The sequence below is a fragment of the Amphiura filiformis genome, chromosome 16, assembly GCF_039555335.1.
Source record: "Amphiura filiformis chromosome 16, Afil_fr2py, whole genome shotgun sequence".
In the NCBI taxonomy this organism is placed as follows: Eukaryota; Metazoa; Echinodermata; class Ophiuroidea; order Amphilepidida; family Amphiuridae; genus Amphiura; species Amphiura filiformis.
In genome coordinates this window covers 25,693,975-25,766,063 of record NC_092643.1, presented here as the reverse complement: position 1 = coordinate 25,766,063, position 72,089 = coordinate 25,693,975, and the positions used below count along the sequence as shown (strand labels likewise).

Sequence of the window (72,089 nt, the reverse complement as noted above, 5' to 3'; positions counted from 1 at the left end):
TTACGCCTAGACGTAAGTGGATCGTAAAAAAAGTCTTGCATTGAAATATATACTGACCATGTTGCCAAGTTATAAGCAATGAGTCTTTCATATTGGCGATGAAAGGAGCGTCTAAAATAGTCAAATATCTCCCAATGTGGCGCGTACAAGTGGTGATTTGGTAATCATGTTTTATATTGAAATGCAATACAAAAGAATATGCATTGGAGCAAAGATAATGTATTCTATTCATGGCAAGCTAATCTGATAATTGGTTGGGCCTATATGCAAGACTCCGGTTTATTTTAAATGTTTATTTTTGCAGAGCTTATTTTCAGTCATGGATCATACTGATAAATTTCGCGAGGGGGAGGGAGGGAGGGAGGGAGATACTAAGTTGAGACTGAACAAGCGAGAGTGGGAGGGGGTGAGGAAGAAAGAGAGGAGAGGGAGAGACGGAAAGGCTAGAAAGAGAAAGCTCGAGAGGAGAGAGTAGGGACCGGGGAGGGAGTGGGGAGCCTGATCATGGGGGGGCAGGAGGAAGCAAAATAGGGAGATAGACATTGATACGAGGGAAGGGCGACACTCTGGCCCTGCACAAGTGCAATGGGGCGCGACAGGCTCATAAGCGGATCTTTTGTGATTGAAGGGCTTATTTTCAACGTTTTTACAGAAAAAGTGGACCTTTTCATTCGGATTTGCATTTTGTCATAATAATGTGAATCAATTTATCACTGTCAAACACGAGAGGGCGCTAGACCATTAAAACAGCGGTCGTACACCGGTGTTCATTTATCTCCAGCCTTTATGGGCTTTATTGACACAGGCAATTACCTCTATTGAAATAAGCTGATTGGTACTTCAGAGTTAACAATGAAGTCAGATTACAGTAAACTTACTGAATCCCTTGCGTTTTCGTATCTGAACAATAGAGTTACGGAAACTGAAAAGATAAAAAGACCCTATAACTGTAATCAAGATAATAGGTCTAGTAATGTGCTTGTTTGCATCCAGGCACCAAGAACGGTGATCACCTTCCACGCGCACGGCTAATCTGCATGAGCATGCCGAGACCCTCTCTATTATCATGATTATGCGATCTGATGAAGATCTATCCACTTTTCCACTGGGTGCTCACCATGACTTTGCGAACAGTTTTAGACGCTATTCCCCTGCCTGAATGTGCGTAAAGTTTTGTTCTTGTGAACCTTATTCATAACACTTTAAGCAAACTTTATGCCGAAACGACAAGTAAATAAAATGTCAGCCTGTTTCCCACTTTCGAATAATTTGAGACATAGATGTTAAGACATGCCACAAGCATGCATCTATTTAATCTTTGGAACGAGTGCTTAAACGAGAAAATCATGTAATATTACTGAACTTTATGATTTTATCTGTAATTTCAGTTCTGGGAGGTTATCTCCGACGAGCATGGCGTCGACCCAACTGGTAGCTACCATGGTGATTCTGATCTTCAACTAGAAAGAATCAACGTCTACTACAATGAAGCTACCGGTGGCAAGTACGTCCCTCGTGCCGTTCTGGTGGATCTGGAGCCTGGTACAATGGACTCTGTCCGATCAGGACCATTTGGACAGATCTTCAGACCTGACAACTTTGTGTTTGGACAAAGTGGTGCTGGAAACAACTGGGCCAAGGGTCACTACACAGAAGGCGCTGAACTCATCGATTCTGTTCTTGATGTGGTACGAAAGGAAGCCGAAAGCTGTGATTGTTTACAGGTAATAAAATAGATTTTCCTTCTTTTTCTTTGTTCGCGTCTCCGTCTTCGATATCGGCTTCGTCTGATTCTTTCTTTTCTTTCATCCTTTCTTTCATCCTTTCTTTCTTTCTTTTTCTTCTTCTTCTTCTTCTTCTACTTCTTTTTTTTCTTCTTCTTCTTCTTCTTCTTTGTCTCCTTCCCCTTCTTTCTGCTTCTAATGTCTCTCTTTCTTCTCTTCTACTTTCCTCTGTTTCTTTATCCTCTAAATAACTCAAGTTCATTTTTGTCGTCTTTTTCACAATTTGCAGGGCTTTCAACTTACACATTCTCTCGGAGGAGGGACTGGCTCAGGTATGGGTACCCTGCTCGTCAGCAAGATCCGTGAAGAATATCCTGACCGAATGATGAACACCTTCAGCGTCGTCCCATCACCCAAAGTATCAGATACAGTTGTAGAGCCATACAACGCTACTCTCTCAGTTCACCAGCTTGTAGAAAACACAGATGAAAGTTATTGTATTGACAATGAAGCCTTGTATGACATTTGCTTCCGTACCCTTAAACTGACCACACCAACTTACGGTGATCTTAACCATCTTGTTTCTGTCACTATGAGTGGTGTGACCACCTGCTTAAGATTCCCAGGTCAGCTCAATGCTGATCTCCGTAAACTTGCTGTTAACATGGTGCCATTCCCACGTCTTCATTTCTTCATGCCTGGTTTTGCTCCTCTGACCAGCCGTGGTAGCCAGCAATATCGTGCTCTTACTGTTCCAGAGCTAACCCAGCAGATGTTTGATGCCAAAAACATGATGGCTGCATGTGATCCTCGTCATGGCCGCTACCTTACAGTTGCTGCTATGTTCCGTGGCCGCATGTCAATGAAGGAGGTTGATGAGCAAATGCTGAACATACAAAACAAGAACAGCAGCTACTTCGTAGAATGGATCCCCAACAACGTGAAAACCGCTGTCTGCGACATCCCACCTCGTGGCCTCAAGATGTCAGCGACCTTCATCGGCAACAGTACTGCCATCCAGGAGCTGTTCAAGCGTATCTCTGAGCAGTTCACCTCTATGTTCCGTCGTAAGGCTTTCTTGCATTGGTACACTGGTGAAGGTATGGATGAGATGGAGTTCACCGAGGCTGAGAGCAACATGAATGACTTGGTGTCTGAGTACCAACAATACCAGGACGCAACAGCAGAAGAGGAGGGAGAATTTGACGAAGAGGAGGAAGAGGAAGATCAAGATTAAAACTACCGAACAGTATTTCTATTATTTATATTTGAACCATTAAATAAAAACAAAAACTGTAACATTTCTGGTTTAAGTTCTCGTTCGATAAAGATAATAAGAACATTTGGGTAAAACCTATACCTGTTTATACAAATGCAATTAATCCATACACAGCCGTGAACCCCTACACAGTATACACTCTTAGAAAAAAGTGCAACTTCAATTTAGAATTTTCTTTGTCCCGCAGGGAACATCCTTTAATGGTACTTTAAAGAGCCTTTAATGGTACCCTGGGACACAGCTGAAGAACACCCTTTTTGCTAAGAATGGTATAACTGTTGGTTGTGTTTTCCGTGCGCAGTGGAAGTCTGAGACGAAAATACCTAAAGTATTTTCGTCTCAGGTGGAAGTGTTGCAGTTTTGCAGGCTCCGCAGGGTCAAAAACTGACAAATGCTCCGATTTTAACTGGTCTTATTGGTTTTGTCAAATATTATTAGTTTGCATGGTTCAGAATGCGTCATTGCTGTCAAATCCCACATTGGATCTTATAAACCAGGACTTATTTTATCACACTAACGAAGCATTCTAGTCTTCTAGAGATTGCACACAATTAATTTTCGACTTATTTTTGAGACCAATTCGTAGCATTTTCCGTTTTTGGTCCCTGTGGAACATTATAGCGTATGTACTTCCACTGCGCACGAAAGGCTAAACTTCGTTATTAAATGCATGCACTCATGGTGTAGATGGTAAAACCTCGATTTCTGACATAAGCAGGGTTGTTTCATTCAGTATTGTCGAATAAACTTACAATCACTCAAAACAACAACTTCGTTACGTTTTCCTTATTTATTATGGAATGGCATGCGTAATATTGGTCCACTTTCAGCCATTTAACTAAAAAACTACAGTGTACTGTAATTTATTAAAGGGGATCTCCGGCGACACGAATCGCATGGTTTTATTTAAAACAAACACATATTGACCATAAAAACGAATAAAAACAGTCGGCTCTCAACACGCGATATTCAAAATTCCCGCGCCAAAGTTGTCTAAGTACAATGACGTAATGGTTATTTGTGTTCAATTGTCGATTATTATTGGGATGTCATTGTACTCGACATTTTTGGCGCCCGGGAATTTTGAATATCGCGTGTTGAGAGACGGATGTTTTTATTCGTTTTTATGGTCACTATGAGTTTGTTTTAAATAAAACCACGAGATTCGTGCATGATAATTATTTTTCTTACATAAGGCATAATGTTGTGATTGCCGGAGACTTCCTTTAAGCGTTTATCTGACAGGAAATGAGTCAAGAAAGCCAATAATTGCATACATACTTCCATAGGTCTTGCGGTTCTTGAGTTAAGGCCAAATAATATAACAAAACGAAAAGTTTTGTGCCTTATCCCACTCCAGAGACAAAAATGCACTCATTTGGAAATTACGCACCTTATATCAAGCCTTGGAATCTCCTTTATAGAACCCATAAGATCCCTTTTGTGTGCCAGCTTTATTTGTCTCAATATTTGAGTGCAGACACGGCTAGGTCATGCTCCTATACTACAGTTTTGTAGTTAAACGGCTACACTGGACATCATACGCACCTTAAGATTCTTGAGTATTCGCCGTAGAAGTGATGTAATAATCGGATTAACTACCGTAGCAATGGATGAATACAATTGTTTGAATATATCGCCCTGCGCTACAACGTTCACGCGGTACCTATGTATTCGCCGTAGAAGTGACGTAATTAATCGGATTAACTACCATAGCAATGGATGAATACTTAAGAATTGAACCACAGATGTCAAAGATCAGGGATAAAGACCTGAATCGTAATTCTAAAGAATGATTATTGACTGGTTCTATTTTAGAAAATTCACATTCCTAGCGGCAAGTTTACGTAAAAGTTGGCAACCAGCTTATTTTTGTTACTTTGGGTATGCTGAACTCGAATCTGACGTCTGTCAAGAAATATTTTGAGACCGTGGCCCTCAAAAAGACCACCAAATGACCCCATAGGATCGTAAAGGGGTCAAAAATAAATTTCATTCCAATTGCACTTTCACACAATTTGTGTGTCTGGCCCCACGGGTCCCAGAAATGTAATGGTTGTGCGTGTACGATCGATTTGTTGTTGTGTATGGGTCAAAAGTAAAAGTTGATCCAATTTTCGTAAAGGTTGACGCAAATTGTTCGCCTAGCTTTGAGGTTTCAGAAAAAGAATAGTTTGCACTATCTGTCTAGTTGGCATGTTACATAGCAAAGAGTCAAAAGTAATGTGGGATTCATAGGATTCAATGGAATTTGTATTTATTTTTTTATATATCTTCTGAACATGACATCACAGATAGTCTTGAGGAACAGTTTGCATCCATTTTTACGAAAATCGGAGCAACTATAATTTTTCACCCCTGTATAGCATGCATATTGACCTTGGACCTGTTGAGCTTGGTAACTATATGTCCTACATGCAAATATGTTACATTTTTGTGATCCCTCGACCCAGACGAATAATTTGACATGTTTTTAGTGAATTTGGAGCCTTGTTTAATTTTTGCCCCTGTTTGAGCATGTAGGGGTTTGTGGATCTTTTTTTAGGGTCACGGGGTTCCAATATAGCTTGGCAGACAAAATGTTTGAATTCAGCATACCCGAATTAACCAAAATAATTTGGTTGTCAGCTTTTACGTGATCATTTAAAATGATTGCAGACATACGCATGTGATGAGTGCAACCTGCTTGTAGTGCAGGACGATATATTCAAAAATTGTTTTAACCTATTGCTATGGTAGTTGATCCTGTTACATCATCACTTCTCTACAGCGAATTAGAATTTCCTGGCAATAAACAAATAAATAATAAAATGTGTAAATATATTATTGGAGGATTTCGTGATCCTAGCATCCTCTTTTTATGACATTTTTCAGTAGATATCCACGAAAAAAGCTTATTCCCAAAATTTCAGTTGATTCCGATTTTGCGTTTGCGAGTTATGCATGATAATGTGTGTTACACTGCTCCATGGCCACTGTTGTAATTTCGTTCTGGTATACCAGAACGAAATTCAAATTTGTTGATATTTTTGCTAAACGAATTAATCTGCAAGAAATTGTTGATACATAAACATTATATAGCCAGACGTATCCAGTGGTATAAAAATCTCAATTTTTTTTGAGAAAAGTGGGGGACGAGGATGTGGATCACGAAATGCCCATTTAAGGTGGAATATGAGGCATTTTATTGAAATTATGAAATGCTCTGAGCATGTTTTAATTTAAACATTGAGTAGGGCAATGTGCACTGATCAATAAGCCTTTTGTTTGAAGCAAATCAGGCATACGGATTTCATAATACATCCGTTTATACTTTCTTTGTATCTATTGTTTATGATCAATAATATTGATTTGAACAAATATGATTGAAAAGGCTGTAATATATGTAATTTTTGCCAATATTTTGCTCTTAATCAATACATAAATGTTCAGGGTACTTTTAGTTTGCATACTGTTGCCCGTTGGAACTTGGTCAAAGTATTCCTAATTATGTTCCAATGTATTATAATTGAAGACCGAATTAAAAAGACTAGTTTGCGTCTGACGTCAGGGCAACGGCGCGTTGTGATTGGTTGCTGTCCTGCGCAGTACGGCATTTTTGGTCTGGTTGACAGGACGTCAGACGCAAACTAGTCTTTTTAATTCGCTCTTTAATTATATACAGTCTCGACAAATTTTCTACAGGGGGTCCCAGCATGAGGTCAAAGGTTATATGGGGTCAAATTTCAAATCTTCAGAAAAAGTATAGTTTGACCTACCTGTGATGTACGGTTTTCGAGTCATTTGAAAAAGGTCAAAGGCCAAAGTTTGATCCCAACCGGAAGCAACATCGTAAAAATGCTCCGATTTTTGAAATAAATTTGAAGCCATTTAGAACTAGAAATTCAATGTTCGAGGTTTCTGTGCTGCTGTTTGGGCTCTCACCAAAATGTTCTATTTAAAAGAAGGTCATGTACTCACCCAATGACCCCATCTTTTTACATTTTGCTCTCACCGAATGCCCCTTACTGTGAAAGTGTCAGCCCCCCCCCCCCTCGGTTTATGCTCTGAAAGATCAAGGCGACAGACAGAACACAGTTACTCCAATGTATGCTAAGATAGAACACAGTTACTCCAATTCATGCTAAGAAAGATCAAGGCGAGAGAAAGAGCACAGTTACTTCAATTTATGCTAAGAAAGATCAAGGCCAGAGAAACAACACAGTAACTCCAATTTATGCTAAGAAAGATCAAGGCGAGAGAAAGAACACAATTACTCCAATGTATGCTAAGAAAGACCAAGGCGAGAGAAAGAACACAGTTACTCCAATTTATGCCAAGAAAGATCAAAGCGAGAGAAAGAACACACTTACTCCAATTTATGCTAAAGAAAGATAAAGGCGAGAGAAAGAACACAGTTATTACAATGTATGCTAAGAAAGATCAAGGCGAGAGAAAGAACATCAGTTACTCCATTTATGCTAAGAAAGACCAAGGCGAGAGAAAGAACACAGTAACTCCAATTTATGCTAAGAAAGATCTAGGCGAGAGAAAGAACACAGTTACTCCAATGTATATGCTAAGAAAGATCAAAGCGAGAGAAAGAACACACTTACTCCAATTTATGCTAAAGAAAGATAAAGGCGAGAAAAGAACACAGTTACTCCAATTTATGCTAAGAAAGATCAAGGCGAGAGAAAGAACATCAGTTACTCCATTTATGCTAAGAAAGACCAAGGCGAGAGAAAGAACACAGTTACTCCAATTTATGCTAAGAAAGATCAAGGCGAGAGAAAGAACAGAGTTACTCCAATTTGTGCTAAGAAAGATTAAGGAGAGTATAAGAACACAGTTACCAGCAAACACAAAACGTTTTCGACATCATTCGCAAAAGGTTATAAAAGGTTGTCAGAAAATGTTTAAATGTCGGGTTATATAAAGGGTATGTTAAGGGTATAAAACGTTTTCATAACATTAAAAAACATTTTTTGATGATCTACTGCTCAACAAACACAAAATGTTTTACAGAGAACGTTTAAATGTCGGGTTATATAAAGGGTATAAAAACGTTTTAATAACATTCCAAAAACATTTTTGAAAACTTGATACAAAACATTCTAAACAAAATGTTATTTTGGGGTTGAAAAAATATTTTGCGAAAAACGTTTGCCCAAAATATTTGCAAGAACGTTTTAAAAACGTTTTCATGACCTTTATATAACCCGACATTTAAATGTTATTAAAACGTTTTGAATAAAACATTGTAAGAACATTTCTGTGTTTGCTGAGTGCAAATATTTTAACATAATGTTATTTAAGTGTTGACACAATATTTGGCAAAAAATATTTGCGAAAATAGTTTACAATAACATTTTTAAAAACATTTTAAAAATATTGTTGTTGTGTGTTTTCATATAAAACGTTTTAAAATGTTTTCATGACCTTTATATAACCGACATTTTAATGTTATTAAAACGTTTTACCCAAACCAAAAGCCAAAATATAACTTATTTAAAACGTTTTTAAAACGTTTTTGTGTTTGCTGGGTTACTCCAATTTATGCTTAGAAAGATCAAGTCGAGAGAAAGAACACAGTTACTCCAATTTATGCTAAGAAAGATCAAGGCGAGAGAAAAAACACAGTTATTCCAATTTATGCTAAGATACGGTAGATCAAGGCGAGAGAAAGAACACAGTTAATCCAATGTATGCTTAGAAAGACCAAGGCTAGAGAAAGAACACAGTTACTCCAATGCATGCTAAGAGGAGGCGATAGAAAGAACACAGTTACTCCAATTTACGCTAAGAAAGATCAAGGCGAGAGAAACAACACAGTTAATCCAGTTTATGCTAAGAAAGATCAAGGCGTGAGAAAAAAACACAGTTACTCCAATTTATGCTAAGAAAGATCCAGGCAAGAGAAAGAACACTGTTACTCCAATTTATGCTAAGAAAGATCAAGGCGAGAGAAAGAACACAGTTACTCCAATTTTTGCTAAGAAAGATCAAGGCGAGAGAAAGAACACAGTTACTCCAATTTTTGCTAAGAAAGATCAAGGCAAGAGAAAGAACACAGTTACTCCAATTCATGCTAAGAAAGATCAAAGAGAGAAAGAACACAGTTACAATTGGAGTAACTGTGTTGTTTCTCTCAACGTGATCTTTCGTAACATAAATTGGAGTAAATATGTTCTATCTCTCTTCGTGGTCTTTCTTAGCGCAAATTGGAGTATCTGTATTCTTTCTCTCTGTCTGTTTTTTAATCTTTACGTTTTCTCTTCCTCTCTTCGATCTTTCTTAGCTTAAATTGGAGTAACTGTGTTCTTTCTCTATTCGTGATCTTCGTGCCATAAAACTGTTAAATGTCTGATACAAAAAACTTAGATAATCCTACTGTCATGCCGGACTGTCAATACAGCGCTTCCAATCAAAGGCCATAAAGCGCATCTCAAACAAATTTGCTTGACTAATTAAGACAATGGTTAATGATTAACGTCATTTGTTTAGCTCTGTTCCTATGGTTCCGATGCCCAGCAACGGTTGCGAAACAAACAATCATATAAAGCTAAATCTGAAAAGAAACCGTCATTCTCTCTCCGGTGCTACCATAGTACGAAACGTGTCGGGTGTTTGTGCAAGTTTTGAGTTGTTGCTGGTTAGGAAAACATCAAATTCAAAATGCGTGAAATCGTTCATCTACAAGCTGGGCAGTGTGGGAACCAGATTGGCTCTAAGGTAATGACAATTCTTTATTGTTTTAATTAATCTTGCCAAGAAATTTCTTTTTATATTTTGACATGCTGTTCAATTTCACTAACTTCAACGTTTTAGTCAATTATTTTAGTTTCCATGATGCTAACTATAAATTGGTTTTATGCAACTAAAAGGTTTGCTTTCAAAATACTGTTGGTAGAAAATCACAGAAAATGGTCAAAAGAAGTACATTGACAATACGCAATTATTTTCTTTGATGCCTTTTGACTGATTCCTGCCAATAGTCAGTGGTAGTATGTTTTACTTCTAGTTGGGACAAATTACTTCTTTAGTTCTATAGCTTTCTAGTTGAGACAAACATATTGGTCTCATGTCAACTTAACAGTTATTGCAATAATGTAGACGCGATGATCAAGCATGTTAAACAAGAAAAATACCAAGATACTAACGATATTTAAAAAAAAAACCCGAATAGCCCGCCGAATGAGTTAAGGGATCTGGAATGAGCGTTTTGAGCGTTTCGACAGTATTTTTTGTGGGACATGAGAGCACATCAGACATATCGAATTGCATTCTGAATACGAAGAATGTCTTTCTGATATCAAATAATTTTCATTTTGTGAAATTCACGATATAATACAAATTTTATGACAAATTATTAAAATTTGATATTTTTCACATTTTTGATATATAACAGTCCTCGAAGTTAATTTTATAAATCTAATGATATATTCTTAAAGTGTATGTAGCTGGGAGGAAAAGCCGACGATCAATTGAAAATTTTGACCTTTCATATTGAAGATATGGATTTTTCCCCCAAAAGACCAAGTTGTTGGTGTTTTAGGAAAAAAATCCATATCTTCAATACGAAAGGTCAAAATTTTCAATTGCTCGTCGGCTTTTCATCCCACCTACATAATACACTTTAAGTATAAATCATCAGATTTATAAAGTTTACTTCGAGTACTGTTAAATATCAAAAATATCAATTTTTAATCATTTGCCATAAAATGTGTATTACATTGCGAATTTCAAAAATCAAAATTAGTTGATATCAGAAGGACATTCTTCGTATTCAGAATGCAATTCGATATGTCTGATGTGCTCTAATGTCCTACAATAAATACTGTCCAAACGTTCATACCCCATCCCTTAATTTAGCAAAAATAGTGTCTCGTCATTTTATTATAACTACATCATATATTTCCATGATTACTAGGAGGCTTGTATAGTAAAAAATATTAACCTACAAACAAGTTAAGGTTTATATAATGTGATGTAAATGATTACGAAATTGGTGATTGTTAACTATGATGTCGACAGTGAGTCACAAATAATTAAAATTTGCAAATAAATGATCTCTTGTGGCAAATGTTCGCTATCAATTTGAAACTGCGTGATTTGAACAAATGAAAATGTTGTTATATCAAATGCAAATGACTTTATAATTGAAACACGATAGATAGTAAATAATGACTGTGTAATATTAGCGAATCTTCTCCGTCTCAGTTGGAAGAGCATGGGTCCAGTAATCCGAAGGTCCCGGGTTCAAATCCTGGATGGTCAGTGATTTTTTCACCGGTTGTCATCATGATCATGACCTTTCCCATAACCATGTTAAACGAATATTATACTTTTATTTATACTTTCAGTTCTGGGAGGTTATCTCTGATGAACATGGCGTCGACCCAACTGGTACCTACCATGGTGATTCTGATCTTCAACTAGAGAGAATCAACGTCTACTACAATGAAGCTACCGGTGGCAAGTACGTTCCTCGTGCTGTTCTGGTGGATCTGGAGCCTGGCACTATGGACTCTATCCGATCAGGACCATATGGACAGATCTTCAGACCTGACAACTTTGTGTTTGGACAGAGTGGTGCTGGAAACAACTGGGCCAAAGGTCACTACACAGAAGGCGCTGAGCTCATTGACTCTGTTCTGGATGTGGTACGAAAGGAAGCCGAAGGCTGTGATTGTTTGCAGGTAAATTCAAATCTATATGGAATAATTTCTTATATATATTGTTGCTGTATTCTTTGTTTTTTTCTTCCTTTCCCCGGGGGGCACTCACTAAAAAGGGTGACGGGGATGTGCGGCCACATTGACCCCCATTTTTCAACTCCCTCTCACCCAATGACCCCCATTTTTGTTTTCCTGTCACCAAAAGACCCCCTTTTTTCAAAAATTTTGGGGAAATTTCTGATAATCTCTCACTAAATGACCCTGTTTTTCAGTATTTTTCCTAAAATTTGTGAAAATTTTTCAAATTTTTCAAACATTTTTCAAAATTTATGATGAATTTTTGAAATTTTTTTATCAACTTTAATATCTTGACCCAAAATTTTTCCCAGTCTCACTGAATGACCCCCTTTTTTGGTCAGATTCCCCAGTCTCACGGAAAGACCCCCTTTTGGGAACCTTCTCACTGAAAGACCCCCCTTTTTCCGTGTCTAGGCTCTCACCGAAAGACCCCTAGTTTTTAACTGCTGTCCGCACATCCCCGTCACTTCCAAAGTCGAGAGCCCCTACCCCCCCCGGGTTCCTTTCCTTTCTGCTTCACTCCTTTTCCTCCTTTTCCGTCTTTGTCTTTATCTGCGTCTTTTCGTGAAGTTCCTATTGTTTCTAATGCTTCTTCAACATCTTCCCGTCTTCTCAACCTTCTTCTTTCCTATTAGCACACTCAAAGAAATAAAGGTTCTAGATAGAACCCTTTTTTGTCCTCTCAGCAGAACCCTCCCTCTTGAACCTCTAAAAAGGTTCTTTGATTTTGGAGAACCCTTAAAGGTTCTCTAAAGAACCGAAAACGGTTCTGTATCACATTTTTGGGCGATTTTTGATGGTTTTGGAACCATTTTGGTTCTTTAGAGAACCTCTAAGGGTTCTCCCGAGAGGACAGCTTTTGAACCTGAGAGGACAACTTTAGAATCTTTTTAGAACCTTTATTTCTTAGAGTGAATGTGCCTCATGCATGTCATGTTTATTTTCTCTTTGTCTTTTTCATTACAATTTACAGGGCTTCCAGCTGACACATTCCCTTGGAGGAGGCACTGGCTCTGGTATGGGTACCCTGCTCATCAGCAAGATCCGAGAAGAATATCCTGACCGTATGATGACCACAATAAGTGTAGTGCCATCCCCCAAAGTATCAGACACTGTAGTAGAGCCCTACAATGCAACACTCTCTGTTCATCAACTTGTAGAAAATACAGACGAAACCTACTGTATTGACAATGAAGCCTTGTATGACATTTGCTTCCGTACCCTCAAACTGACCACACCAACCTATGGTGATCTTAACCATCTTGTCTCGGCCACTATGAGCGGAGTGACGACCTGTTTAAGATTCCCAGGTCAATTGAATGCTGATCTTCGCAAGCTTGCTGTCAACATGGTGCCATTCCCCCGTCTTCATTTCTTCATGCCTGGTTTTGCTCCTCTGACCAGCCGTGGTAGCCAGCAATATCGTGCTCTTACTGTTCCAGAGCTGACTCAGCAGATGTTTGATGCCAAGAACATGATGGCTGCATGCGATCCGCGTCATGGACGCTACCTGACAGTTGCTGCTATGTTCCGTGGTCGTATGTCCATGAAGGAGGTTGATGAGCAGATGCTAAACATACAAAACAAGAACAGCAGCTACTTCGTAGAATGGATCCCGAATAACATAAAAAGCGCTGTATGTGACATCCCACCTCGAGGCCTCAAGATGTCAGCCACATTCTTGGGAAACAGCACCGCCATCCAGGAACTGTTCAAGCGTATCTCCGAGCAGTTCACCGCTATGTTCCGTCGTAAGGCTTTCTTGCATTGGTACACTGGTGAAGGTATGGATGAGATGGAGTTCACCGAGGCTGAGAGCAACATGAACGACTTGGTATCTGAGTACCAACAATACCAGGATGCAACAGCAGAAGAGGAAGGAGAATTCGAGGAAGAGGAGGACGAGGAAGATCAAGAATAAAACTACCGAACAGATTTTTTATTATTATTTATTTAAACCATTTAATAATACAAACAATTTACTTTGGAAAACTTACAGCGCTGAAAGCCAAACTGGAGTCAGGGTGACTCTAAAAGCAGAGTCCAACCACTCTGCGACTCTATGTCTAAAATGACCCCATATTGGGAGTCATCTGACTCCCTCGAAGAGTCATAATTTGTTGACTCCGCTAAAGAGTCGCCGTTGATGACTCTACACTGAAAACATAAGTTAGTCAAAAAAAGGGTCTTATTCAACTAATTAAAAATTAGTCATACAAGATACATGTAATTCTTTTATTCAAGGAATACTGAAATTATGTATTTATAATGCTAAAAGAACAGTAATATTTTTATGACTTATAATATTCAATTTGTACAGAATAAGAAATTGCATGACTAATGACGAATTTATGACTTCACGATTTATCACGATTTAATTAGTCATTTATGTGCATTACTAATTGATTACTAATTGAATGACTAATTAAATGACTTATTATTTATCAAATATCTTGTATGACTAATTTTTAATTAGTTAAATAAGACCTTTTTTTGACTAACTTATGTTTTCAGTGTACGCAGGAGTCATTTGGCTTCCAATATGGAGCCATTTTAGACATAGAGTCGCGCAGTGGCTGGACTCTGCTTATAGATTAACTCAGACTCAGGTTGCTCAGACAAATAACTTCACATTATTGAGCTTTATTGGGACGTCATCACGGAGTGACTGACGCCCCGGTAGGGAGGGGGAGCACTCAACTTTTGAAGTGACTGCATGTCATGACCCCCTTCTTTGAAAGTCATGTCTGATGACCCCCTTTTTTAGGTACGGCTACTACTCAATGACCCCCTTTTTTTTAGGTGCGGCTACATGATGACACCCTTGAATTTTTGAACAAAAATAGAATTTTGCTCCATTTTTTCAATTTTTTCTACCCGATGACCTTTAAAAAAAATGTATACCCAATGACCCCTTTTTTCAAAATATTATACCCAAAGACCCCCTCCCCTCTTTTCATTTTGTTTGTACCCAATGGCGCCCGTTTTTTCGTAACGCCGGTAGGCACTAATACCCGTCACTTCTAAAGTTGAGTGCCCCCGGACTGATGCTACCTGACTGAGCTATACGGAGTGACTAAGGCTAGGGTGTGTGTGTGTGTGTGGGAGGGGGGGGCTACTTATGGGGGGGGTGCGCTGGGCGTGAGAGTGATGGGTATCGGGTACAGGGTACAGGTGTGTGGATGTTAGCTGGATGTGCGTAGCAAAAAAAAACTGATTCCGTCCGGCATGTGCACTGCCTCGCATGTAGGCCTACTAGTACCAGTATACATCAAACTGTACACACCCACCCCCACCCCTACACGCACCCCTCACATCTCTCGCACCCGTCCCAGTACAAATTTTACTGTATTAAATCATGATCAAATTGGCAGTGTAGTCTCAAATAAAATTGTAATCACCAAAAACAAAGAAGTTTTTTTTATTTCGCCTCCTCCGTGAGGCAAGTCAGGCAACCCCTGATGTTGTCCCATTGTTCTTGTTGTAGTGACCAAATGACTAATCTAATATTGTAAACTATGCACATACCGTAAAAATCCGTTATTAAGCCTATATGGGTATAGACTTCTCCGTAGTCCACTTGCCCATTTTGCATACTCTGGCTATATTACATAAAGCATAAAACTCTGATTTATATTGATTTGTGTGCAATTGATAGATTTTCACATCTGTATCTGATCTTTTCAGTCACTGCACTCCCTCTATTTGTTAGCTTCCCAATTTTCGGGGTTCGCTATCAATAAACTTGTAGGCCTAGATTCCAAAATCAGAATTGTTCAGTATTAAAGTGAGCCATTATAATTATGCAAGATAATGTTGCATTCAATTACTTTTATTGTCACTAATCATCTGATATTTTTAACTCTTTATGACCAGTTTACTATTGAATACTTTAATTTTAATAAACATCAGTATAATTTTGAGTTCAACGAAATGGGTTCATCATGACTAATAATAACATATTTTTAATAAAATTCGACTATGGCATAGTCTACATGAATGTGTGCCAAAAATCGCTTGCCCACCCCCTCACGGCTTGCCATAAATTGCTTGCCCCACTCCCCAAATTTGGCTGGCCAAAAATTCTTGACCCCCCAATTTTACCCTCCCCCAGGGGTCATAATTATTGCACAGCCCTATAAGACTAGTAGAGTTGCAGTAGGCCTATTCCGAGCTATGGACTAGCCCTACTATAGGGCCTTTTAAACACACTAGGCCTATATCCGAGAACCGCTAAAACCCACTAACCGCTCCACCCGTTTCTGGGGAATTACCGGGGGGAATTAGGTTGGGTTTTAGGCCTAATAGCAGTTCTCCGGGATATAGCAGGTTTTATGAGCATGGTTTTGGATCACCGCAGTCAAAAGGCCCTAGGGACCGTTCACAAACACTTGTTAGGGGGGCCCTGATGCAAAAAGGGGCCCTGAAAAATTTTGACCTTCCTATAGGGGGGCCTGAAAAAATGACCACAAATTTCATTTCCTGGGAGAATTGAGTTTAGGCTTTTCTATGGGGTTGACCTATATGCTTTTCTATGGGGTTGACCCATAATTTTCATGTCAAAAAGGGGGCCCTGAAATTGTTGAGGTATTTAAAGGGGGGGGGGTCGAAAAATTTTCCCCAGTTGCAGCACAGTCCCTTTTTAAAAAATGGAGGATTTGTTGTATGTTCATCTGTGGTTCGTATAGCTTCCCTTTCTGTCGTCAATGCTTCGGTTATGCACAACAACGTAATGTTGACCTTCGGCTCCGGCTCGCAAGCACAGAGCGTGACCTGCTGCATGCTGTGAAAGTGGTTGGCAACCGTTAGCCATTTAAATACCATTCCGTCTCCAGCGCTACATTAGTCAGGACGTGTGTCACGGTGTCTTGTCTTGTTTCTGCAAGTTTTCTAGTTATTTATACCAAACAACAACATCAAATTCAATATGCGTGAAATCGTTCATCTGCAAGCTGGCCAGTGTGGAAATCAGATCGGCTCTAAGGTAAGTAAAACTCAGAGAAATTTACTGTTTTTTCCCGAGGTGTTGTTAACAATAATTTGTATTTAATTTAAAGACGTGAAAAGTAGTCCCGGAAAGTAGAATCGAATGTCTGATGTAGTTCTTTTAAAAGTCATGACTTTCCAGAGGAATTACCCGAAATCTTTACTTTTTTTTCATGAATGAAAAGTTCAGTTCTCAAATTTGAAAGTAGAGGGATCAGTATATTTACTATAATATAATATTAAAATATGACTGAGTGAGTGAGTTTTTCTTTGACGACACTGATTTAATTTTAGGCCTGCAGTCAAGACAGTATAGAGTTTACTGCACTGTACTGTGGCCTATTATTTACGTTAACCATGATTACTACTTCTGTATTTTAGACATAGGTCTACTGTTATGTATGTATAATAATGTTTATCTTTGACCATACTGTTTGTCAGTGTTCGGTATTAATTTCAAGAAAATCTGATTCTATATTAATGTGGGGCTGATGCATTGCAAGCTCCCCCCCCCTCCGGAGGGGGTACAATTTTCAAATGGCTCGCCCAAAATTTAAATTGCTTCCCACCTCCCTCTGTTTATACTTCTGCAATTTTTGGCGAATTTGTCAGGGGGGGGAGGAAGTACAGGGATCTATACGATGATTTTGTTTTTTGGGTGGACCACCAAGGATAAAATTCAAATTGAGAAAATACTAGGTTTATTAGGTATGACTTGTTGTACTGGGGGGGGTCATACCTTCTTGGCATTTTGATATATGAAAAGGATCCATTTCATATTGGCCCAGGTTTTCTCAAATATCCCTGGTTACCCCAGGTGGGGAAATATTTTTATTACTCTTTTTCTTTCATCTTCTATAGGCCTACTTTCTTGGCATTTGAGATATTTTATTGGGCTAAAATAGCGTAAAATTGAAAATCGGCTGTGTAGCTGAGAAAATTTCACTTCAACTATTCAGTATTATACTATGTAGGCCTATTTTGGGCAAAAATTGTAAAATTGAACCAGGCCATTTTTTTGGGGGGGTGCTGATTTTGAAAAAGTGGACTTTTTTTTTCCAGGGGGGGCAATTTTGTAAAAGTGGACTTTTCCTCAAAAATTTGGACCTTTTAGGCCAAAAAAGCGTAAAAACCCCCATTTTTTTTTGCTCGCAAATTGTCATATTTTGGGACTTTTTGCATACTTTTGCACAATTGGGGGGGGTGCGGTCACACAGGTGTACGGGCCTGAATTGAACATTTTTAAGCACAGTAATGATGTTACCAGGAAATTAAATGTGTTAATTTTTCCCCTCAGACAATTGACCTTGATATGTTAAGGAAAAAAAAAAAAGATCATTTAGTGTATGGGTTTTTTTTTTTGGGGGGGGGGTCATATTTGGAATAAAGATACACAAAAACATGATTTTTTTGCCTGTTTGTAATTCGTACTGCACTAATATATTAAAAACAAGCCCAAGAAACCCTGGGGCACTTAGTATGATATCAACATACCAACTTTCAACATGGGGGGGGTCTTTGGGGGCAAATGCGAAAAAATGTGTCCTTTTTTTAGTCGAGGGAAGATTCTATAAAATGAGGGCAGATTTTAGAAATTGGGGTCTTTTTTATGGGAATTTTTCATAGGCGTATACATAGATCCAGGGGGTGGTTCATACAATCACCCCCCCCCACACACACACACACACAATGTTGATGCCTGTGTGTGGGTTTCTGACTAAATTAACTTCATATTTGGTCATTTTAGCCCCAAAGTGCAAATTTTTGTGCTATTCCAAAAAGTATTTGTGCGAATTTATTCCACTTTTGCACCATATAGGCCTATCACCAGTTAATATGGCAAAAATTATCAAGCGCATTTGTACCATAAACTTATTTTGTCTCAAGATTCAAGAAATATTTTCTGGACTAAAACAGGTGTTTGGATCTTTGGAGGAAACAAGAAAAAATGGGGTCTTTAGGGTGGGGATGGGGGTCTTTGGGGGAAAAGAAGAAAAATGTAGGGTCTTGGGAGATAGGTCTACAAAGAAAAATATTGGGGGTCTTTCAGCGTGGGAAAGTGGCAAACACAGAGGGGGTCTTAGGGAGAGTGGACGGCCATTTTAATAGTTATATTCGTCTCAGGTGGACATAGGCCTACATGTAGCCCCGGGATGTAGCCTAGTAGGCCTATAAAGAATGAACTTCTTTGCCTATGTGGCAAATCCCTGAATATGAATTCTGGATTTTATCTGTTTTTGATGGCCGTCCCTTGCATATAACATGCATATAATCAGGGATGATGTATAGTTTAAATGAATCAATGAATACCAATGTCTTCAGACATGCTGGCAGGGAGTCGACAAGTCATCGCATAGTCATGCCATGTGAATTTCGCCTGTGGTTGATATCACTCCGCCACCAGTCACGAACAATTTTTGCCAACCAATAGAAATCCGTTTTATGAACCCATTCAGGAATCACTGCATTTCCTATTCATGTGTGACGATTGCTGATTGGTGAATGAAACAACCGCGCTTTTATTGAATTTCCAAGGTTGCAGGGACAGATCAGCGATCATGCACAGCGGAAATATTTGTATTATTTTGTACCATGGTTACACTTTTGCCTGGTTTTTTTTCTTCCGAAATGTAGAACATCCAGATTGAAACTGGTTGAAAAAATATATATAATGTTAAATTTAGTGATCAAAATGCGCTAAAGCAAATTCTGATTTCATCTTTTCGTAATTTTTTCTTTGAACTATTTTATACCAATTTCTTTGGTGGATGAATATTTACTCCAAACAAAAGTTCACGTGGTGAAAGTGAAATTCATCTGACCTGTCTGGTGTCGGACAAAAGTCATTATTCACATCGCAGCGCGAGAGGCAAGAGGTTGACAGGCGTGATATCTTATTACATTTACATTGATTCCAATCCATTTATTCAGCAAAATGCGTGAAATCGTGCATTGTCAAGCCGGCCAGTGCGGTAACCAAATTGGTGCTAAGGTAAGGGTATTGTTTGTCGGATTTGATGTTGCAATTTATTTGACAAAATTCTTCTGTCACTCAAGTCGTGGAAAATGAGGAACAAAATGGCGCGTGACTGGTATCATGTATCACCAATGCACTTCTCACTTCTGACTTGGTTCAATGGATTGGCAGGCTTTTTGGTGTAAATATAGTGTTCAATATTTCAAATCGCGATGAAACATACAAGCAGTCATTTTAAAATAAGAAATGAAAATGCACGGTACACGCAGGTACAGCTTCATCTTCTCTGGTCGGATTCAACAAGTATTTTGTACTATTCTTCACCTCCGCTCAGATCAGCTCATGTCATGGTCGATAAATTCAATATTCTTTATATCTTGGGTATTGAACATGTTGAATGGGTATAGATTTATTTATTGTACTATGGGTAATCAATACCCAATCTCTGCGCTGCACTGGTCAGAAAATTGATGTGATGAATCACTGATGATGGTGAATTCAGATCGCATCACCTGCCCTCATTTCTATTTTCTGACCCTCACTTAAATTCATTTATGTGATTTTCCAAAAAGTAACAAAAACTGAATAATGAAGTAAGTAACCTCACTTGTGTGACGGGGACACTCAAGATCGGCTGCCACCTAATGCAAGACTTCGTTAATAATTACAGTAACTCAAGTTTTCAAAAATGCCTCCTTGATCCTTTAGCCCCATGGACCAGATTGTATGCAAAATGGGTTCCCCAAAATGTGAAGGGGGGGGGGAGACTTCAGCAGGCCGAGAGGGAGCTAGCAATTTTGACAGGCCATGGGGGGGTGATATTTTGGCATGCTAAAGAAGGCTAGCATTTTTAGCAGGTCATTTTGAAAGCCCCACCCTCTGGCAGCGCTACTGAGGGGGGGCAATATTTATTGACTTTGTGCCCCCCCCCCCCTAAAAAAATTCCTGGTGCTGCCACTGCCCACCATGGACAGATAACAAAGCCCCTTAATGATCATAACTACACCTTCATTTGTTGCCAGTGGCAGGCAGCCAGCCAGGCACGTAGCTAGCATCGTCTGGGAATATCCCTATTTTAACTCCCCCCCATTCCCTTCTCCTTTTCTTCACTTCTCTTTCTCCCTCTCCTCCCCTTTCTCTTTTCTCCCCTTCTTGGCCCCCTCCCCACTGGTTATGCTACTGGCCAGTGGATATGGATCATAATACTGTATTATAAGTGGTAATTTTCGCGTACAGTTATTTTCGCGATTTGTAGTGAAAGACACATTTCCGTGAATGATATTTTCGCGATTGCCCAGTCCTCCCCTATACTTGTAATACATTATTTCCACTTATACAGTAGTTTCCGATTGGATACCTAAAATAAGAATGAAGTTACTTTTCATAGATGCTACATGTGGGCACTTTCAGAACGTAACCACCAGATGGAACCCTTGCAAAATCATGCCAAGTGTTGATGTTAAACTAATAAAGCAACCCATTGTTTTTTTTATACCACCAGTTCTGGGAGGTTATATCTGATGAACATGGCATTGACCCAACTGGTACCTACCATGGTGATTCTGATCTTCAACTAGAGAGGATCAACGTCTACTACAATGAAGCTACCGGTGGCAAGTACGTCCCTCGTGCTGTTCTGGTGGATCTGGAGCCTGGTACCATGGACTCTGTCCGATCAGGACCATTTGGACAGATCTTCAGACCTGACAACTTTGTGTTCGGTCAGAGTGGTGCTGGAAACAACTGGGCCAAAGGTCACTACACAGAGGGTGCTGAGCTTATCGATTCCGTTCTTGATGTAGTACGTAAAGAATCTGAGAGCTGCGATTGCCTACAGGTGAGTTTTGATACACATTTCAAAGTGCACTGCTAGTGCCAATAGTTAAAATTTGACCACTGGCCAATTTCACCCAGACAGCTAGACCACAACATGATACGATAGACCAATGTTGCCAAAGGTGGAATGGATCTGCGTATTATTCAGAATTGAGTAAAACTTTTATCACCAGATATTAACTGAGATATAGATGCATGAAAAAACTTGGTTGAGTTGTTACTGAGGTCGAAGGTCAACTTGTAGAATACCCCCAGGGGTGGATTTCTGAATTCTGCATGCTGGGTATATTATGATCATGATTAGGGCCCTACAGGGATGCAAGTTTTCCTGCTTTCATGAATAATCCAAATGCCCGCAATTTTCAGCCCGTTTTGGAGGCTTTTGGCTCGGATTCACACACGTTTCAGGTCAGCTTGCATCCCTGAGATTATAATCTTTGAAATTGTGATGTTTACTGTAAATAATGACCATTGACCAATTACAATTTGATATCTTTCTTGCAGGGCTTTCAACTGACACATTCCCTTGGCGGTGGCACCGGCTCTGGTATGGGCACACTACTCATCAGCAAGATCCGTGAGGAGTACCCAGACCGCATCATGAACACCTTCAGCGTTGTCCCATCACCTAAAGTATCGGATACCGTTGTAGAGCCATACAACGCTACTCTCTCAGTTCACCAGCTTGTAGAAAACACAGATGAGAGTTACTGTATTGACAATGAAGCCTTGTATGACATTTGCTTCCGTACCCTCAAACTGACCACACCAACTTACGGTGATCTTAACCATCTTGTCTCAGCCACCATGAGTGGTGTGACCACCTGCTTAAGATTCCCAGGTCAGCTCAATGCTGATCTCCGTAAACTTGCTGTCAACATGGTGCCATTCCCACGTCTCCATTTCTTCATGCCTGGTTTTGCTCCTCTGACCAGTCGTGGTAGCCAGCAATATCGTGCTCTTACTGTTCCAGAGCTGACCCAGCAGATGTTTGATGCCAAGAACATGATGGCTGCATGTGATCCTCGTCATGGTCGCTACCTTACAGTTGCTGCTATCTTCCGTGGTCGCATGTCCATGAAGGAGGTTGATGAGCAAATGCTGAATGTACAAAACAAGAACAGCAGCTACTTCGTAGAATGGATCCCCAACAACGTGAAGACCGCTGTCTGCGACATCCCACCTCGTGGCCTCAAGATGTCAGCGACCTTTATCGGCAACAGCACAGCCATCCAAGAGCTGTTCAAACGTATCTCTGAGCAGTTCACCGCTATGTTCCGTCGTAAGGCTTTCTTGCATTGGTACACTGGTGAAGGTATGGATGAGATGGAGTTCACCGAGGCTGAGAGCAACATGAACGACTTGGTGTCCGAGTACCAACAATACCAGGATGCAACAGCTGAAGAGGAGGGCGAGTTTGACGAAGAGGAAGGTGATGGCGATGAATATGAACAATAAACTATGCCTCATTTAACATTATAATACTAGATTGGTGAAATTCAGCATGTCCAGGTTTTATAAACATTGACAAAAACCTATGTGCTAAGAACATGTCCTCATCATGTACAATGGAAACTCATTAACAGCAATACACAAAATGCTTTTCAAGGCTCAAGCATGTATTTCATACATTCAATAAGACCTGATAACCCAAGGTCTGACGCCCTGACAGTTTTTGTGTTAATGAGGTTCCACTGTAATTTTGTGTGCAGGTTTAAATGATATTCTGGTTTCACCAACCTGGTGTTTATTGGCTATCATAAAATTGACAAACAGCATTAACTAAAACCACTTATTATTTCAACTTAAAAGGTGCTGGTTGTAAAATGTGTTGGTGACCCAACAGATCAAGCTACAATGTATAAATAAACTGTTTTATGTTTACACTGTCCTTGGTTTGCTGCAATTAGTGTCACACTTCAAAATTTATCTATTTTGAAAAGCAGGAATCTTTGTATCAAGATCATGTTTTGAAAGTTTGGCTTCAAATCACGTTTGAAAATCATTTGGTTTATATTTCAAAATAGGGCAATTTGACAAAAGGTCATTGGTTCAAATCTGCCTTCAGAAGACATGGTGCATAAACAAAAGAAATCCACAGTTACAGAGATTTGCTTTGTATTTGTTCTGGAGGCAGATTTGAACTAATGACCTTTCGTGAAATCGCCTCTTATAGTGTAATTTTCAATTGTGAACCATTAATTTTATGAATTGTGAGACCAATTATTTGACTCTTTGTATCAACAAGTTCTCTTGTAGGATCTGCAATTGGGAAAGCGATACATATATGTACGACTGAAACTTGCAAACATGACGGAATGGTCTATACTTTGATCAGCTCGTAATCGGCGGGAATTATTAGGCTTTTACCACTACGCCGAAAAGTAGACCCATGTTAAAAAGGATATATAATTGATCTGCCCGGTCTATATTTTGCCTGTTTAAGAAAGTAGACAAAAGTATAGGATTTCAAATAATAATTTTTAATACTTATGGCGAGATGTCACAAGACAATTCTCCAAATAAGATATAGTGATATTAATCTGTGATGTTATAAGGCTCGCCGATTACGAGCTGATCAAACTATTATAAATTTCTTTGGTGATTGGATGATGGAGTATTATTAGAGGAAAGAACTTAATATTAAAACCATTGACCATTTAACACATGTTAATAAGTTTTACTTTCCTAGGGATCTCTCGGTGCCTTTTAAATGTTCTTCATTTTGTATTATAAAAAACAATGGTCTAAAACATTTTGTGAATGTTTGAATTTGGATGTATCTACTGCACAAGAAATGTCTGTCATGCATCTGATCGTTAGCTCAGTAGGAAGAGCATCGGACTAATAAGCCGATGGTCCCAGGTTCAAATCCTGGATGGTCAGTGATATGAGTCTTCACAGGCTAACATTTGTTATGTGCTGTATCTGAATTCATTCATTCATTCGGCCGCACTATATGTACAGTGGAATACTCGTTGACTCAAAATCTGTTGGCACAAAATAATTCCAGGTACATGAAAGTTGTCCCTAGAAGTATATTTTGTCAAAAGACCTAATTATAACACATTCCTGTTTTAACACAAACTAAAATTTGAAGCCCTGACTAATTTGTGTTAACAAGGTTCCACTGTATATATGTAGTGTATTATACTCACTCCCTTGTAATAAAATACCAATTTTGGTTAATTTCTTGTTCCCCCTGAAAATTGTGTTGCAATATTACTCCAAAAGGTCAAGCCCTCAACAGAAAACTTAATTTCATGTCAGTAAATCAAAATGCTTTGTTTTAAGATAAGGACAGTCGTTATCAGGATTTTAAAAAATTGATCCTTTTATTTTTTAACATCGCAAGACCTGATTGCATAACTGTAGGATCCACAACTTTAAGTTCGCCCTAACGAGTTTTGAAATAAATGGAAAAAATACTTTACGAAAGTGTAAAAAGGTGCAACTTTTAAAATTACCATTTTTTGACCGAATGCAATGTGTTACACCGGATGTGACGCTATAAATTGGTCCACATGTGTAAAACAATAATAAGGCTACATTTACACCAAATTGCATTTTGTAAAATAAAAAATTTTCAAAAAGAGTTTGGAGGAACTTGCAAGTGGTGGATCCTCTATTCGCTACTTGCATGGTTCCGCCATTGTGCACTAAGTGCAGGGAGAGCCTTGAACTGGCAGCACACGTGTACATGAATGGGAATTAAACTTCGTGTAAGGTTACGTTACATAATTATTTCTTCATGTATGCTGCCAGTTTGAGGCTCTCCCCGCACATTGGCGGAACCATGCCAGGGAATTGCTAATACAATCTGGCACTGTCAACTTTCATAGTGCCTTGAAAAATATTGCATTATTTTATATGTAAACTTGACAACAGTAACTGGTTTGGTTTATTTTGATAATAAATTAAAAGCATAGCATAAAGTGATGTTGTTTTGTATCTTATTTTTGGGGTGCATTTAGAATTGTCACTACATAAGAACCACTTAGTGGCACCCACTGTCACAGGCTGAAAAAAAAATTTTTTCCCTGCAAGGAATCCAGAAGTTCCCTCCAGTTTTACCAAATTTCCCTCCAGTGTGATAATTCCCTTATGTATTTCTTTATTTTTTTGGTCAAAAACCAAAAATTTCCCAGCAATGAGCTTCCCGTATTGCCCACTTTTTCCTGCCATGCCCACTGTCACTGAAAACTTCTAGATGATCATTTTGAATTTCGCAAAGCAGTTGCCAATTCGGCATCAAAGTGATTACGTAATTCTTTTGGTTACCGGGTCGCGCTATTGATATGCCTTCAAGTGCCATACTTTGTGGGTTTTGATCATGGTTCATTACTCAAGAGCGGGATCTTGTTGACATAGTAACATTACGTAAATTCTTCGATACTGAATTAGACCCTCTGGGAACAAAGGAAAAAAATCATGCTTTTATGAGGTTACCCCCTCCCTGTTAATGGATGCTTCCACATTGACCATTCCAAAATTCCCACCTATTTTCTGTTCCAAATCCAGTGATGCCTCGTGCATATTACATGTATTATGGGTAGGGTAGGATTAGCCTATGTGCACTAGCTTGGCCATACCACAGGACTTTTTTTTTACATGCATACTCCCGAGATGCCATGCTATTATATCGTGAGAACTGCCAAACTCTGTGACCGCTCGCCCATGGGAGCGGTCACCGAGTTGTGAGCCAACACTTGGTTTTTAGCAGTTATCGGGATATAGCATGCATGGTGTCTCCGGAGTATATAGTGTGTAAAAAAAGGCCCTGTGATGGGGCTAATGTTCACTGGAGGGGCTATAAATCAAGCACCACTTCCCTGTCATGTCCAAAGGTCCAGTGAAATTGAGGTTGTCACTGGAGCTGGAATAGGTAATGGCAACCACCATTAGTTTTATTGTTGGACCTTTTTCCCCATTCAATATTTGAAGAGCTTTGTTGCAAAACCCCTTACATCCACTTGAGGAATTCTGAGAACACATAAAAAAATCACTGTAAGGGGGTTTTCAACAAAAGCAGTTTTTGGCAGGATGCTCATCCAAGCATCCTGCCAAAAACTGCTTTAGTTGCAAACCCCATATATCAGTACTTTTGTCTCGCCTGAACTTTGTTCAGGATGGGACTTAGTAATCACTATTTCTGTCTGTCCGTCCGTCCGTCCGTGGGGGTGTGTGTACGTGTGTGTGTGTGGATGTATGTGTGTCCGTCCGGAGCTGTATCTGGGGAACCGTAAGACTTACGGCGACGCTACTTGGTGGGAGGAAGGGTATCCAAGTTTGCTCCGTAACCGTATGTTTTCGGTGAAAAATATGCAAATTAACATAGCTAATTTGCATAATTTATGCGAAAATCAGCGCAAATTGATAGCGGAGTTTGTGGACAGACTATCTCAAGATCCGTCGGGCGCATGGTAACGAAACCTGGTGACAGGAATGATACACACCTGCTGATCACCTGATTAGTTTTTCGGCGAAAAGTATGCGCATTTAGTTGTTAATTTGCATAATTTATGCGCAACGATTCTACAAATATGGTTGGAAATCTGAAGAAATCCGCCTTGTGGAGCTGTATCTGGGGGATTCGTAAGATCCCTAAGCCCTATGATGATGAAACGTGGTAGGGGTAGTATGACCAGAGGATCTCAACCCGATTTGATTTTCAGCGCAAAATATGGTAATTAAGTACCTAATTTGCATAATTTATGCATAAAATGCAAAAACCTATTTTCTCGGAGACTAGGGTCGCACGTTCTTCAAACTTGGTGGGTGGGTGCATCTTCACCCCAGACAGAACAAGTTTGTATTGGTTAGTGCGTCAAGGTCACCCGAGGTCATCCAGGGGTCATCTGAGGTCAAATGACTAAAAACTGTCGTATGGGCACGAAACTTGGTGGGTACGGTCAACATAACGTGGTAGGGGGTAGTATGACCAGAGGATCTCAACCCGATTTGATTTTCAGCGCAAAATATGGTAATTAAGTACCTAAGTTGCATAATTTATGCGTATTTGATGCGTATCAAGCAAAAAACCCTTGTGAACAGCTTATCTGGAGATCCGTATGGGGTACAGTGACGTAACTTGGTGAGGAGTAGTGGGGCCAGAGGTTCTTGACCTGATTAGATTTTGAGCGTAAAATATGGTAATTAAGTACCTAATTTGCATAATATATGCGTAATAAGCAAAATACCTTATGAACAGATTATCTGGAGATCCGTATGGGGTACAGTGACGAAACTTGGTGGGGAGTTGCGTGGCCAGTGGTACTCGACCTGATTAGATTTTCAGCGCAACATACTTTATCCAATTTCGTGAGGTCAAAGGTCACATACAAGGTCAAAGGTCAACTGAGGTCACCAAATCTTTTAATAACTAATTTTCAACTGTGCATCACATATCCAACTAACAACTTGATCGATCATGTAATTAAGGAAATATGACGACTTTAAGATAGTCGCTTTCCATGTAAAGTATAGCAAAGTAGCACTTTCAATGAGTGATAACTCGTAAAGGAAGCATCTTTCTGTTTTGATTTATTTGATGAAATAGTTCTTTGGTATTGCCAAATTTGATTTTTCAGAGCAACATACTTTATCCAATTTCGTGAGGTCAAAGGTCACATACAAGGTCAAAGGTCAACTGAGGTCACCAAATCTTTTAATAATTAATTTTCAACTGTGTATCACATATCCAAATAACAGCTTGATCGGTCATGTAATTAACGAAATATGACGACTTTAAGATAGTCGCTTTGCATGTAAACTATAGCAAAGTAGCACTTTCAATGAGTGATAACTCGTAAAGGAAGCATCTTTCTGTTTGGATTTATTACTTTGATAAAATAGTTGTTTGGTTTTGCCAAATTTTTGGAGGTCATTACGGGGTCATCCGAGGTCACTCAGGGGTCATCTGAGGTCAAGTTATTAAAAACTCGTATGGGCATGAAACTTGATGGGTACAGTCAACATTTCAAGCCAAATTTTTGGAAGTTCATTTTGGGGTCACCAGGGGTCATCTGAGGTCAAATTAGTAAAACTGTCGTATGGGCATGAAACTTGGTGGGTACAGTCAACATTTAAAGCCAAATTTTGGAAGGTCATTTTGGGGTCACCAGGGGTCATCTGAGGTCAAATTAGTGAAAACTGTTGTATGGGCATGAAACTTGGTGGGTACAGTCAACATTTAAAGCCAAATTTTTGGAAGGTCATTTTGAGGTTACTAGGGGTCATCTGAGGTCAAATTAGTAAACACTGTCGGATGGGCATTAAACTTAGTGGGTACACAGTCAACATTTAAAGTCACATTTTTGGAAGGTCATTTTGGGGTCACCAGGGGTCATCTGAGGTCAAATTAGTAAAAACTGTCGTATGGGCATGAAACTTGGTGGGTACAGTCAATATTTAAAACCAAATATTTGGAAGGTAATTTCAGAGTCACCAGGGGTCAACTGAGGTCAAATTAGTAAAAACTGTCGTATGGGCATGAAACTTGGTGGGTACAGTCAACATTTATAGCCAAATTTTGGAAGGTCATTTCGAGACCACCAGGGTCATCTGAGGTCAAATTAGTAAAAACTCGTATGGGCATGAAACTTAGCACAAGGGGTACAGTCAACATTTAGAGCCAAAATTTTAGGTCATTTCAGGGCCACCTGGGGTCATCTGAGGTCATATTAGTAAAAACTGTTGCATGGGCATGAAACTTGGTGGGTACAGTACAGTTACCCGGGACAGTTACAAATGTACCATCAGCCAGATAATCGTGCCCAGCCGATAACCGCCAAATTCATTTACCTCTCTACCAACAGTTATCGCAAAAGCAGGCGGTCACAAAAGCAGGCGGTCACAAAAGCAGGCGAGACTCGTGGTTCGAGAACCGCCTTGTTTTGATGATTTCTGGATGTTTTCTTAAAATTGCTCAAGTGGATGTAAGGGATGCACCATTAGACTTCAAGGGGGTTAGACAAAGTTTTTTTTTTTGCTGCCGAAGTTTTTTTTAAATTTCATGCATTTATACACAGTTGACACATTTGTGTACTTTCAGTACCCCTTCAAATACAAAGTGAAAAGTCAAACCAGGGATATGTCTCATATCCCTGGTCCAACGCATACAAAATCTTGTAAACGTACGCATTTATAAATTTAATGATTCAAATCAATATAAAATTTTTTCATCTGGGCCCTGGGGAGGGGGCAAGAAATTTTTGCCCAGCCAAAGGGGGAGGGCAAGCAATTCTTGGCAAGCGATTTTTGGCACACATGCCCGGGAGGTTCGATCACTCCCAATGTGGCCTGTACACCATCCGCCATAATAAAAACAGGGTAGTTTTTCGTGGGTAGGCACGATACGCACGAATCATGTTTAGGATGTCAAAAAATTGGAAAAAAGGATAGCAAAATTGCAATTGCTAATACGCGGAAATGAAATTTAGGGTATGAAATTTGATGCAAGGAATAAAATCCCTGTTTAGGGTGTGAAAACAGGCGCGTGTTACCTGTTCGGATGGTATACAGGCCACAATGGGAGTCCCCCCCCCCCCTGGCATTCATGGGGTGCCGTTTAAATAAAACTTGCTACAGTGGTTCAATGAAACATTTAATAATACTTATGAATAATCATTAGGGGCTGTGCAATAATTATGAGCCAAAGGGAGGGTAAAATTGGTGGGGGGCAAGAAAGTTTTAGCCAGCCATTACCAAAAGGAGGTGGACAAGCAATTTTTGGCAAGCTGGGGGACTTCCCGGGATTTGCAGACTCCAATGTTCATTTTGACCGATGATTATTTATTATTTGAGCCACAGCGCTCGAGTCTGTGAAAAGCAGGGGGGTGGGGTAGGAACAACAAATTATTCATGACGATGCGTGAGATTTTACTAATTTTTCAGCTTTTGAGATTTATTACATGGGCATGAGATTTTACTACCTTGGCGTGAGAAAGTGACCCAATGTGTGAGACTCACGGCCAATGCGTGAGAGTTGACAGCCCTGCCGGGGGGAGGGGGTGGGGGGAATGTAAGGAATGGCACACATTCATGGGGCCCCTTAATATAAAATGCTCTAAAAGGTTTTCGGAATATATCTGGACCATTTATTAAGATTTGCAAATTGAGATCCAAGAAATTTGGAATGTGTGAAGGGGGAGCCTTTTTGGCGGGCAGAGGGGGGGGCAATTAAGCGATTTTTGGCAGGCCGTTGGGAAATTTTACCCACCCAGGGCTCATAATTATTGCACAGCCCCATAATGTATTGAAATACAAGTAAATTTATGAAGCACAGATCTGGGTTTTCTTTGCTTGTATTTATAGAAAACACTATTTGTAATTGTAAGTATCAAAAAACCTGAAAACTTATGCACCTTTGCATATCCATCGAAAAAGGAGCTTTCATTTTTTCTAATTTCCCCCTGAAATGTTGGCTACAGTGAATAATTTACAAAAATTCATAAGCCATTCAGGGTGCACAATAGTAATAAATTTCCCTACACTTTGTGTACAAAATGGCCTCTATTCAAATGGCTCTACCTACCTTACGAAGCGACTCAATTTTTCAAAGTGATGTTTTCCTGACTAAACAAACAAGCAAGCAAGTAAACAAACTAAATTAAATATATTGGTGACCATTGAATTTTCGAGCTACCGGACCACGAATGCAATACACTTTTTTCACCCAATTTTCAAAATAGAAGCACTTGTGATTTTACCTAGAAGCAGCCGGTTTGAGAAATACATGAAAAATCTGATTAAAAGCCCAGAATCTTTTCTAATCTTGGCAGATGCTTAGATTCAAGCCTTCATTTATTACCTGGCACAAATTTTTCCCAAAATCTGCACAATTTTTTTGGTTTTTAATATTGAATTATAAAAACACCGCAGATCAGGACGGAATCCCACAAGAGACATTATTTGGTGATGTGAAATCTTCAGTTCAGTTCAGTTGAGGATTTCCCGCCTTTTCATTCAGGCGCACCACCATTAGCTGATGAAATGCATCAGTAGTTCACATCAAAACAAAAACAATTATACAGTTGAGGATTTGCCGCCTTTTCATTCAGGTGCACCGCCATAAGGTGTACTTTAGCTGATGAAACGCATCAGTAGTTCACATCAAAACAATTATACATACTGTCTATCCTGACCCACCACCACCACCACCACATTACAATAATTTAACCAGGTTAATTTTCCAAGAAAGACTGGAGCCAAGAATGACAACAATCAATATCATGCATCAATTAATATCTTTTTGATCTCATTGGCAAAACGTTAACATGGTTAATGCAGGAAACTTTCCTGATTAATGTTAATGATTAGGGCCATAATCAATCAAAATTTATAGCTCTTTTTCTCCTTCATTTCCTGTTTCCATTCAGATACAGAAGTCTGTGTGGTGCTGAATGTCAAAGTAAAACAATGTGTTTGTTCTGTCATCAATGTTTCTTATCATGCAGTGGCGTAACTAGGGTTATAGCACCCGGGGCAAGAAACAAAGTTGGCGCCCCTACCTCCCACCCGAGAATATCTTAGACGCCCTCCCCCATTCTTGAAACAATTGCGCGGAGTGCGTGAAATTTTGGACAAATAAGGCCTACCACTAATTAATTTTGGTTTAATACTAGAAGTTGAATACTGTCTTAAAATGTTCTTTCAATTGAGTCGAAATGCGCGCGAAGCGTGCAAATATTTTGACTTCCATCGCTTGGAGGGGCGCAGAATCGATGCTAAATTGGTCAATTTGGCATGTTGCTCCCCTCTGCCCCCCCCCCCCCGTACTTGCGCCACTGTTACCATGTTTTGATTTGATTTGCTCTCTTCACGAAAGCATTTCTGTCCGTGGACCAAAAGAGTGAAGACATGATCCACTCTGTTGTCAAATGTGGGCTACATCCATTGCCCACGAAAAATATAGGAAAATATACATCTCATGGTGAAATCTGGCCTAATGTGAGACATATCGTTCCTACTTCAGATTGTACCAGGGATAATGACATACGCACCAAACATAGTTTTGACTTTATATTAAATATTTCTTTAATACTCGTTGATGATTCACAATACTGTTAAATAGTAGCTTAGTCTGTTTTTAGTCATTTTAGTGTGTTCAGTGGTAGAACAAATTGTAAAACCTCGGGTTACAATCTGCAATATTCTGTCTGGGCGCAACTCAAGTAATGAAGCTAAATCTAGATCGCTTAAGGTAGCGCCACATGCGCAAAAGCTTGAAAGCCTAAGGGACCATTCACAAACACTTGTAAGGGGGGCCTAGTGCAAAAAAATTTTATCGCAAAAATTATTTTGGGCCCCCCTTTACAGACCTCGAAAATTTCAGGGCCCCCCCTTTTTGACATGAAAATTATGGGTCAACCCCATAGAAAAGCATATAAACTCAATTTTTCCAGGAAAATTTGTGGTCATTTTTTTTCCAGGGTCCCCCAATAGGAGGGTCAAAAAATTTCACGGGCCCCCCTTTTTGCATCAGCCCCCCAACCAGGGTTTTATGAACGGTCCCTAAATTGGTACCAACAAGTGTATGGAGGCAAAGTCAATATATACAAGGAGGAAAAGATAAACCCATCATTGTACAAAAATATGCATTTATATAAAATATATTTTAAAATATGTGATATAAAATTACCAACATGATGCATGATAAAGATTATGTTTATAAAACATTTGTATCGTAACACATAATGAATGTCTAGAGATGATTTCAATGAATTTAGAGAAGTACAAAGTTTGATGAAGTCCAGCAGTGGAAGCTGAAAGTTCTGCAAGGGGCTGTGCAATAATTATCTCCTCCTCCCCATAATTATTTCCTCATTCTCTTGGGCAGATAAGAGAGTGTGGGGGTAAGGGTTTTCTTGCATGAAGAGAGGGGAGGGGCAAGCATTTTTTGACAAGCCATTTGAAATTTGCCTACCCAGAGGGACAGATAATTATTGCACATTATTGAAATCCCCATATACACGCACATGGGTCAGATGCTGGTCTGCTTTGGTTTCAAATATGTGATGCGATCAAGCAAAATCAGTCGGAACTCAGAAATATTAAATTTTGATTTTCTTATATGATAGAAAAGCCTTTGCAAAGCTGTATTGTGCAGAAAACCCCATTGAAATTGAGCAACAAGTTCCAAAGATACGAGTTTCCAAAATGAAATATTACATTTCTTTGGCTTTATCTCAAAATCAATATTTCTGAGTTCCGACTGATTTTGCTTGATCGCATCATATATTAGCATTTTCTACCCTACATGGAGGCCAGCACTATCATCAAGTTTTTCATGAAGCTGTTTTCCTCTACATCAATCAATATGATGAAAATCCACATATGCACCCGATATCACTACATCCTTGGTCTCAGTCACTTCACATTGAAAATACACTCTGTTTCCATCCCTCCACATATTTGTATTGATGGTCTGACCTGGATACACTGGCTTGGAAAAACGCACCTATATTAAAAAAATCACACAAAAGGAAAAAAATCACTTTCATTCAGATTATCAAGGATGCAACACTTTGAGTCTTCAACTACTAAAAAATGTTCTTGCCTGCTACACTATTTTGTTTAGGGACCGTTCACAAACACCTGTTAGGGGGGCCTTAAATTTTTGACCCTTAAAGGGGGGTGGGCTGAAAAAATGACCACTAATTTTCCTGGGAAAATTGAGTTTATATGCTTTTCTATGGTGTTGACCCATAATTTTGTTGAGATCTCAAAAGGGGGGCCCGAAAAATTTTTGTGATGAAATTTGTTTGCATCAGCCCCCCCTAACAAGTGTTTGTGAACGGTCCCTTAGAGCCATTTAGCTTAGAACTTGTTCCAGATCCTTCCGAGCAGGAGGAGCCGCTGCCTGGTGTATTTTGCCATGTCAGAGGCCCGGTCAGAGGAGCCTATTATGGTCACCTACACACTGAACATGTGCTAATGTGCTAATATAACTAGTTGACAACTATATAACAATTGGTGTGTATGCTTGCACTATACTATATCCATATGATTATAGCGACATTAAATTCAGATTGCGACAAAGGATTTAATAGCATTAAGCATTTGTTCACAAGATGTTTACACGGTAGTCAATTTCAAAACAAATATTATTGTGAATTAAGACTCTTAAGCCATCACTTGCTCATGCCTCACTGATCTTCAGTGGTGGCACCAGGATTTTATTTCGGGGGGAGGGGGGCATTGGTGTGGCAAATTGAATTTTCAGGGGGGGCAAAATCGCAGCAAAAAGTAGAAATTTATGTAATTTTGGGCGAATTGGCTCAAAAGTGGGGTGGGGAACTGGGAGGGATAAGTAAACTATTTGGGGGGGGGGGGAAATGCCCCCTTTCTTCCCCCTTACTCTTGCCCTGAGCCCTCAAAACTTACCCTAACATTAATGCTAACCCTAACCCAAACCTAAAATGGCCTAAACCATAATTTTAACCCTTTTCCAACTAATGACCCTTCGGACTAATGGGCTGTTCCCAAAATCTATTAAAGGTCATGGTACCTTGGAAACTTCAAAGATGAGCAAATTTCCATATCTGATAAAACTTTTTGGATCTATAAAGTCCATCATTTTATTGTCAATTTTAATTTGAATTATACAAGCAAAATAACTCACCTTTACTGCTTTGAATTTGGCAACATCATTATTTGCATATTGTTGAAGAACATGACGAATACCATACGCCAAAGTGCAAAGACCATGAAGAATAGGCTTTGAAAATCCTGCAATTTAATAAGTGAAATAATATAGGTTTTACTTACACACATGAATGAGAATAAAAGAAATGATGCAACTTGAGTGGGTGTAAGTAATACCAGGACAAACATGGCCAAAAGTTGTAATGTGCATCTGTTTTGGGCCCAGTGTTAGGCCACAATTGTCCTCACTTTTGCCCATTTTCTTAGCAAGTAAATTTATGTGCCCTTCGCAATAATGCTGATTTTAGTCTCTGGTCAGCAGAACAATTTTTAAAAAGTTTTCGCCCTGGCTCTGTGGCTCGGGTATGACTTACAATATCGAAGAGAGTATCTATCCATTCTGTTGTGCAAGAGGCTACATGAGTATGTGGGGTGAAATTTGGGGGGATCCAAAGGTTTGCCTAAAAGTGACAATATTTTGCTCCAAAATTTTAATTTTTCTGATATCTTATTATGGCTAGGGAGGCAAGTGGGGGGTGAAGCCTACTGTCAGGGTCTTAGCTAGCCACCCGTCTGGACGTCATTTTAGATGGGGAGTTTGCTCCTGGGACGGGCAAAATTAATGCCTTTGACAGATTATAAATTGTATGTTTTGAGAAGCTAATTGACCTTTTAAGTAGACCCAATTTGTAGAACAAGGCCATATCAGCACATATTTGACCTCTTTGAACCCCCAATGGGCTATAGATGTCTGGTAAATGTTTTAAAGGTCAATTAGGACAGGCAATTTTATTCAAATGACGGGCAACCCTCAATTTCTAGCTAAGACCCTGCCAACTGTTATAGGTATTGGGCATGCCATCCCCCTCCCTGGTGTGCTGCTGCCATCGATTTTTCCTTTACCAGATGAAAGATATGATGAGTCTCATGATAGGACGGACTTACCCACTCTTGCAGCTACAGTTGGGTTAAAATGCAATGGATTATAATCTCCACTGAGTCTGTACAGAGCCGCTTGATCTATAGATGTTGCCTGGGATACGGAATACTCAGCTGGTCTTGCTGGTGGTTTAATGGTGGGCTACAAAAAACAATAATTGGATACGGCTATTGAGAGTTTATGTTGAGTTTCCAGATTTTTTTCCGAGTGATGAGGCAACCCTTTCGTTATTAATTATTTTTTGAAAAGTCATTAACAAATAACACATACACTTGTCATATATCTTCCAATGGGCTATTCCAATTAAAATCCACACTCCCCCTGTGGAAGATTTTGGAAATATATTCCACAGGGGGAGTGTGATTTTCAAATGGAATGAACATAATAAGTGGCTCAATTTGAATTTCATACATGTTGTACACTCTCTGAAAAAAAATTATTCCGATTCTTCCACTGAGGGAGGGTGAGTTTCAAATGGAGCTGCTAATGTCTTCATTCTATTTAAAATTCAGACTCCCTCTGTGGAAGATATTTCCAAAATCTTCCGAAAATCTTCCACAGGGGTAGTGTAGATTTTAAATGGAATAGCCCAATGTCCATATTCAGGATGACTACTTCATATACTGTTAAATTGTTTTACGGTGGTGTATTTATTACAGTGTACAATTAGAGTGTCATTTAAGAAATTTACTACAAAACTTCTTAAAAATTTTATTCAAATTCTTCAATGTTCACAACAATTTGGGAAAATTTAACCAAGTTCGGCCTTTTTTAAGGGTTTACCGTCGTAACTAAACCATTCGATCAAATTTTTTTAAATTGACATATTTTGTACATTAATATGTGTAGATAATAAATCAGTAAAAAAAACAGGGGGTGCCGGACCTCACTTTTGAGCTACAGCCGTTTTAAAAGAGGTGTACATATCCAAAAATCTCTGTACACTTCAATGGCAAAATCAGCAATTTTCTCAAAATAGACAACCTTTTGCGTTGTAGAAAAAAATTGTATCGATAAAATTTTTTAAATTTTATATATGTTATGAAAAATAAAAAGCTCTGTAAATTGCGCAAAAAAAATTTGGGGGTACCGGACCTTGTTTTCGCGTAAATTGACCAAAATAGGTCAAAAATGCATTTTTTCTGCGACACCATGCGTAGTTAATTGCGTACATGGATATTTTGGTGCTTACCAACGCGCTGGTATACACGCGCGATCTGATACCGGATAAGCGTTCGTTTACGCATATGGCCACAAAAAAGGAATTGTCTGTTTACGCAGGAAAGTTTTCACTGTAAAAAAAGTTACCTAAGAAGTTACCATAGGAACAATTATTCTAATGATGTTGATTATTAAGACTTCATGCCTGAATATTCTTACTAATTTGGTGTATTTTGGTCATAAACGGGTGTAAGAAAGACTCTGCAATCTGCAAAGATATTGGACCAGAGTTATCAAGTTACACAAAGTGAGGAATTTTCAGCTTTCACCATGTTCACTTGACTCGATCGACCAAAAGGAGGATTATTAAACATGTTAAAGTGAAGCGTTTGACACCATGGTCGGAAGTGTTTGACTATAATAGGCCTACAATTATTATAGGCATAGGCCTACTTAGCATGCTTAGTGCCGTTTACCGAGAGGAAAATGTTTTTGGTCACAAAAACTATATAATACGGAATTATCTCGAGGTGGATTCATATCACATAGCAGCCTAGCAAAGTTAAACACTGGGTTGCCTATAACTATAGAAAAACGTTTGGCCTATTAGGCTATGATATTGTTTTTGTAATGTATGACACATTTTTTTTAAATTGAATAGTTTTGATGGTGTTGTCTCTATCGCATGCATTATGAATTCAGTGCACGTAGGCCTAGGTCTTTACCCAATAACACAAAATGCTTTAAAGATTTAAATGTTGGATTATAAACTTGCCGTGTGGTGCGTTTCATTATGAAACGTTCTACAAACGTATAACCTTTAATAATAGGCCTATAATATACCGGTAGTGGTTACCCAACATTTAGGCCAAAATATTATTAAACGAATTAACCAATTTATCCAACACTCGTTTAGGCCTAATGTTTAAAAAAAAACTTGATTCTGTGTTTGTTGGGTAGGCCAGTAACTTCATACCATCAATTGGACCCTATTGTCGTAAGCCTACTTTGGGGGAGGGGTCCATGTCCGTTATCAGTGGAAGCACGCTGGCAAAATTTGGTTTGTAGGACTACATGTTATATTTAAGCGGCCACTTTTCTTGCGCTCAGCAAACATTGTTTTCTTTATTGTGTGGCCCTGGTTATCGCCAGTGCGCAAAAATAGCATTGACACGCACAACACGCATCGTTCTTTGCGATGTCTGCAACGCAACGCCGAGCACGACGCGGAGTACGCACACGTTGAAAAGAGGCGCAATAGTCGAGTCGAATCGGGTGACGACGGAAAACCCTTAAACATCAGTTGTTAGCTTCACAAAAAACAGTGCTGTGTATAAATTAAAACAGTCAATGTATGACAAAGCTAAATTTGCTTTGGTATGCATTTTACTCTCTAATGTGATATGTAAGAAACATTTGAAAAAAAAGTTGAATAAGTTAGTGTTTGATGAATTTATGAATGGCTCTTACCTTTTCATGATTACTGGTTTTCTTTCCACCAAATCCCCCGAAACCAACAATGAAGATAGAAAACTGGTTATATGTAATCAGTGTGTCTTTGTCGTCGTATGTATTAACTGGGAAAAAAATAAAAAATAAAAATTTAAAAATAAAAAAATCAAAATTTATAAACATTTGAATCTGAATTTACACTTCTCTATCTATCCATTAGGCCAAGTAAAATAAAATACAAGTTTCTCGTCCCCGCCTGCCTCCTTTTTGGCCGCCGCCTCCTTTTATTTACTATTTACTATTCAAAAAAAAAAAAAATCGTTTTTCTACCCTTGCACAAACTCTAACCCACCCCAAACCTTACTACATGTATACAAACCCACCCAAGCCCAACTAGCCAAACACCATTGCCCCAACCCCCAAAAGGGAATTAAACCAAAATCGGACCTATATTTAGCTTTTAAACTTAGTAAATGCATGAATATATTAATAAAGTTTCAATTACTTTATTTTATATAGCCTCATCTCATCAAAATGGCATTTTTATGGCTAATTATAGGAAGGAGAACCTTTTCACATAATTTTTGAAATTTAAAAAAAAATTCTAAAATTCTAAAAATACCCCAAAAATACATTCAAGTGCAAAAGCTTTTTCCTACTGGGTAAGAATTTTTTTTCTTACGTGCAACAGCTTTTTTCTTGCACGTTGGAAATTTGATAAATAGGCCGATGCATGCATTTTGTATATGATGACCTATTTATCAAATTTCTAACGTGCAATAAAAAAGCTGTTGCATGTAAGAAAAAAATTCTTACCCACAAGAAAAAAGCTTTTGCACTCGAATGTATTTTTTTGGTATTTTTAGAATTTTAGAAAAACTTTTAAATTTCCAAAATTATGTGAAAGGTTTCTCTTTTATTTTGTATAGCGATAAAAATAACAATTTCGATGATTGATATATAGTAAATAATAAAGCCCTGCCTCCTCCTTTTTTGAAAAAGTCCGGACGAGAAACTTGTTTCTTTTTTTACTTGGCCTTAGTAAAATTATATTAAAATAATAATACGAAATGTTTTTTAAAACCAGGATTTGAACCTGGGACCTTCGATCCTGGATGGTCATTTATGTATGTGGAGACTTGTGTTAAAAACCATTAATATTTTAACTTTCTTTCTCCGTCAAGTATGTATAATACATTATTTTTGTATTTTTATATTTATGTATGTGTATTTAATTTGCAGGGAAATTGCAGCTGCCATGTTATCTCCCCCACCTCTTCCCGTTCTATCTCCTCTTCCTCTCCTTGTAGCCTCTCTCATTATCTACTTCCCCTTCTCCTTTCACTCTCTCTCTCTCTCTCTCTTTATCTCTCTATATATACAGAAATGGGTTTCATTGCTGTAACCCGGGGGTACTCTGTTTTGGTAGGGGTATGCCGCACAGTGTTGACACCCAGTATTATAAATATAAATTTAATACTCCGTTGGTGAGTGACAGGCGATTGGTATTTTGGTGAGCGACAGGCGATTGGTATTTCACCGAACGCAAGAAAAGAAGTCCTATCTGATTGGCTAGAAATCGATCGCTAGATCGCTCAGTGGTGGAGTACAAACTCATACTGGAGAGATGTATTCAATTCGATTGAAATCAGTATTCTATTATTGACGCAGATAAAGAAAGCTGCATAGTGTGTCGATAATGTACATTAAAATAGTAATTCTCAAACAGTTGAATATATCACAATTTTGATGAACGATTTCAAAGTGACTTTACTTTTGCTGCAAAGTGACTTTACTTTTTATACCTGTAGAGACTGATGACTACATGTATGAGTGTCACGCAGGGCTGTCAACTCTCACGCATTGGCCGTGAGTCTCACGCATTGGGTCACTTTCTCACGGTCTCACGCCAAGGTAGTATAATCTCACGCCTAAAATTAAATCTCACGCAAAAAGCTGAATATTATTGAGTAAAATCTCACGCATCGCCATGAATAAATTGTTGTTCCTCCCCCCCCCCCCCCCGCTTTTCACATTCTCGAGCGCCATGGCTCAAATAATCATGGGTCAAAATGAACATTGAAGTCGGCAAATCCCGGTACCCCTCCGTTTCACGCCAGGCAATTCCAAAAAGTTGACAGCCCTGGTGTCCAAATTTTCGGGGCCCCTTTACAGACCTCAAAATTTCAGGGCCCCCTTTTTGACATGAAAATTATGGGTCAACCCCATAGAAAAGCATATAAACTCAATTTTTCCAGGAAAATTTGTGTTCATTTTTTTCAGGGCCCCCCTTAGGAGGGTCAAACATTTTCAGGGCCCCCCTTTTTGCATCAGGCCCCCCCTTACAAGTGTTTGTGAATGGTCCCTAATGCTTTGTAACACTCAAGATTGATAAAGACGCAAATTATTGTTCAATTTCAGGGTTTGCTGAAAAATGCTGAGGTACACCATTTTTGTCTCCAAGCTTCAGGTTGACAAACCAATATGCATACATGTAGGGCAATTCTCTTTGCAGTAACCCTTTGACGAGCGCGTACTACTTTTCTTAGTCATGCTCGATCTTTCTGCTGCCTTTGATACCACACACTTGAATGTGACTTTGGTATCAAAGGCACACCACTCGAGTGGTTTCAATCTTATATGACTGATCGCAATTTTCAAGTATGTGTTGGTGGTAATATGTCTGAAAGGCACTATCTCAAATTTGGAGTACCTCAGGGCTCTATAATCGGCCCTAAGATATTCACAATGTACTCTCAACCTGTTGCTAACATCATTCGTAAATTTGGCATCCAGTTTCATATTTATGCCGATGACATCCAATTGTATGTTTGTTTTAATCCCACAATACCCGGTGATAGTGCTTGCGCTTTATTTAACACGGCTTGTGTTGACGAAATACATCGCTGGATGAACAGCAATAAGTTGAAATTAAATCAATCCAAAACTGAATTCTTTATTGCCGCCTTTCAACATAATATGAACAGATTACAGGACACTGAAATCCACATTGGATCTGACATCATTCGTTCCTCTAACACAGTAAAAAACCTGGGTGTTATTTTTGACTCTACCATGAACATGTCATCTCATATCACATCATTATGTCGCTCTATAAATTTCTCTCTTTGGAACATATCTCGTATAAGAAGATTCATCAACAGGGACACAACCAGCCATGCCATGCGAGCCCTTGTTCTGTCCAGATTAGACTATGCCAACTCACTCTTAATTGGATGCAACTCTAGCAACATCACCCGCCTTCAGAGATTGCAGAACAGGGCTGCTCGCATAATCTTTCAAGTTGCTCGCCGCCATTGGCTCCCAGTTAAAGATAGAATCGCCTTCAAGACACTTTTGTACATTTTCAAGTCACTTAATGATCAGGCTCCTTCATACCTCACAGACTGCATTACCATATATCAATCAGGTAGACCAGGTCTACGATCTGCTGCAGACACTTCTCTTCTTGTCATCCCTCGAAATCACCGGGTGGTTGGTGGTGGGGCTTTCAGCATTGCTGGTCCCAAACTTTGGAACAACTTGCCATCATCCATACGGTTATGTCCCACTGTCAGCAGTTTCAAGAGCCATCTAAAGACTCATTTGTTCACCTCATAAGATTTTTGTTGTTGTTGTTTTCCTCTTTTCTTTTTGTGTAAAGTGCTATGTTCATATTCCTTGAATTTGTAATAGCGCTATATAAGTGCTGGTATTATTATTATTATTATTATTATTAATATGTTGCAAAGGCGGACCTAAAAACGCTTACGACGCAAAGTTCATTCATAAATTTCCACTCGGCAACAGCACATTGCCTCAGCAGCAAATCAGAAAATCAGAGACAAGTCCGTTTCAACACAGTAAATGTGATCGCTCTCATCAAAGGTTTACTGCAAAATATTATAATATTGAAACGTACCGTCAAATAGAATCAAAGCGCCAGATCGCTTATCTATGACATCAACTACAACACATTCGTTCCTTAAGGTGGCAGCTCTTAGCATCGGTCTAAATACTTCCATATATTGTTCGCCATGAAGAACCTGTACAAAAACAAATACTGATTATGTTAATTTTTAATAAACGGGACATTTGGGATATTCTAGTTGACATACATAATAATTGTATTTTTTAAAGGAGTATTGCATGATCCTAGCATCTTCTCTTATCCGTATGTTTCCAATTAAAGCCATATTATAACATTTGCTGAGGAAGACGCCCTCACTGAATTTTTAAAATTCCTTTTTTACACGATTAAATTGTACTTTATTAAACCAATATACCCTGCAAAAATCAAGACTCTAGGTGCTGTAGTTTTGTCAAAATCCGAGATTTTGAATAAAACGCCGGAACCGGCGCTTTATTATTACGATGGAATTATTAGTCGAACGCATACACGATGTTCATAACACACAGTACGTACACAGCGTGCGGGACGGTGATATACACAACAAAGGGTCGTACCACAACATGACCGAAGGAGTGGTACGTATTGGCGACATGTGTGCTGGTATTAAATTACAATTTTCTTTGCTTTGCCGTAGTTGTTCGGCTCAAAAATAAAAGGGATATATCTGACAGTAAAAGCTAACATTTTATGGCAAAGAAATGCTAATCTATTTTGTTTGAAAATGTTATAATATGGCTTTAACAATTGAATAAACCGCGCATTGTACCGGCACTTGGGATAGTCAGCAGGGGCCCGTCGCAGGCAAGCAAGCTTGACCACGCTTAGCAATTTCGACCGCGTCCATCATTTGCAACTTTTGAAAATGCACCAACGTTCATTTAATGGTATCAATCTTTGTCAATTTAAAAAGTTTGTTAGCAAATCTGGTATCAAATTGGAGCTAACAAGATTCTGCACATGACCCTATCAATCAAATTGTCATAACAAGATCAGGTTTTGGTGTAGGATGGGTTAAATAACTGCGGACTTTCTTGGGTATATAAATATAAATAAGCAACCAAAGAAAACAAATTCTAATGATACTTATAGTTTAAGGTAACTCTAACCGCTAATTTATCATTTAACCGTGTTCTACTGATTAGAATAGGCCATGTCCAATCCCTGGTTGGTTCTGCCAGGTGGCCAGTGGTCAACAAGTGATTGGGTTTTGAAGCCATCCTTTAAAAGAATTATTTTAAGGGAGAGGGTGTCAAGAAAAGTTGCGATGCACAAGTCATTTTCGACAGGTTTTGCAAATCGTATCTTTTAAGAACGTGCATGGGTATTGCAATGTAACTTCTTAAAATGGTTTAACTCTGTAATATACTTTATCAATGTAGTTCTTATATATTTTTATTTTATGTACATGTATATATTTGGGATGTTTATGTACTGTAGAGATTCGCCTGATGGTGCATTTGTGATCCATTGCCTTCGGGTAAAATTCATGTGCAAATAGAGAGCTCCCTCCTCTAAAATCCAATTTGGAATTAAGTTTCCGCTGGTGAAATATTTTTTGTATATATTTCTCTTGGCTGCAGCACTTTTAGCGTGTGCTACCGTTTTGAAAAGTGTTTTCCAATAATCTACTATTATTGTTATAATGAAAAAACTAAAATTACCTTGGCTGGGTCAAGATTTGCAAGCCCTGGAAGTCTTCCTTCAAGCGTTAATAACAGAACTTCCTTCTGTGCTGGTATGAATCCGTAAGATGGCAGGACACAAAAATTGTCATCCTTCTCAAACAAAAACTTCAAATAATCAGACTGGGTGGTAGAGACCCCAACTGTGAAAAAGTTGAAACAAAATGTGAATAGCATTTTCAGGCTAATGATACATGTACTTCGTAAAATCATGTTAGAGTGCAATTGTTAATCTTAATTCTGAATTTGGGGCTACTATGGTTACAAGTGATCTTTGTTTCACATCCCAAATTAGCTCTTTCTCTAAAGTTTCTCATATCACGCACACTACCCAGCAAACACAAAATATCTTTTAATTTTTTATTATGCATGTTTCAAAAAAGGTTATAAAACATTTAAATAATGTTAAAATTAGTGGTACAAAGTAAGATTATATTATGCGCGCGCATTTGTAAAATCATGCGATTTGAAAAAAAAAAAGAATTGCAATTTTTTTTTATTTTAATGATTTTCTTTATTTTAATTTTTTCCGGAAAAATTCGGCGAAAATCAGCTTTTTTTTTTTTTCTAAGACTGGATAAAAAACGAGTTGCCACTGCACAGAATTAACATTGAAACACTTCCATATTTTATTTGTAACCTATACACACAGTCCTTTAATTGTAGAACAGAAATTATAATTTTCAATTTTGACACACAATAAAAATACCAAGTCGGGAATAAAAAAAAAATTGCATTTCGCATTTGTTTTCAAACCACTCGTGAGCTTTAAGATAAACCTTTGTTTTGGCATAATGCAAAAATGTTGTGTTTGCCTCTCACCTCCTAGAGCATACAGTATGGCGTCATGAGCTGTATAGTTGTGCCTCCATTCACACCGATATCCAATAGCTTTAACCTAGATAAATAACAAGAGTATACATTATGGTAATATAGTGACCACAGCAGCTGAAAGGAGTATCCCATCATGCATTGTAGTGTATCTATCACAAATGTATACAAAATATAATCAAGAGCCGCTTAGATACTTCAGGGGCCATACTTTTTAAAACAAAAGTCTAAGCTCCCCTGATTTAAGCGAGTAATTGAAAGTTGAAGTGAGAGATTTTATATACATTTTCTATGACACATTTTGTTCTATTATGGTACTGCAAAGCATACTGGGATACTCCCTTTAGCTGCTGTGTAGTAACAGCTTCATTCGGGGGAGGGGGCCAACAGTAGAAATGAGGGTTCAGGGATGTGTGGCAGATTCGGGGTGCATTTTCAGCCATTTAGTTCAGACTTGGGGTGCATTTTCCGGGGCATTATCGGCCATTTTGGTTTATTGATGGTCCTCAATTTCATGAAAATTTGGTTTAAGAAAGGGTATTTTTTCAAAATGTTCTCAAAAAAGTACCAATTTTTCATTGTGTTTTTAACAAAATTTGCAAAAATTTTCTAAACATTGGAATCATTTCAGGTCTGTTTTTTGTCAAATTTGGTTAAAGTCAGGCAGTTTTCAGAGTCCCAACCACACATCCCCAAACCAAAGTTGACCCCCCCCGAGTCCATTCCACACCCGGTACCCCAGGTCAACATAAAAAGTGGTAACCATGTGTTTCAAAACCCCCCTTTTCACTGATTTTTCATTGATTTTACCCCCCTTTTTTTGCCAAATCACTGACAAAATCAGGGTAAAAATACCCCCTTTTTCAAGGTTTTCAATGAGAAGATTTCCAGACACCCCTTTTCAATGACTCCAAATATTTTAATATATTAAGTACAAAATGTGCAAGTATGAACATTACTTTGTGTCTGTTGTACTCCCAGATGATCGCCCGACTGATCGAGTGTCGTGGGTGGAGTGTTTCTTTAAAACTGAGCTTGAAATTTTCGAAAAAAACTCACGGATTGCATGATAGGTTTCAAATTCGGCAGCTTTGTTAGTTTGACACATGTCAAATGCCCCGGTAAGCTTACTTTGATTTATTTACTTCACGAACGAACCGGCGCACGCCAAACTTCAAGTGCAACAGGGGAAGAGAAACAACGATACAAAATAAAACTTACATGCATCAGAATTCGAACAGAAATACCCCTTTTTTTCAAAATTTCGCGGAGACAATGCTCAGAATACCCCCTTTTTTCGCGATTTCGCGGTCCGCGATTTCAGTCAACAAAATACCCCATTTCCGCGAAATTTAGAACACACATGGTTACCACTTTTTATGTTGACCTGGGGTACCGGGATTCCACACTGATATCAAGGATTCTCGAGTACTAATATACTATAGGATAAGCCACTCGTTTGCGCAAATGAAGTCAGTCATTCAGCCTATGCGCCTCCATGCATGTGATGGCATAGTACCCCTGTACGTGTATGAGTGTATTAGCTGTGGAAGAGATGATGCAATGTTTACGTCATCGTTTCCAAAAAAATTAAATGGCGAAAAACGGCGAACATTTGGTCGAATCTTTCCATTACTATCATATCGTGAAAAACCAAATAGCTGAGGAGTTAGCTCAATATGCTAGGAAAATATTATAACCGATTACCCCATGACGAGACTGGCTAAATAAGCTGTATTTTTGCCGGAAAGGGTCCGAGTAATTGGCAGTCGATGGGCGCCATCTTGGAAAAATAGCTCGAAATAGACTTCCTCGACAGTCGTTCAAGATTGAGGAGATTTTAGCCTGACGATGTTAGACTTGATCAAGACGGAGTGTCGTTTGCACTGTATCGGTCTAAATGTGCACATTTCATACATAAAATTAGCTTGAAATTCAATAAAACAAGTAAAATATGGGTCTAATATTATCTCTACTAATATAAAATTTGATGAAAATGGTATTTCTTTCTTAAAAGAAATAAACATACTTTCAAATTGCGTTACAATCGTACCTGTACTTGCAGGTCTGAAACTAAGACTAATTTACCACCTCGATGCCCTAGCAACTGTCAATCAAATACAGGATAAGTCCTTTTGACCAGTAAAGCAGTAACGCGCATCATAGCCGTTCACAAGTAGTAAGTTTTAGGCTTACCACCTCGATGCATAGCAACCGGCATAGCAACCGTCACTCAAACTGCCGGCGAAGTGACTTCATTTTTTATACAGGGATTGAATACGAGTGTCACGGCCCTGCTGATATCCAATTTAGCTTTTACATGTTTAAGAGTAACTTCTTTTAGCATACATGTTCATTAGTCAATATTTTGCATCAACAAGTATAATACTTGATGGCAGGGCTCAAATTAAACAATACTAGGGTGATGGGGTCCTTTTTTTTTTTTAAATAGACCCTGTATTAAAAAGCAACACTCAATGGACAGGGGTGATTTCCTGAAGAAAATTGATAAAATAGCCCCCATAAAAATATTTTGGAGGTCTGCTTGATGGCAATGTTTGAAAAATAGATTATGCCTTTAAATTAAATATCCAAAAAAGTATATAAAAAAGTCAACCAAACTTACTAGATCTGCTTTAGTGCCAACATCTTTGTTATATTGTCTACATGCAGCTTTTTTGAAGTAATGAAAATCTGTATACAATATAAAAATGGTACAAAATAATATGTTGCTATTTGTTATCAATGCACAGATTAAGGGTAGACTAGGTATTGATGGTCGAAGCAGGCAAAAATTGATTTTTATTATCTTAATCAATACATTATTGAAAAATAACACTTTGATGTTTTGCAAAAGTTCATTCTACAAATCATGAAATCTTTGAAAACTTTGAAACCCAACCTTTTTATTGCATTTTCAAAATAATATAAATAGTATGTCCTAACAGGTATAAGGGACCATTCACAAACACTTGTTAGGGGGGCCTGATGCAAAAAAGGGGGCCCTGAAATTTTTTGACCCTCCTAAGGGGGGCCCTGAAAAAATGACCACAAATTTTCCTGGGAAAATTGAGTTTATATGCTTTTCTATGGGGTTGACCCATAATTTTCATTTTTGAGGTCTGTAAAGGGGGGCCCCGAAAATTTTTTGTGATGAAATTTTTGTGCATCAGGCCCCCCCTTACCAGTGTTTGTAAATGGTCCCTAATACATTTTGAGTTTAAGATTTCTTTTTTGGCATGATGAGAGGCCGGGGACAAGCATTTTTTGGTAGGCCATTTTGAAATTTCCCCAACAGGGAGAACAGATAAATAATGCACAACCTCTTAACCCCATGAGCACTACCTGCCGATCTAACATTGCCTCTGATTGGTCAATTACATGATATCTTTACTTTAATCACCAATCAGAATGGAGCTTTGCAAATAATTCACCTCAATTTTTTTGCATGGTGAAATTATTCTAACAATGTTGCTGATTGGTCCAATTGAAAATGAAAACTTCTTTTTGGCCAATCGGCAGGTAGTTCTCATGGGATTAAGTTGTATACTTTTACTTACTAGTTCCATTTGCATTGAGCACCAATTGATTCTGTCCCTTATTCCAGTGGTGTTGCCTTACAACATTGCCTGGATCAAATAGTCTTGCTGTACAAGAACAAAGTGATTTCTTCTGACTCAACCTACAGAGCTGCCTTACTGTTAGCATCATGTTGTGTGTGCTATTTTGAATCTTGAGAATTTGAAATAAAATGAGAAATAAAGTAACAATAAAAATCATTGAGGAACTTTAAGGTTAGCAACCGGGTTCGAATTCGGCTCAGGGTTCGCAGGTTTTTGCCGCAGGTGGAAAAAACCGCGGTTTAACCATGGTTTTAACCGCTTGGCAAAAATAGTTTTTGCCAGTTTTGATTTAAAGTTCAGTTTTTTCATCTCAAAACAAATTATTTTAAAGTTACAAAAATAATTTCCTGAGTGTAACAAGGCCAGATTTTGTTATTATAAGTAACATATATAAGAAATTAAAGGCATACGTTTTCATTGCTCAAGTGCATTTAACCTAAATGTGGCATATATATCAAATTCAAAACTTTTTCATTTTAAGGATTTGATGAGTCAAAAATATGTTGAATGGTTCAAAAGAGTTGTATGTTACTCTTTATGAGCTTTCTGTGTTACTTTATAATATTTGAGTGACTATATACATGTGAGTTTTTGCCGGTTTAAACCAGGCAAAAACTGGCAACAACAGGTTTTTGCCACTTTTTCTGCAAAAACAGGTTTTTGCCGGCAAAAACCAAACCCTGATTTTGGCTGTATCGCATAGCAGTTTGCTCCTTATTTTGAAGCAACTGCTACCCAATTTTGCATTTGTATAGCAATTTTTATAGTGCTTTAGTATATAGAAGTATTCTGATAATGATGAATTAGCCAAAAACTTCTACGCAAAATTTTTAAACAAATTCGAACCCTGATTAGCAACTATTTTAAACTGTTGCGATTTGGTAGTTCACAGCATCTTGTGAATGGTAGTGAGGTTTGGTGCATTGATCAATTCATAGCGAGCATGTAGAAGAATTCAAATATCACAGATATACTTTTGTAGGTCCTGTGGTTCTTGAGTTATGTTGTAAAGAGCACTGAAACAACTTTTGTAAAATGTACATAACTCATTAACTACAATAAATCAAGCACATTTTCAAAGTATATGAATTGTAAAAAACATCAAAATGTTATTTTTTAATAATATATTGATTTAAATAATGAAAATCGACCAACAATACGTTGTGTACCCTTAAAGCAATATATTGTAACATTTAAATTCTTTTTTCATAAAAAAATATTAGTGTGGTGTGTACATGTATGTGCCTTTTTTTAATTCTGAGGTGAGGTAAAACAAAGAAAATTACTATCCAGTTCTTACTGCCGATTTGCCAAAATGAACATTGTAGTCGGTAAATCCCGGTATGCCTCTGTTTGGTGGGTATACTCCCCCAGAATTTTGAGGGGGTGGGTCTTTGGGAGCTGCGAACCAGGCTGTGAACAAGTAAAATGGGGGCTTTTGGAGCTGCAAACAGTCAAAATCAAGGGTCTTTCTTGGCTTTTTGGTTGAAAATCACCTGAAAAAAACCCAGAAATATGGGGAATGAGCAATTTTTGAGAAGTTAATGAGAAATTATCAAAATCAAGGGTCTTTCGGAGCTCTATTTTGGTCAAATATAGGGGGTCTTTCAGAGCTGCGAAATCCAAAAAGGGGGATCTTTCCCGTATGGTCATATTGTGTTGAGTGCCCCCCCGGAGCCCAGGGTCACAAGCAACACAGCAACACAGGCAACAAACAATCAGAAGAGATACATTCAATCTCGGGGTCACAAGCAATGCAGCAACACGGCAACAAACAAAACAAGAGCAACAATGGTGCTGTAGCTCAATTGTTTCTGGATATAGGCATGTCATTGGAACTAATAAATAACAAGTAGACCGCCTAACGGATCTTACGCCATCTTGTGCGGTTTGTATTCCATGGAGATCACTGGCTTGCACCATGCAATGTTGCGCAGTTTATATTGGAAGGAGAATGGTGGATTGAGCAACTGTTTACCATAAGATGATTTATGAAAACATTAATATTTACTAGGCGATCACCCATAATTTAGCATGGGTGATATATTGTAACATTTAAATTCTTTTTTCATAAAAAAATATTAGTGTGGTGTGTACATGTATGTGCCTTTTTTTAATTCTGAGGTGAGGTAAAACAAAGAAAATTACTATCCAGTTCTTACTGCCGATTTGCCAAAATGAACATTGTAGTCGGTAAATCCCGGTATGCCTCTGTTTGGTGGGTATACTCCCCCAGAATTTTGAGGGGGTGGGTCTTTGGGAGCTGCGAACCAGGCTGTGAACAAGTAAAATGGGGGCTTTTGGAGCTGCAAACAGTCAAAATCAAGGGTCTTTCTTGGCTTTTTGGTTGAAAATCACCTGAAAAAAACCCAGAAATATGGGGAATGAGCAATTTTGATAAGTTAATGAGAAATTATCAAAATCAAGGGTCTTTCGGAGCTCTATTTTGGTCAAATATAGGGGGTCTTTCAGAGCTGCGAAATCCAAAAAGGGGGATCTTTCCCGTATGGTCATATTGTGTTGAGTGCCCCCCCCCCCCGGAGCCCAGGGTCACAAGCAACACAGCAACACAGGCAACAAACAATCAGAAGAGATACATACAATCTCAGGGTCACAAGCAATGCAGCAACACGGCAACAAACAAAACAAGAGCAACAATGGTGCTGTAGCTCAATTGTTTCTGGATATAGGCATGTCATTGGAACTAATAAATAACAAGTAGACCGCCTAACGGATCTTACGCCATCTTGTGCGGTTTGTATTCCATGGAGATCACTGGCTTGCACCATGCAATGTTGCGCAGTTTATATTGGAAGGAGAATGGTGGATTGAGCAACTGTTTACCATAAGATGATTTATGAAAACATTAATATTTACTAGGCGATCACCCATAATTTAGCATTTCTCGGCTGTCGTGATTAGTTACCTGGCTTATGGTGACTGACTGTACCCACTAAGTTTCATGCCCATATGACAGATTTGACCTAAGATGATCCCTGGTGACCTTAAAATGACCTGTTCCAAAAATTTGGCTACAAATTCATTCATTCATTCATATTTTATTTTCATCAATCAATCATCAAAATGTATGTGATATATATATAAAAATGTTGACTGTTAAATGTTGTATGGCCATATGACAGTTTTTACTAATTTGACCTCAGATGACCCCTGGATGAACTCTGGTGACCTTGACCCACTAACCAATACAAACTTGTTATGTCTCGGGTCATCGATGCACCCACCCACCAAGTTTCATTCCCGTATGACAGTTATTACTAATTTGACCTTAGTTGACCCCTGGATGACCCCAGGTGACCTTGACCAACTAACCAATCACTATGAAATGTTGTCAATGAAAAAAGCACTGAAAAGCAAATCTCAACACTGAAATGACCAGAACAAAAGAAAGTCAACTCTGAAATTGTGTTTCAGAAGTATTTCAGTGTATTTTCAGTATTTTGATACTTGCTATAATGAGCAATGATTCAGAGGATAAATTTACATAACAATAGCACTGGCCAGCTCATTTCAGTGCACGATTAAATCAATTTCAGTGGGATTAAAGAATCACCACTGCCACGGTTGTGACCACTTTCATTGTGATTTACCAAGAGATCAATTCTTTTCAGTAGATTTTCAGTGTGATTTGCCCCCAGGTTAAAGTTTTCTGAGATATTTCAGTGAAAATGAGCATTATTCTCATTTGCATCGCTGCATAACAAAGGGTATGTTTTCAGTGTGATTTTTCACACTGATTTTTTTTTCAGCATGTTTTCAGTGTTGAGGTAAATATCAGTGTGATTTTCATTGTCAAAATTTCATAGTGAATACAAACTTTTTCTGTCTCTGGTCAAGATATCCCCACCCACTAAGTTAGAGGACTGTGCAACCCCTAGTCTCTGAGAAAAACAGTTTTGACTAAATTTGACCACAGATAACCCCTTTCCTTGCACAAATCGAAAATGGTATCAGAGTATTGTTGGCACAAAGTGTTTACAACTCAATTCAAGACTGATGCTGGCTGCCTGGCAAAAAAAACTCAAGTAGACCGCCTATTGCGCAGATTGTATTTGAAGCAGATCACGGGCTTGCGCGACGATTGTGTTACGCCGTTTGTATTGGAATGAGATGGCGGTCTTGGGTGATTATCTTGGGTAATGGAAGTTATTATATTTATGTATTTTGGAAACCTGTATGTTCTCTAATCCTCCGCTAGCTTGATATGCCTATTCAGGGTCACCCCTAACCTCACCCTACCTCATCTCAATCCTACTGCAATTTTTCCTCAATCAAGTTTGCAAATTGCAATTGACTGTATCCTTTTTTTATACTCCTGTACTCTTGGCTGTAAAAAACATATTAATGAAATCTAGGACATCTTCCATCTGAAGTGTGACTGTACACACATACACATAATAGAGGCTGCACAACCAAGTACATTATGACATGAAACATTCAGCATTAAAGTTTTGAGTTTTATCACCTTTCTCATGAATCATGGTTAAATTAAAATTCATAGTTTCAGCTTCACATACATAATCTTAATTTTCTGATAAGAAATAATATGCAAAATTGTTGTATCTAGAATGATACTTCCTACTAATATGTAGGTTTGATGTTTATCTGCAGCCAGTACATGGATCTATTAATAACTAGTGCATAGGGCAGCACATTTTACACCTTTTACTCTTACAGTTATATTTAAATTTACTAGATCATGATATCCTTTGAATCAGGCCTGATTGTTGGTTGATTACATCAATTATGAAGTGTTACTAGTTACTATCAAATTTTTTATCCAATAACCCCCTTATATTCCCTGTAATAGTGAGAATTTCAAGAATTATAGCTGCCTCTTGCCAAATTCTTTAAGTTCATATAACATGTGAGATAAATACCACTTATATCCTAATGCACTAGGGCTTGAATCAAGGCTAGGTCTAAAGGACATTTCACCTTGAGTAAATGTTTACATAACTGATTGGGTTTGGTGACTGGTCAAGATGTGTGATAATTAGGTGTAAATGAGTGAGATGTTTGTTCATTGTCAGGGTTGCCAACCAACAATTTGGTAGCCCAATTAGTTCTGAATATGCACTAATTGGGAGAATTTGAGACACTATTTGCTCATGGCTCGTGCACAGAAGTAAGGGCCTATAGACAGCACAAGCCCAATTGGTGCTTTATCTATTGACTTGCCGAATGTAAGGCAAAGCAACACTGAAAAGCAAACATTGAAGCCGCACTGAAGCAATAAAATTTAACATCTCTTTTACAAAATCGTCAGGTATCGTCAGTAATAAATAACCTCCGGTGCAAAAAATTGCACTGCTGTCCGACCGAAAAACGATAGCAAAGGACTCTAGGCTAGCATCGAATGTGTAACTATCGTGTGCAAATTTAAAGCTAGAGTTCTCGAGTAAAGGCTAGTACAAGGAACCCATACCGTAGTAGCTCTGCACAACTAGGGCAGCACCAATATGAAAATGTCATACCGATAAATAAATGATGTGTCTGTATTTCCCGTTTTTTCCAGCCATGGCTTAATTCCGAATTGTCACCTAATTTGGGTGTACTTTGTCTTGGGTCCAATCTCTATCATGGAAAGTTTGCTATATCTTTCTAAATATAATGATTGTTTGTTCTAGGTTTGTGTTTTAGCGTTTCATATTTGAAAGAACTAATGTTTAATTGCAACATTTCGAAACTACAAACCCAAACTGGGTGCTATGATGTACAAGATTGGGCTACGAGTATGCATTTTACCATGTTAGCAATAGGTATTTCCTTCATGTTGCCAATGCATGACTTTCTTTATTATACTCAAAAACGGATTTTATTATACATGTACTAGAAAGTTGTTTACGTGCATATAGGCTCCTTCACAGTCGGTTTGTGTTGTGTATGTTTACAACTGAGCCACATATAGACTGGGTTACCGGGACTACCAGACAAAGAATCTGTTTTTTGACTATAATTTGGCCTCCTATCAGTTTTACTGATAAGATGGCTAATTGATTTGACTATAATTTGGCCTCCTATCAGTTTTACTGATAAGATGGCTAATTGAAAATAAACACTTATTTTGTAAACAGATAATGCTCTGTGGTTATTTTTGGATGGAAACTTAGGAAATTGCTATTAATGAAATAATTAATATATTAAACATACATTTTGCTTTGCTAACGATTAAAATCCGTTCACAAATAAGGTTTTTAGAACATTTTGAACAATGTTGCTCTATGAAAAAGGATACAATTGCATCCCTGCTGATCTGACTACTGATAAGCTGTCAGCAAGCATGGTGTGACCACTAATTAAACAATAATAATGAGCATTATCTGACCATTCCCTGATCTGACCAGAGCTGGGTATAAATAGTGCACTACTACCAACACTACTTGATGTTGGGAGTGACACTAGTCGTCGAGGGGCGGGATACCAGTAATTGGGGTAGATAGTGGCTTTGGTTTTATACATTTTTGGTACGTGTAGAGCAACCGGGAATCCCTGGGATTGAGTAATCAGTCTTTTTGATTAGGCCAAAGTCGATTTTGAGTTTCCCGTCACCGCCCTCACTTCATTTTCTGACCCTCATTTGAATTCATTATTGTGACTATTTTTAATATACTTTTGATTGAATCTCATTAGGGCTAAACATCCATCTTCAAGTGAGTGAGTGGCAAATAAGAACACATTTTACATTCGTGTTAGTCATATAACGAAAGGCAGAAAAATAATGAATAATGAAAAAGTTACCTCGCTTGTTTTCAGAAATTATGTGATGGGAAACTCAAAATTGACTGTTAGTGGCCTTATGATGTGATTGTAACTACCAGTAAACTATACATTGCGAATAAATATATCTAAAATTAATTACCATGCTTCAATATCAAGGTTAACAGTTACTGATAATAGATAATTGGATTGTCATGAAATGTGGTTGATATGAAATCCCTTAATTAAGCAGCAAACATTCTTAAGGTTATCTGAATATAGATTGTTGGATTGTTGTAAAACTCAGAGGATGTGATTTCAATTGAGCCGTTTGTTACAAGTATGAATTAAATGTAGACCAATTTAGCACACATTTTCCAATTCAGCTTTCGACATGAAAATTTTGAGTATTTCCTAGTATGTCATTGGTGGTATTTACCAATAAATGCCAATATTTCGCACCCGGTTAGTTGTGCCAAACATTCAAATTTACTAGCTTTTCAAGTACTTGCAATGCACAATTATGAAACATGATCTTAATCCATGGCGTTGTCTTTTTAAAGACATTTCTTGTTAAAGTTTGCGTTGAGAACTAAAAGGCTATTCGAAAAGAGCAGGGGATCATCCCGGTGCTGTTGACTGTACTTCAAAAATACACTCATCACTCCCTGATAGTCATATAACGACCAAATGATAAATGACGACTATCATGGAAGACTGAGTTCCGCAGTCTACATCTACTCTAGGTTCTAGAGTAAAAATAAGCACAGCTTGTCTGTACGCAGTGCGCTATAAATACTCATACATATGAGGCCAGCACTAAAAAAAATTAAGGAAGAAGAAGAAAGCAACAGGAGCCTCAGGGCAACAAGCAGTGCCGTACTATTACGCTGACTTTCGTATTCGGCGAGGAGGACGATTTCGACCTCCTGGTTTGTTTACAAACAGAGAGGTAGACAAAAAACTGTTCCGCTTGTCCAAACACTCAGGTGGCTTTGGCTATATACCGGTAGTCTCATGTCGTGCGTCATCTTATGAATAATAATGAGAATTTTACCAAGATCGGGTTTATATGACCTAGTAATAAACTGGCAACTTAGTCAAATAGGGCCACCAGTATACAGGCACACACCACTAAATAATCATTCACACTGAAATGCAGGTATATTTACCTTGAAAAATACCTCTCGTTTGAAACGTAAAGGAGTTTAGTGTTATAATACCATAACAATGCTATGCGGCGCGCATCTTTAAACTTTGGCAATGGGAAATTTGCCAAAGTCGTCTTGTTTATTAATTTGATAAGCATGCTAATTCTTATTATTTCAATAAATAAATCTTAAAATAAATAAATATATAAATTTTAAAAAGAAAAAAGAAAGAAAGAAAGAAGGAGAAAAGAAAAGAAGGAAGAAATAAAGAAAGTTTGTTTTCTTAAATTGTATCGAGATCCATAAAATAAATAAATTATACAGCCTAAATATTAATAAATAAATATTAACTAAATATATAATTCAAAATATAAATAAATACAAGTAAGGTAAATCATCCACGGTAAAGTGCTCAAGCAAGGGAGCTGGAATATATTTAAAATGATACTTGGTATTAAAGTAGGGCCTATATAAAGTAGGCCTACTGTTGTTCACGTCACAGTGGCGTGCGCGGGGGGAGGGGGGGCAAGGGGCGGCACGTGCCCCCCCCCACTTTTGTTGGTCATTCGGGGGAAAACGCTAAAACCGCACCTTACACACCTAAATCAGACTCCATTCGGGGGAACTGAACAACCCATGTCATAAGTGTGACATGTTTAGACGCTCAGGTAGTAGGCCTATGTTATTGATAATGAAAAGGGCAAAAACTCTCAGGTAGTCTCGCGTCGTTTTTTAAAAGATTATAATATCAAGACTCAAGAGCTATCAAGATTTATCACGGAAATGATGAACCCCTATGTCCCCACTAGTCTCACTCGTGTTATTGATAATAATCATAGGCGTAGATGGGGGAATCCCCAATATTTCGCTTGTGGGGATGGTCCATACAGTCACCCCCCCATGTTGACGGCAATAGTCCCTAAGTGGGTTTCTGAACAAATTAACCTCATATTTGGCTATTTTAACCTGAAAAACCTCTTTGCGCGCCTCGCGCGCATTTGTTCAACTTTTGTACCATATTTCATCAGTTTAGCTTCAATACCAATTTTTTTCGCGCGCAAACCATAATTGTACCATAAACTTATTTTGTCGCTAAAAGGTGCTGATTCACTAACTTCAAGAAAACTCCATGATCCCCCCTCAGCTCCCCAATGTCAAAAAGAAATCTACGCCACTGACCATCGCCCGGTATAATCTCATATTAATGAAAAAATATAAGAATTATATCACGGACTATAGAAGACCCACTAGATCGCCCGGTAGTCTCATGTTAATGGAAAAAAATATCACAGACATTATAGAGAGACACCTTGTATCGCCCGGTAGTCTCATGTTAAATGGAAAAAATGTATCACGGACATTAATTGATCCCCTATATCGCCCGGTAGTCTCATGTCAATGAAAAAAACTTAACGGACATGATGGAAAGACCCCCTATGTCGCCCGGTAGTCTCATGTTAATAAAAAAAATATTATACGGATATGATAGAAAGACCCCCCCTCCCCCCCATATAACCCGGTAGTCTCATGTTAATGAAAAAAATATCACGGACATGATAGAAAGACCCCCTATATGGCCCGGTACCCTCATGTTAAAATGGTTAATGAATAAAATATCACGGACATGATAGAAAGACCCCTATAATCGCTTGGTAGTCTCATGTCAATGAAAACAATATCACGGACATGATAGAAAGACCCTGATATCGCCCGGTAGTCTCATGTCAATGAAAAATATATCACGGACGTGATAGAAAGACCCTCTATATCGCCCGGTAGTCTCATGTCAATGAAAAATATATCACGGACATGATAGAAAGACCCCCTATATGGCCCGGTACCCTCATGTTAAAATGGTTAATGAAAAAAATATCACGGACGTGATAGAAAGACCCCTATAATCGCCCGGTAGTCTCATGTCAATGAAAAAAATATCACGGACATGATAGAAAGACCCCCTATATGGCCCGGTACCCTCATGTTAAAATGGTTAATGAAAAAAATATCACGGACGTGATAGAAAGACCCCCTATAATCGCCCGGTAGTCTCATGTCAATGAAAAAATATATCACGGACATGATAGAAAGACCCCCTATATGGCCCGGTAGTCTCATGTTAATGAAAAATATCACGGACATGATAGAAAGACCTCCTATATATGGCCCGGTAGCCTCATGTTAACATGGTTAATGAAAAAAATATCACGGACATGATAGAAAGACCCCCTATATCGCCCGGTAGTCTCATGTCAATGAAAACAATATCACGGACATGATAGAAAGACCCCCGATATCGCCCGGTAGTCTCATGTCAATGAAAAAAAAATATCACGGACATGATAGAAAGGCCCCTATATCGTCCGGTAGTCTCATGTCAATGAAAAAAATATCACAGACATGAAAGAAAGACCCCCGATATTGCTCGGTAGTCTCATGTCAATGAAAAAATATATCACGGACATGATAGAAAGACCCCCTATATGGCCCGGTAGTCTCATGTTAACATGGTTAATAAAAAAAATATCACGGACATGATAGAAAGGCCCCTATATCGTCCGGTAGTCTCATGTCAATGAAAAAAATATCAGAGACATGAAAGAAAGACCCCGATATTGCCCGGTAGTCTCATGTTAATGAAAAATATCACGGACATGATGGAAAGACCCCTATATGGCCCGGTAGTCTCATGTTAACATGGTTAATGAAAAAATATCACGGACATGATAGAAAGACCCCCTATATGGCCCGGTACCCTCATGTTAAAATGGTTAATGAAAAAATATCACGGACGTGATAGAAAGACCCCTATAATCGCCCGGTAGTCTCATGTCAATGAAACAATATCACGGACATGATAGAAAGACCCCCGATATCGCCCGGTAGTCTCATGTCAATGAAAAAATATATCACGGACATGATAGAAAGACCCCCTATATGGCCCGGTAGTCTCATGTTAATGAAAATAAGAGGTCCAAGTGAATCCATCTATGCACACAAATATATCACGGGCATGATAGAAAGACCCTCTATATCGCCCGGTAGTCTCATGTTAATGAAAACAATATCACGGACATGATAGAAAGACCCCCTATATGGCCCGGTAGTCTCATGTTAACATGGTTAATGAAAAAATATCACGGACATGATAGAAAGGCCCCTATATCGTCCGGTAGTCTCATGTCAATGAAACAAATATCACAGACATGAAAGAAAGACCCCCGATATTGCTCGGTAGTCTCATGTTAATGAAAAAATATCACGGACATGATGGAAAGACCCCCTATATCACCCGGTAGTCTCTTGTTAATGAAAATAAGAGGTCCAAGTGAATCCATCTATGCACACAAATATATCACGGGCATGATAGAAAGACCCTCTATATCGCCCGGTAGTCTCAAGCCAATGAAAAACAAAAATCACGGACATGATAGAAAGACCCCGATATCGCCCGGTAGTCTCATGTTAAGGAAAAAAATATCACGGACATTATTGAAAGACTTTGAGTTTTGGAGAGTGCGAGTGTAATTACACTCCTCCTTAAATGATCATAAGGAGTGCGATTTATCACACTCCTTAATTTCTAAGCTTACATCACATTTCAGCATATAATCACACTCCTCATTCACAAAATAGCACTCCTCATGATTTTATTTATTTATTTATTTATTTATTTATTTATTTATTTATTTATTTATTTATTTATTTATTTATTTATTTATTTATTTATTTACGGCCTATTTATTTAGTTACTTATCTTCTTATTAATTAATTAATTAATTAATTAATTAATTACTTATCTTCTTATTTATTTATTTATTTATTTATTTATTTATTTATTTATTTATTTATTTATTTATTTATTTATTTATTTATTTATTTGTTTGTTTGTTTGTTTTGGGCCTATTTATTTATTTATATATCTTTTTATTTATTGATTGATTTATTTATTTATTTATTGATTGATTTATTTATTGATTTTGGGCCTATTTATTCATTTATATGACCCCCACCCCCGATCTACGCCTATGATTATTATCAATAACACGAGTGAGACTACCGGGCGATATAGGGGTCTTCTATCATGTCCGTGACATTTTTGTCATTAACTTGAAACTACCGGTCGATATAGGGTTTTTTTCTATCATGTCCGTGTCATTAACATGAAACTACCGGTTGATATAGGGGGTCTTTCTATCATGTCCGTGATATTTATTTTCATTGACATGAGACTACCGGGCGATATGGAGGGGGGGGGGGCGGTCTTTCTGTCATGTCCGTGATATATCTGTGTTCATAGAGTGATTTACTTACACACGACATGAGACTACCGGAGTCTGGTCCTCTTATTTTCATTAACATGAGACTACCTGGCGATCGAGGGGTCTTTCTGTCATGTCTGTGATATATCTGTGTTCATAGAGTGATTTACTTACATACGACATGAGACTACCGGAGTCTGGTCCTCTTATTCAGTTTCATTAACATGAGACTACCGGGCGATATGGGGGGGGGTAACCTATCATATCCTTGATTATATTTATTCATGAGACTACCGGGCGATGTACTGGTCTTTCTATCATGTCCGTGAGTATTTTTTATTAACATGAGACTACCGGGATACTGGGGTCTTTCTAACATGTCCGTGATATATCTTTAAATAATTATAGGGTGGGTGGGGGAGGCTTCATAATGTCTTTTTACCCTGCCTAGCAAAGATATTGTTTTCTTCTACAAACTACATCAGACTACCGGGGAGATTTGGACCTCTTATTTTCATTACATGAGACTACCGTTCGATATAGGGGGTCTTCTATCATGTCCGTGAGTATATTTTTTCATTGACATGAGACTACCGGTCGATATAGGGGGCTCTCTATCATGCCCGTGAGTATTTTATTTTAATTAACATGAGACTACCGGGCGATCTAGGGGGTCTTCCAGCTCTTCCTATCATGTCCGTGATATTTATTTCATTGACATGAGACTACCGGGCAATATAGGGGGTCTTCCTATCATATCCGTGATATTTTTTTTCATTAACATGAAACTACCGGTCGAGGGCTTTCTATCATGTTCGTGATATAGTTTTCATTAACATGAGACTACCGGTCGACATAGTGGGTCTTCCTATCATGTCCGTGATATTTATTTCATTGACATGAGACTACCGGGCGATATAGGGGGTCTTTCTATCACGTCCGTGAGTTTTTTTATTAACATGAGACTACCAGGTGATATAGGGGGTCTTCTGTCATGTCCGTGAGTACATTTTTTATTAACATGAAACTACCGGTCGATATAGGGGGCTTTCTATCATGTCCATGACATTTGTTTTCATTAACATGAGACTACCGGTCGATATAGGGGGGTCTTCCTATCATGTCCGTGAATTTTTTTTCATTAACACGAGACTACCGGTTGATATAGGGGGGCTCTCTATCATGTCTGTGATATTTTTTCATTAACATGAAACTACCGGTCGATATAGGGGGCTTTCTACCATTTCCGTGATATTGTTTTTATTAACATGAGACTACCGGGCAATATAGGGGGTCTTCCTATGATCCGTGATATTAATCATTAACATGAGACTACCGGGCGATATAAGGGGTCTTTCTATCACGTCCGTGAGTACTTTCTTTTTATTAACATGAGACTACCGGGTGATATAGGGGGTCTTCTATCATGTCCGTGATATTTATTTCATTGACATGAGTCTACCGGGCGATATAGGGGGTCTTTCTATCATGTCCGTGATATCTGATATTGTTTTCATTAACATGAGACTACCGGTCGATGTAGGGGGTCCGCCTATCATGTCCGTGAGTATTTTTTTACATTAACATGAGACTACCGGGCTATATAGGGGGTCTTCTATCATGTCCATGAGTATATTTTTTCATTAACATGAGACTACCGGTCGATATAGGCATTATAGGGGCTCTCTATCATGTCCGTGAGTATTTTTTAAAAATTAACATGAGTATATTTTTTTTTTTCATTAACATGAGACTACCGGTCGATATCGGTAGAGGGTCTTCCTACCATGTCCGTGATATTATTTTCATCAACATGAGACTACCGGTCGATATAGGGGCTCTCTATCATGTCCGTGAGTATTTTTTTTTACATTAACATGAGACTACCGGTTGATATAGGGGTCTTTCTATCATGTCCGTGAGTATTTTTTACATTAACATGAGACTACCGCGGGCGATATAGGGGGTCTTCTATCATGTCCGTGAGTATATTTTTTCATTGACATGAGACTACCGGTCGATATAGGGGGCTCTCTATCATGTCCGTGAGTAATTTTTTTTTAATTAACATGAGACTACCGGGCGATATAGGGGGTCTTCTATCATGTCCGTAAGTATTCATTAACATGAGACTACCGGTCGACATATGGGGGCTTTCTATCATGTCCGTGATATTTATTTCATAAACATGAAACTACCGGTCGATATAGGCATTATAGGGGGCTCTCTATCATGTCCGTGAGTATTTTTTTTAAATTAACATGAGTATATATTTTTTTCATTAACATGAGACTACCGGTCGATATCGATAGAGGGTCTTCCTATCATGTCCGTGATATTATTTTCATCAACATGAGACTACCGTACCGGTCGATATAGGGGGCTCTCTATCATGTCCGTGAGTATTTTTTTTTACATTAACATGAAACTACCGGTTGATATAGGGGGTCTTTCTATCATGTCCGTGAGTATTTTTTTTACATTAACATGAGACTACCGGGCGATATAGGGGGTCTTCTATCATGTCCATGAGTATATTTTTTCATTAACATGAGACTACCGGTCGATATAGGGGCTCTCTATCATGTCCGTGAGTATTTTTTTAAATTAACATGAGACTACCGGGCGATATAGGGGGTCTTCTATCATGTCCGTGAGTACATTTTTTTATTAACATCACCGGTCGATATATGGGGGGCTTTCTATCATGTCCGTGATATTGTTTTCATTAACATGAGACTACTGGTCGACATAGGGGTCTTCCTATCATATCCGTGATATTTATTTCATAGACATGAGACTACCGGTCGATATATAATAGGCATTATAGGGGGCTCTCTATCATGTCCGTGAGTATTTTTTTTAATTAACACGAGATTACCGGGCGATATAGGGGTCTTCTATCATGTCCATGAGTATATTTTTTTCATTAACATGAGACTACCGGGGGTCTTCCTATCATGTCCGTTATATTATTTTCATTAATATGAGACTACCGGTCGACATAGGGGGTCTTCCTATCATATCCGTGATATTTTTTATTAACATGAAACTACCGGTCGATATACATGATATAGGGGGGCTTTCTATCATGTTCGTGATATAGTTTTCATTAACATGAGACTACCGGTCGATCATGCCCGTGATATTTATTTCATTGACATGAGACTCTCTATCACGTCAGTGAGTATTTTTTTATTAACATGAGACTACCGGGTGATATATGGGGTCTTCTATCATGTCCGTGTATGTTTTTTTCATTAACATGAGACTACCGGGCGATATAGGGGGTCTGCCTTTCATGACCGTGATATTTATTTCATTCACATGAGACTACCGGGCGATATAGGGGGTATTTATTGTGCGTGAGTATTTTTTTTTATTAACATGACTGAGACTACCGGTTGATATAGGGGGTATTCCTATCATGTCCGTGATATTTTATTCATTAACATGAGACTACCGGGTGATATAGGGTCTTTCTATTTATTCATTAATATGAGACTACTGGGCGATGTTCTGGTTGTCCGTGAGTATATTTATTTTCATTAACATGAGACAACCGCGATGGGGGGGGGGTCTTTTAACATGTCCGTGATATATCTTTAAATGCAGGTGGGGGGGCTTCTTTACAAACAATATGAAATGTTATCATGAGACATCTGGTTCGTTTTACCCTGCCTAGCATAGATACTGTCTTCTTCTACAAACGACATCAGACTACCGGAGCTGGGCCTCTTATTTTCATTAACATGAGGACCGGGTGATATAGGGGGTCGTCTCTCATGTCCGTAATATTATTTTTGTCATAAACATGAGACTACCGGGCGATATAGGTGCTCTTTCTATCATGTCCGTGATATATCTGTGTGCATAGAGGGATTCATTTAGATATGAGACTACCGGAGAGTTTGACATTTTATTATCAATAAAATAAAAGGGTATTTCTTTATATATCTTTAAATATAGTGAGGGGGCTTCTTTATAAACAATATTTATGAAATATTATCATGAGACAGTCGACATCATATGGGGTCTTTTTTATTCTGCCTAGCAATGTCTTCTTCACAAACAACCCAAGACTACCAGTGAGTCTGTGAGCTCTTATTATTAGGCCTATTATATAAAATATTTCTTTGTTTAATCTTGTGGTAGGTCGGGCAGCTTTATAGAATAATGAGTGATTATGATATAACATGGCGTAGAAAAATGACCGGGTACTGAAAATAGCAATTCGATTTCAAAGAGGAAAACTAGTTTCATTTATTTTAACTACTTCAATGTGGCAACACCCACATACTGACACGGCCTTGAACGTCTACGCGAAATACAAGTTACACGACAGTTAGGGACGCACCAATAGATACCAATGGGGGACTGTCGACTGGGTAGGGTCGATTTGTTTAGCACCTCGGTATTAGCATTATTTTAACACCTCGGTGAAGCAATTTTGGGTTTTTTTAACACCTTGGTGAAGCAATTTTTTGTTATCATCGTTAAATAAGTTCTCTATTTTCAGCAATACTAGCAATTTGTGTGGGATTAAACAACTTTATAATGTTGTTTATGATATAGGCCGCCTAAGTCTATATTTTTACCATTTTAACGTTTTATATAGCACCTAAATTCTCACGTGCCGTAAAAAGCATTACTAAAGTATCTTTAGGTTAAATGACACCAGTGCAGCATGACTCCCGTGGATAGGTCTGAACTGGACATGTTGACAAATTCGCGCAAAGCGCGAGAAAATTTGCAATTTTAAGCCAAACTAATCAAATAGGCCGTCAATTTTCCTTAATTAAACTGTGATTTTTTTCTACCCTTGACATGAAATCTTTTCTTTGCTCTGAATTGCTCAGATGGCGAGACAATTTTTTCCATAAAACTATCAAGCCCCCCCCCCCCCTTATATCTTATAGTGCGTCCCTTGGTCTTCTCATGCATTCGTTGCAGTGATAGAAAAAATTTTGAGCCACAGTTGCAATTTTAATTGTTTCCCCAAAATTTTACTTACAGCCCTATCACCAAACATGTCAGTTGACCTAAATTAGTAAGATAATGTCAAGAATATTTCTGGGCCCCTCGATCCCGATCACATTTACTGGGTTTTACCAGGGTTTTACGCTTTACGTAGCGTAGCCTACTGTATAGGTGTGTGATACCTGATAGGCCTATCGATACCATTGCCTGGGCAGTTCATGCCAACTGCTCATTGTGCGAGCGAGCAGTGAGGGAGAAAATGTCGTGTCAACTCTTCGAATTGTCTCTACCAATTACCTTAGAATATTATGAACTATTATTTTATTTCTAACCAAAATACCCAGCCAGAGAAACCCACTCGGAGACACCCCAGCCATCGCGCGCCAAACTGTACTGCATCATGGTGTCGGAGTGGTTTAATATGCCACTGGCTGTCCTGAAAGTGGCCCTGATATTACTCATTAATATTCATATTAACATAATGACGTACAGCATGAGACTACCGGTATATAGCAGTCCCGAAAGTGGCCCTGATATTACTCATTAATATTCATATTAACATAATGACGTACAGCATGAGACTACCGGTATATAGCAGTGTCGACACGCTAGACTAAATCCGTCAGTCTCCTAACCTATGCGCACGGCCGCTTCTCTGTGCCGGTTCGGAGACTGACAAAAATATAGCGCATAGAGTGTAGCAGTAGAATTTGACCATACGTCATGAAACGTCACCTCATGAATATGGATTTTTCAAGCATATAAGATCGAAATTCACATCGGCGATGCGCTGGCTCAGTTTATTTTTACTGTCGCTTAGATGTAAATTTCGATTGTAATTTCCCTAAAAAGATAACTTTTACTAATCTTTCTTGACTTTCAATGAAGCATGTAGAAACTTTGAGTAAGTGGGCACACCTGGACTCCACTTGGGCATATACAGTGCTCAATTTTACGTTTATTTGATAAGGACAAATATCGTAACCGGGGATGGCACCATGCAATGCATGCATGCTATACACACATGCACATAAGTGTGTATTGAAAACTGCAGAGGTGCTCCTGAAAATGTGAAACGAGTACGACATGAGCCTGATCGTCAAAATACTTCTCCACCGCCCTGCACATTAATGGCATCTGCAACCTGACATACCAGAGATGAATGGGTGAATACTGAGTCTGAGATTTGTGCCGTTTGTGGTAAGTTTACTCGGACAGAAGTCTGAACTGTCACAACTTCAACTGTAGTGTTGAGCGTTGTATGGTTGTACTGCTGGTTTGTTTAATACTGGCATCATAATACTAATCATGGCGTGTCCGTCCGTCCGTCCCTCTGTCCGCTGGCGCTATCACATGCGCTGTGGCTCGCTAATCGCGTACTGGCGCGGTGCGTATCGCGCGGCGAAGCTATCACGAGTGCGCGTATACCCACGGGCGTCATGGGCGAAAAGCAGCATCGGAAAGCATTACAGTGTGGTTAATCGTGCAGGTGCATCTCATCGGATTCCAAAACGGCACACATGCAGAGGCCTATTAGTAGTTTAAAAGGTCAGGGCAAGTAGGCCTATATGGGTAACGGGTGTTGGGTAATTGAGAGATAGTCACAAGAACCACCCAACCCGAGAACCGCGAAATCTAGTTATAGATATATAAGGCGGAAATTATTCGGGTTTTGTTACTGCGTGCGTCAATAAAGTCCCAACTCATGCTTGTGTAAATTTACATTTAATATTAAGCGTGTGCCAGTCACGCATTGCATTTACACAACAACTAGCGTAAGCACTGCGCCCAACAGGATGCTAGCTAGATGAGTCTTATTTTTTCCGCCTAATGCTGGTTTCATACTTTTTGCCGCTCAGCGGCACGACGCTTCACCGTGCCATTTGTACTTGTCTGCAAGCCGAGCGGCACACCACTGAGCGGCAGTGGCATGACTCTGAATGGCACTCTTTCCGTGCAGCACCACTCCAACAATTGTATTTTGTTCTCATACGTCAGAGCGACACCGCTCTGAATTGATTTGGAACTCTTTGAAACCAGGTCACCAAACTCAAGGTGTAGGGTCTTAATAGTGTGCGCATTTTGGTGATTGCAACAAATTATCAAATCACAGGTACCGTATTCGTTCCATTGCCCAGGGTGCTTAACAAAATCATTTAAAATCATTTTGGGTGGGTGCTGATTTTTTACATTTCTTAGGCCAAGAAGATGTAAATAAAGGCCCAAAATATTCATCTATCATCGTGGTGTGTCATATGTTTCAGATTTGCATGGGCAGAACTAATAATGTAATATTATCAGTTTGCTTGATGTAAAGTCACTACAAATTATGTAGGTGGGCTGTTAATGGAACAAATACGATGCACGGTACGCCAACCTAATCCTTCAGCCGCAGAGCGTACACATACAATGGTGGTCTGTTGGAGGTGGCACACTGAAAGTAGGCCCAACTGATGTTAACTATCAAACTTGAAGCAAGTAAAAAAAAAACTATGGTCAATGTTTATGAATTCTAAAAATAGGCCTAAATGTAAATAAACCAAGACTACTAAATGTTTTGTATTGTTTGTTTTTCAGTACACAACATGACTGTATAGTGTTCAGCAACTTGAAGTTTCACAACTCAGATGACAATCAATTATCAGGTATGTACAAATTAAACAACAAAAAACATTGTGAGAGAAAGATATGATCACATCCATATTGAATTTTGAACTGGAAGTCATGCATACAGGTCATAAGTTTTGTGTTATTTAGACCAAAATGTTTTGTGTTTATTAAGACAAAAATGTAAACCAAATAACCAATGTAGGCCGAGTATGCCCAAGAGGGGGGCAGAGTGCCCGGGCTTTTTTCCCTGACAAAAAATGGAAGAAAAACTACCTTTCTGACAAAAAATGAAAGAAAAAAGTGCACCTCTGACAAAAAAATGAAAGAGAAAATCTGAGGGCAAAGGAAAAGAAAAGAAAAGGGCAAGGAGCTCCTTTCCACCAATATTCACCCAAAACATAAAAAAAAATAGTGTAAAATGCATGAATGGTGTTGTTACATGTGCAAAAACAACAACATTTTAACTGTTCAAATGAGGGCATTCATGAGGCCTCATCGTACCACTTCGAGATGAGGCCTAAAAATGTTTGATCGGCGTAGTCCGACCGAATGACCCCCAAAAGAGTCCCGACCCTGACTTTTTTTTTTTTTGCAAAATGAAAAAATAAATGAATTAAATTTTTTTAAAGAAGAAAAGTTCAGCTAAATGGGTCATCTGGTTACGCCAATCAAGCAATTTTTATGCCTATTTCAACAACTTTTGAAATTGGAATGTGTTACGATTTTGAAAGCCAACATGCTGTAATTCCGTACATGATTGCATATCAATATTCTTTACTTTTATTGATTTAGCGTTCTTTTTTGTTGTTATTTTGCAGATCAAGAAGATGGATTTCAACTATAACAAGTTTTGCCTACAGCAACAATAGATGAATGATTAGCAAGCAATGGGTGCTGGCATTTTGCTGAACTGAAAATATGAAAAAGACCAATAATATTGTAACATTCACAATCATTGTTTAAGAGAGCGATTTTGTAACTCTTAATTCACATTCCTCCAGGAGTGAAATTCATACCGTAGTTTTCCTTACTGATGTTAAGGCCAGAGTAATGGAAGACACATTCGTCCACGACCGAATTTGAGATTTTTTGATATTTATCAACACTAAGATGTATTCTTTCACTTGAAACTGATAAAATACAACTTGCTAATATTTATTCGTATTTTTGCTTGATTTATTTCACTCTTTTCAACTCTAAAAAGTCACATGGCTCAAGACAGCTTAGTAAATTGGCGGAAATAATGAGTCAGAAATGCGCGAATGCGAAATATTGTGTGATGCAGCACGATTCGCTGTCAAGCGTGTGACGCCACCGTTAACTCTGCGCAGTATGTCCAACGCAGTCAAGGCGCATTCGGTATGTTGTTAACGCCAGCAAATGTGGTGTAAACAAAACAAAAATTTGCAGTCAAAATGCCACTTAGATTTTTTAATTATTTTGAATTTTGGCACACTGAAAGCAGAGATTTTAGATTCATTGGTGCAAAAAGATGTATATTTAGACCATGCACCAGATAAAGCTTTTACAAGTGTGAAAGTCTTACCGTTTTAAAATTTAAGGACGTTTTGTGCATAATTTTGACATTTTTTTACTAAAACGTCGATTTTTCAGAGTTCACTTTTGACAATATTATGCGATTTTTGTGACAAGATAACTCGAAAAAATATGCAAGCAAAGGGTAAACTTTTTGCACTATCCTTTAGAGTACATCAAAGTCTAGGGAAGGTTTTTTCAATTTTTCAAACTATTTGTTTTAAACAAAAATATACACCATTATGTGCAATTTTTAGCTTAATAGAGTGACAAAATGGCTTTTTTCACATGTTTTTTTCAATATTTCGAAAAAAGAGACGAATTTCAAAAAAATGAAAAAACCTTCCCTAAGTTCATGCCTCTTCTTCATGAAAAGCTAACTGAATTTTTTTACTCCGAACGGATTTTTTTTCTAAGTTGTCACAAAAAATTGGGGTAAAAAGTGAATTTTTGTGATTTTTCAAAACTTTAGATTTTTGAACAAATCTGACGTCACCATGGGATTCCTTGACTCATTTCCTTTCCAAAAATGTATAGTTTTATATACTTTGGACATACAATTCAGAAATAATGAAGCTCGAAAAGGTCCATGTTCTCTCCCATTTAATACTCTGCCCTTAACAGTAACAGTATCCTGCAGGGTTCATCAAAAATAAATGAAATAAAAGATTGGGTCAGATTTTATCCAAGTCCACCTCATCTCAGTCATCTGAGTCAGAGCGATTCCATTTGTATCCAGGTCAGTCAGCCACTTCCGAATTCATTTGTGTCTGAGTCTAGACTCGAATCCAAGTCCAACAAGACTATGGCAGATTTCATCATGATTTCATGCTCATAATCGGAAGTTACAGATTTTATATTAAAGATTCCAAAAAAATTGCCACCAATCCCATTGTAGATGTTCAGTCACAAAAACAGGTGTTATATTTCTTGTAACTCTACATCCATACATTGTGAATCTTAATGACGCAATCGTTAATGCATGTAGAGTCACAAGAATTAAAACACCTGGCGGTGTTGTTTTCTTATGAATAATGATTACTCTTCATGATTTTGTTGTTTATTATGTAGGGTGTCATTTTTGGGTAATTTACTGCCCGGGTACCCGGCGCATTTTTTGGGCGGGTAACTGGGTACCCAAAATTGCAAAAAAAAGTAATTTATTTTTTCGGTTTTGTAGTGACCCTGGACATAGACCTAAATGCTAGGATCATTCATAATTAAAATAAAAAAAAAAAAATTTGCACGGTGTTTTGTGTTTTTAATATGAAAATTTATACTTTCTTTCATGTCATACTCTATTAATGATATCAAAATGCATTGAATTTGAAAAATGCACAAAACATTGTGCAAATTTTTTTTTGGGTCAACCATGAATGATCCTAGCATTTAGGTCTAGGTCCAGGGACACTGCAAAACCAAAAAAAAATTAAATTTCGGTACCGGGCAGTGTAATCTCGAAGGGTACCCATGAGTTCGGCCCAAAAATGCCAGCCTTATTATTATGTCAATGCAACTATTGGGTTGATCTGTGTTTGTCATTACCCAGCTTTTTGGCTGTCCGTGCTTCTTGCCATGTGCATTCACTTTCTTCTGGACACAGATCATCTCCATGTACCGTATTTAATTTTAAAATAACTTTCATAATGTGTGATTTGATTGTATGAGCAGTAGTTGATTAAGAGCAGGGGCTGGTGGTTATTCTCTTTGTACCAGAGATGTAAGTTTTCGGGAAATTTCCTGGGTTTGTTTTGGTTTGGTTCTTTTTCGTGGAATTTTCATGCCTTTCACAGGAGTTTTTTCGTGGCTTACATCTCTGTCGTGTGTCTTTTCCCCCCACCAGTCCCAAGTACAGGGAATAAAAAAGAATTAAAACACCTCTTCTTATCTTTTTCTAAGTTTTATGATTAAGAAATAAACAATAAAAAAAGTGCACACTTCACAACCGGATCAAACTGCACCACTAATAATAACAAAGAAAAGTAGCATTTTATTATTAAAAACATGCAAGAAATCATTAATGTTGTGACCAGATTGACTCTTC

The 72,089-nt window shown here is 38.4% G+C and overlaps 4 protein-coding genes, 1 long non-coding RNA gene and 1 other non-coding gene across 8 annotated transcripts; 5 read left to right on the top strand and 1 right to left on the bottom strand.

Annotated features, from left to right (window-relative positions):
• Window positions 1-1,394: 1,394 nt before the first annotated feature.
• Window positions 1,395-3,755, top strand: LOC140135785 (tubulin beta chain-like). The gene is made up of 2 exons (XM_072157403.1): window positions 1,395-1,724; window positions 2,014-3,755. The coding sequence occupies exons 1-2, from the start codon at window positions 1,548-1,550 to the stop codon at window positions 2,959-2,961; spliced, it is 1,125 nt and encodes a 374-aa protein (XP_072013504.1). The 5' UTR covers window positions 1,395-1,547; the 3' UTR covers window positions 2,962-3,755.
• A 7,596-nt stretch (window positions 3,756-11,351) lies between these two features.
• On the top strand, window positions 11,352-13,877 carry LOC140136532 (tubulin beta-4B chain-like). Its single transcript, XM_072158238.1, has 2 exons — window positions 11,352-11,684; window positions 12,715-13,877. Exons 1-2 carry the CDS (start codon window positions 11,508-11,510, stop codon window positions 13,660-13,662), a joined length of 1,125 nt encoding a protein of 374 aa, XP_072014339.1. The 5' UTR covers window positions 11,352-11,507; the 3' UTR covers window positions 13,663-13,877.
• A 2,687-nt stretch (window positions 13,878-16,564) lies between these two features.
• On the top strand, window positions 16,565-25,475 carry LOC140135783 (tubulin beta chain-like). 2 transcript variants are annotated; one of them, XM_072157402.1, is made up of 3 exons: window positions 16,565-16,725; window positions 21,206-21,541; window positions 22,045-25,475. In XM_072157402.1, the coding sequence occupies exons 1-3, from the start codon at window positions 16,669-16,671 to the stop codon at window positions 22,996-22,998; spliced, it is 1,347 nt and encodes a 448-aa protein (XP_072013503.1). In that variant the 5' UTR covers window positions 16,565-16,668; the 3' UTR covers window positions 22,999-25,475. The 2 variants fall into 2 exon arrangements, with proteins under 2 accessions (XP_072013503.1, XP_072013502.1); XM_072157401.1 differs by lacking the exon at window positions 16,565-16,725 and adding an exon at window positions 19,571-19,719.
• On the top strand, window positions 24,354-24,426 carry Trnai-aau (transfer RNA isoleucine (anticodon AAU)). Its single transcript has one exon. It is a non-coding gene; the product is annotated as a tRNA-Ile (tRNA).
• Window positions 25,476-33,773: 8,298 nt separating the features above from the next.
• On the bottom strand, window positions 33,774-50,323 carry LOC140135782 (peroxisomal multifunctional enzyme type 2-like). 2 transcript variants are annotated; one of them, XM_072157400.1, is made up of 10 exons: window positions 50,090-50,323; window positions 48,727-48,898; window positions 47,793-47,860; window positions 45,158-45,233; window positions 44,315-44,478; window positions 42,663-42,786; window positions 38,759-38,865; window positions 36,133-36,268; window positions 35,165-35,271; window positions 33,774-34,000 (listed from the first exon to the last, which is right to left on the bottom strand). In XM_072157400.1, exons 2-10 carry the CDS (start codon window positions 48,875-48,877, stop codon window positions 33,851-33,853), a joined length of 1,083 nt encoding a protein of 360 aa, XP_072013501.1. In that variant the 5' UTR covers window positions 48,878-48,898; window positions 50,090-50,323; the 3' UTR covers window positions 33,774-33,850. The 2 variants fall into 2 exon arrangements, with proteins under 2 accessions (XP_072013501.1, XP_072013500.1); XM_072157399.1 differs by lacking the exon at window positions 50,090-50,323 and having other exon boundaries at window positions 48,727-48,998.
• A 16,351-nt stretch (window positions 50,324-66,674) lies between these two features.
• LOC140136531 (uncharacterized) lies at window positions 66,675-69,529 on the top strand. The gene is made up of 3 exons (XR_011856678.1): window positions 66,675-67,099; window positions 68,477-68,544; window positions 69,328-69,529. It is a non-coding gene; the product is annotated as an uncharacterized lncRNA (long non-coding RNA).
• Window positions 69,530-72,089: the final 2,560 nt, after the last annotated feature.

Coding starts and splice junctions, on each gene's coding strand:
- LOC140135785 (XM_072157403.1), top strand. CDS start 1,548: ATGGACTCTGTCCGATCAGGACCATTTGGACAGATCTTCAGACCTGAC. Junction 1,725..2,013: donor AAAGCTGTGATTGTTTACAG/GTAATAAAATAG, acceptor CACAATTTGCAG/GGCTTTCAACTTACACATTC.
- LOC140136532 (XM_072158238.1), top strand. CDS start 11,508: ATGGACTCTATCCGATCAGGACCATATGGACAGATCTTCAGACCTGAC. Junction 11,685..12,714: donor AAGGCTGTGATTGTTTGCAG/GTAAATTCAAAT, acceptor TACAATTTACAG/GGCTTCCAGCTGACACATTC.
- LOC140135783 (XM_072157402.1), top strand. CDS start 16,669: ATGCGTGAAATCGTTCATCTGCAAGCTGGCCAGTGTGGAAATCAGATC. Junction 16,726..21,205: donor GAAATCAGATCGGCTCTAAG/GTAAGTAAAACT, acceptor TTATACCACCAG/TTCTGGGAGGTTATATCTGA. Junction 21,542..22,044: donor AGAGCTGCGATTGCCTACAG/GTGAGTTTTGAT, acceptor TCTTTCTTGCAG/GGCTTTCAACTGACACATTC.
- LOC140135782 (XM_072157399.1), bottom strand. CDS start 48,946: ATGATTTTTATTGTTACTTTATTTCTCATTTTATTTCAAATTCTCAAG. Junction 47,861..48,726: donor GCTCAATGCAAATGGAACTA/GTAAGTAAAAGT, acceptor TATTGTATACAG/ATTTTCATTACTTCAAAAAA. Junction 45,234..47,792: donor TTGGCACTAAAGCAGATCTA/GTAAGTTTGGTT, acceptor TTATTTATCTAG/GTTAAAGCTATTGGATATCG.